Below are 72,089 nucleotides of genomic sequence, written 5' to 3'. Positions count from 1 at the left end.
ATTTCCCTGACTTCAGAACCGAGGCTCACAAGCTCAGCCTGGAAGTCCGAAAGAACAAACTCATAACCTTTTGTTCCACAGAATGGCCCGCCTTTGGTGTGGGATGGCCCCAAGTGGGATCCTTCACCCTCTCTGTGATCCAGGCAGTTCGGGACAGAGTCACCGACCCGGGGCCCAAAGGCCACCCCGATCAAATCCCCTACATACTCACCTGGCAGACCCTTGTTAAGAACCCTCCTCGCTGGTTGAAGCCTTTTCTCCCTCCACCCACTCCTATGGTGTCTAACCCCCCGGGGCCGTCACCACCAGCAGTCCAAGCCATGGTAGCCTCCACCTCAGGCAACAAGAAGCCCGTTAGCCCTAAAGTTCTCCCAGAATCAGGCCCTTATCCTAAAATCCTTGATTTAGAGGCTGAGGCAATCCAACCCACTGCACCAGCATTGCCACCTCCGCCTCCCCCTTATCCGTGGGCCGATAGTCTACTCCTAGAGGACCCTGAACCCAGACGGGCTCGCCCCGCCCAGGGCTGGCCAAAGGGGGGCCGGCTTTCAGCACCAGAACCAGGGGTAGACACCAGACTAGCAAATCCTCTGCCTCCACGGACACAGATTCGGATGACTTCAACGTCCAAGCCTTTCTGGTCTGAGCAATTGGGGGCCCTGGAGGCCCGATGGAGGTTGTAACTACCTATATTGGCCCTTCTCTTCTAACAATCTCTATAATTGGAAAACCCAAACTGCCTCTTTCTCTGAGAAACCCCAGGGTCTTATTGACCTGGTAGAATCTATCCTTTTTACCCACAGTCCTACTTGGGAGGACTGCCAGCATCTCCTCCAGGTACTTTTCACCACTGAGGAGAGAGAGAGAGTCTTCACAGAGGCCCACAAGCTGGTGCCAGGCATCCACAGCTGTCCCACCATGCAGCCCCACCTCATCGATGAAAGATTCCCCCTAATGCTCCCTGACTGAGACTTTGAAACGGCAGAAGGTAGGGAGCATCTCCGAGTCTACTGCCAGACTCTGATGGCCGGTCTCCGGGCAGCTGCCAGGAAGCCCACTAATTTGGCCAAGGTAAATTCCGTTAGACAGGAGCCCCACGAGAGCCCAGCCGCTTTCCTCGAGAGAATAATGGAGGCATTTAGACAATACACTCCCCTAGACCCTTCAGCAGATGAGACAAGGGCCGCCTTAGTCTTGGTTTTTGTTAACCAGGCCGCCCCTGATATCAGGAGAAAGTTGCAGAAGATGGAGAGACTCGGGGAACAGACTATACAAGACCTACTCCGAATAGCAGAGCGGGTCTACACAACCGAGAGACCCCCAAGGAGAGAGAGGACAGGATCTGGATAGAAGAGAGGAAAGTTAGGGCAGAAGAAAACCGGAAGAATCAAAAGGAGCTAGCCTGCATCTTCCACTTGGGGGGCCCAGGACGGCCGTCCACCCCGAGCCCCCCAGGCCCCTCAATGAGAGAGAGATGGGGAATAGAGAAAGGACATGGACTTTGGAAAGGGGTTCCCGGCTGCACCTGCCCAGGAAGCCCAGGTTGAAAAGGTTGGGAAAAAGAAAGAGCAGGGCTTGAAGAGCCAAAGCCCACCTGGTGCCACCACTGCAAGGAAATAGGGCACTGGAAAAATGAGTGCCCCCATTAGCACCACCCTTACACCCCGCGAGGACCAAAACCCGATGGGGCCCCTAAACCTCGGGTGATGTATGCGGGAGAAGACAGTGACTGAGGGGGTCGGGATTTGGGCCCCCTCCCCAAGTCCTGGGTAACTCTACAGATTGAGGGGGAACCAATGCGTTTTATGGTGGACACTGGGGCTCAACACTCTGTTATGACCCAGAGTGCTGGGCCCATCTCTTCCCAAAAGAGCTGGGTACAGGGGGCCACTGGCACTAAGTGCTATCCATGGACCACCCACCGAGAAGTGAAATTGGGGTCAAAAACTGTTCAACATGCTTTCCTGGTAATTCCAGAGTGCCCCACTCCCCTCCTGGGCAGAGATCTCCTAAGCAAAGTCCATGCACAGATTCATTTCCAACCACATGGGATGGAAGTCACAGACAGGGAAGGGAGACCCCTGCAGGTATTGACCGTGAGCCTGCAAGATGAGTACCGCCTCTACCAACCGGCTGGGCAGAGTCACGAGCTGTCACCAGAGATCCAGAGGTGGGTATGGGAGATCCCCCAGGCTTGGGCGGAGACTGCAGGGCCGGGAGACACGCGGCACCGACTTCCTGTGATTATCCACCTGAAGCCGGGAGCCGTGCCGACTCGGGTAAGACAGTACCCAATTCCCCGGGAAGCCCAACAGGGGATCTCCCCCCACATACACCACCTACTAAAAGCGGGAATATTGAGAAAGTGCCAATCCCCCTGGAACACCCCGCTACTCCCCGTGCGGAAACCAGGAGGGGGCTACCGCCCAGTGCAGGACCTCTGGGCTGTTAATGCCAGGACAGAAGACATCCATCCTACTGTCCCGAACCTATACACGCTTCTCAGCAGCCTAGAGCCCCGACAGGTGTGGTACACCATCCTAGATTTAAAAGATGCTTTTTTCAGCCTTGCCCTGGCCCCCAGAAGCCAGGACCTCTTTGCATTTGAATGGACTGATAGTGAGCAGGAGATGCCACAACAACTGACCTGGACTCGCCTGCCCCCAGGGGTTCAAAAGACCCCCACCATTTTCAATGAGGCCCTGGGAGAAGACCTTCAGGAATACTGGGCCAGACATGCAGAAGTGACCCTCCTCCAATATGTGGATGACCTCCTCCTGGCCGCAGCAACACAAGAAGAGTGCGAGCAGGCTACTGTCGACCTCCTGAGAGAGCTTGGGCGCCTAGGGTATTGGGCGAGTGCTGCAAAGGCCCAGATAGCCCAGCAAGAGGTAAGATACCTAGGCTACCGCCTAAAAGGGGGACAGAGATGGTTGACCTCCAAAATGACAGAGATTGTCCTGCGGATACCGCAACCCAAATCCGCGCGAGAGGTGAGAGAGTTTCTGGGGTCAGTGGGATATTGCCGCCTGTGGACACCAGGGTTCGCTGAAATAGCCCAGCCCCTCTACACTGCTAGCAAAGAAGCCCCTGGTTGGGGATGGACTGAAACTCACCAAAAAGCCTTTGACAGGCTGACGATGGCCCTACTAGAGGCACCCGCTCTGGCACTGCCAGACCCAGAGAGGCCCTTTTTCTTGTATGTCAGTGAGGCCAAAGGAATAGCCAAGAGAGTTTTGGTGCAGCCTCTCGGCCCCTGGAAACACCTGGTTGTGTACCTGTCTCAGAACTTAGACCCAGTGGAGGCCGGATGGCCCGCCTGTCTCCAGATTATAGCAGCCACTTCCCTATTAGTCAAAAGCACCGATAAACTTACCTTCAGGCAGCCCCTCACCATCATCGTGCCCCATGTGATAGAAAGACTGCTGCGCCAGCCGCCAGGGCACTGGATGACAAATACCCGCCTCACTCACTACCAGGCTCTCTTATTAGACACCCCATGCATGAAGTTCGCACCTCCTACTGCACTGAATCCAGCAACAATGCTACCGCTCCCATCCGGAGAGGCTCCCCTCCACGATTGCCATGAGATCCTAGCCGGAACCATGACCATGAATCCAGACCTGACGGACACCCCACTGAGTAACAGTGACCCCGTGTGGTTCACAGACGGAAGCAGCTTTGTCCGGGACGGTCACAAGTATGCGGGCGCCGCCGTGGTACGTAAGGAGGGAAGAGTTGTCTTGTCAGAGACTCTGCCTCAAGGCACGTCAGCCCAGCGAGCTGAACTAATAACTCTGGCAGAAGCACTAGAGTGGGGAAGAGGAAAGCGACTAATGGTTTACACCGATAGCCGCTATGCCTTCGGGACCCTCCACGTGCACAGGCCCATTTACAAGGAACGGGGATTCCACACGGCTGAAGGAAAAGACATTAAGAACCAAAGTGATTTCCTCCGCTTGCTGGCTGCGGTACATGAGCCCCGGGCGGTGGCCATAGTCCATATCCCAGGGCACCAGAAGGGAGACAGTCCAGAGGCCTTGGGCAACCGCTGGGCAGATTAGGCTGCCCGATGGGCCATGACCTCTCAAGTCTTCGGGTTACAGTTGCACCAGATACCGCCGCCAGGTATGGGAACCCTGCCCCCAAGCCCCGAGTACTCCTCCTCAGACATGCAGTGGTTTGAGAGACAGCCTGGGCTACAGGAGACAGATACTGGATGGTACTGAGACCAGAACAGACAGCTAGTAGTACCCGAGACCCTAGGGAACCAGATACTAACTAATTTGCATTCCACTACTCACCTGGGTGAGAGGAAGACCCGAATGCTCTTAGGTAAAGCCAAGATCCAGATCCCAAGAGCCAAAGCTCACATACAAGCTCTTTTGAGATCATGCACTGCCTGCCAGGTAATGCAACCAGGCGGAGTTAAAGAGGCACACATAGGACTTCACCTTCGGGGCCACGCTCCAGGGCAGCATTGGGAAGTAGACTTCATTGAGGTGAGACCTGGCCGATACGGATACCGGTACCTGCTAGTGATGGTGGACACTCTTTCTGGGTGGGTAGAGGCATTCCCTACAAAGAGAGAGACAGCACTAGTAGTAGGAAAGAAATTGCTAGAAGAAATCATGCCTAGATATGGCCTGCCCCTGACCATAGGATCAGACAATGGACCAGCATTCTCCGCAGAGGCTATATAGAGGGTGGCTGCCCACCTGGGAGTAAATTGGAAATTGCATTGTGAGTACAACCCCCAAAGATCAGGACAGGTAGAAAGGATGAATCGGACCCTAAAGGAGACCCTCACTAAACTGGCACTAGAGACTGGAGGGGACTGGGTGGTTCTCCTTCCCTTTGCCCTGTTCCGGGCTCGGAACATGCCTTATCAGTTAGGATTGACCCCTTTTGAGATCGTGTTCGGGGCTCCCCCTCCTATCTTACCCTGCTCAGCCCCAACTCCTGAATCCCTGGGACCCCCGGCCCTTCGGGAAGCCTTGGAAAGGCTGCAGGAAGTACACCAGGAGGTGTGGCCCCTCTTACGCACTGTTTGGGGAAACCCTAGCAGCCAGGAGGCACAACATGACTTGAAACCTGGAGAAGTATGGGTAAAATGTCACCGTTCCAAAAGTTTGGAACCTAGATGGAAAGGGCCTTACGTTGTGCTCCTTACCACCCCTACAGCCCTTACGGTAGACGGCACTGGGCTGTGAATCCACCACTCCCACGTACGCCGAGCCACCCAGCTGGAGCAAGGACAAGCCGGAGAGTGGACTGTGCAGCAGCCCCCTGATAACTCCCTGAAGCTGGGGATCTCGAGACCTCGAGAGCACCCTGAACCTCCTGCCCAGCATGGTGATGAAGCGGTTACCAGTCCTGCTCCTGCGCAACAACTGGAGAGACAACTGCGCAGAGATCAACCCTCATTGGCCTTACAAGCAAACATGGATCCTGATAAATGAAAAGACTGATACAATCTTAACGAGACCTCCGGCACAGCCCCACTGAACACCTGGTTCCCGGATTTGTATTTTAACCTGGACAAAGTAGCAGACATCGGAGAGATAGCAGGGGGAGGCTGGAAAAAGGGACAGCGCCATCGAGCCCCTCTTAGTAGAAGGCAGCGCCGAATCTCTGTAAGTCAAAATGAGTTTTATGCATGTCCTGGGTTTCGAAGAGGTCCAGAGAAGACTCAGTATGGAGGAGTTGAGTCCCTTTACTGTGCACAATAGAGTTGTGTTACCACCAATGATGGTGAACACAAATGGCCAGTAACCCCAAACCTCATTGTTCTCTCATTTGTTAAGCCATGCACCCAAACTTGGTACAATCCTAACTGCAACCTAGTAAAAGTCCACTTCACAGAGGCAGGGAAGAAAGAAGCGATGGCCGTCAGGTTTAACTTGGGGCTTGCTTCTCTATCAGACACCTTCAATTGGAACTCTTCTCCGGGTCAAATTGAGAACTGAGCTGATAGTCACAACTCCGGGAGCCCAAACACAGTGTTAGCTCCTCCCGCCCCTCGCCCCAATCAAGTGCTAGTAGTAATTCCAATAAGTCCACACCATGGCCCAGGTAACGAGAGTGCCTCTGCTGAGAAACCTGAAATTCCCCGAAACAGAGAAGCTCCAGTGGCAAGCACGGTGCTCCCCCCTACCCATACCCCCACCACTCTTATCCACCATACATTGCTAACGGGAGTTGTAGCTGTGAGCGCCTCTGGTCACCGGATCTCCTCTCCTTGGCCTACCGTGCTGAGTCTTATAGCTGGGCTCATCTCCATGGGAGGTACCTCCATAGTCCCACAAAGACAAAATGCCCCCCGCCTAGAAGCAGACTTTGAGCTCCCAAGTGTGTGGCAACTCATCAATCAGACCTACATTGTCTTAAATGCCACAAACCCAGACCTGGCCTCTGAATGTTGGCTCTGCTATTCCGCTAAACCACCCTTCTACGAAGCTATAGGGCTGCAAGCCAATTTCTTTCAAACCAAAGATCCCAACCAATGTAGATGGAGTCAAAGCCTAAAGTACAAACTGACCCCACAAGAAGTGCATGGGCAGGGGACTTGCCTAGGACGAGTGCCCCCTGACCTTAGCAGTCTTTGCAAGCAGACATTTTCGAGCCCAGTAGACCCGAACACCCTGAGCCCCGTAGACCAGGCAGACTTGTGTGCTCTCTCAAATGCCAACGCTTGGTGGGCTTGCAACACAGGCCTAACACCCTGTGTCAGCTTCTCAATTTTAAACCAAACTCAAGGCTTCTGTGTCATGGTCCAACTCCTGCCTCGACTTACCTACCACACTCCAGACCAGATTTCCCGGACCCTAGAACCCTTTCACCGGAGCCAGAGAGAACCCATCACTGCCCTCACTCTCTCCCTGATACTAGGCCTAGGAGTAGCCGGTGCTAGGACAGGGATATCTGCTTTAGCCCTTCAAGGGAAACATTACCAACAACTCCGAGTAGCCATAGACTTAGACATCCAAAATTTAGAAAAATCCATCTCTCACCTCCAGACCTCACTCTCTTCCCTCGCAGAAGTAGTTCTTCAAAACCGAAGAGGTTTAGACCTATTGTTCCAGCAGCAAGGAGGGCTCTGCATAGCCCTAAAAGAAGAGTGCTGCTTTTATGCAGATCACTCAGGAATAGTAAAAGAATCTCTAGCCAAAGTTAGAGAAGGACTAGCAAAGAGAGAGAGAGAGCACCGAGAGAACTGGAGTTGGTACGAAGGATGGTTTGACAGCTCCCCTTGGCTCACCACCCTTTTATCTACCCTCATTGGGCCCCTCGCAATCCTATTGCTCCTTCTCACCTTTGGTCCCTGCATTCTTAACCGCCTAGTTCAGTACATGAGACAGCGCCTCAGCGTTATTCGGCTTAGGGTAGTACGCTACCAGTGCCAAAATGGTGACCTTGAAGGAGCCTATGAAGTGCTACGCCAATAATGTCATCAATTGAATATATAGTGGGACAAGAATGCCCACTCAGGCACAAAAGAAAAGGGGGGAATGTGGGACCACTAAAAAATTAGCTTGACATAACTTACTCCACTTTGTAAGCTTAGCCTAACACCTTGCGTAAAACCTTAGTCATAAGCAAAATCAGTAAAATCACAGTCCTAAGCAAAATAGGAGAAAGGAAGTACCCCCATCCCTGGAGAAGCCACAAGCTAGAAAATCACAATGAGCAAATGTCCATTTTGCTGAAACTGTGATTTAGAAACTGTGATTATCCATTTTTGCTGAATCTGCCCCTTAGAAAGCCCCTAACCATTTTAACCATAATTGCTAACTGTTTTTGCTATATTTGCTGTTTTCCAAAGTATAAAAGCAAAAAGGGAACTTTGTTCAGGGTCTCAGATTGTGTCCGGTGTTCTGACAGGCTGCTGAGACCCTGGTTCGAACTAGCAATAAAGACCTGTTCTGTTTTTGCATCTTGCAGCTGAGCTTGGTGACTGCGACTCCGCACGGGGACTCAAAGAAAGGGGGCACAACAAACTCCCTCCCCTGGCAAGCAGCCCAGGAAGCCTGGGATCGAAGAGCAAACATCTGTTCTGAAGTCCACATGCCGCTTCCAAGGAGACGCTGCTGACCACACTCCCTCAACCCCCAGACGATGCTTTTCAACTGCTCTTGGAAGCCAACAGTTAAAAGACAAAAACAAACACAATAGAACAGAACAGAAAATAACAGAATGCATTACATGGTGTAAGCTGAGTATTGCTTCAGCCATGTCGGCACCATACATATGTGTGGTGTGTGTGTGTGTGTGTGTGTGTGTTCCAGATGATCGTGTAAAGTGAATTCCCTGCAGAACTGTTCCAGGATGTCCCTGCTAGTTTCTTGAAGGGAAAGGAGTTAGTACTAAATGTCTTAGCTATTCACAGGCCAGGACTTGAGATCCAGGACCACCCTTCAGTTCACCCACCAGCTGACACTATGAGTAGTCCAAATCTCTGGAGGCATTTTCAGCCGTCCCAAGTTTAGCATCTGAAATGCAGAACTCATTGCCTTGCTCACCGCCCGTCCCTCCCCCACTCTGGTTTCTCTCACCTCCTGGCAAGCAGCCTCTTTTACCTGCTTCCGGCAGGCCAGTTAGGAATAATGTGAACAGGTGTAAAGAAAGAAAAATGTCAATCTTGTTTCTATAAATAGATAGACATGGACAAATAGACATAATCTCAAGGGACTATAGAGAACATCTAAAATCAAGCTCCATCATTTTTACAAATGAGAAAAAGTTAGCGCTGTTGACATGAAATAATTTACTTGGGGGCACACAGCACGTTACTGATGCATTTAGAGCGAGAACCCTGGTCTTTGTATTTCCTGCCCAGGCTCCCCTGCTAACTCCATGCCCCCGATGGACACGGAGTGTGTCCTGTGTGGACAGTACTTAGGTGTGGATATGTTTTCATTAAACTTTACTGCAGAGTCTGCACACCGGATGGTTTGGAACACAGCCGGCGGTGGGGAGTGGGGCTGCCTTCCCCTCCCGCCATTCCTCCTCAGCTAACCCGGACTCAAAGCATCTTGAGGGCAGATCCTGAGGCCAGTGTGACATCACTAATCACATAGCAGGTGCCTAGATGGGTCCGGGGATGGTAACTCCCAGGAGTGCTCTGAGCAGTGTGTTTCCATATCTGTAGTTTACTGGCAACGGATGGAAATTTTATCTATGGTTTATTAAAACATTGAAAGAGTAAACAAAATTACAAGTGCTGTGAAACTTAAAGATGTTCTGGCAAATATAAGAAGAAAACAAATCCTACCATTTGCAACAACATGGATGGAGCTAGAGGATATTATGCTCAGTGAAAGAAGCCAGGCAGAGAAAGACAAGCACCAAATGATTTCACTCATCTGTGGAGCATAAGAACAAAGAAAAACTGAAGGAGCAAAACAGCAGCAGAATCACAGAACCCAAGAATGGACTAACAGTTACCAAAGGGAAAGGGACTGGGGAGGGTGGGTGGGAAGGGAGGGAGAAGGGGGGGAGAAAGAAACGGGGGGGCCTTACAATTAGCATGTATAGTGTGGGGAGATACGGGGTGGGCTGTGCAACACAGAGAAGACAAGTAGGGATTCTGCAGCACCTTACTACGCTGATGGACAGTGACTGTAATGGGGTTTGTGGGGGGATTTGGTGAAGGGGGGAGCCTAGTAAACATAATGTTCTTCATGTAATTGTAGATTAATGATACAAAAAAATGTTCTGGCAATTACACCTCAATAAGGCAAAATTTTTTTAAAAAGGAGGGCAGGGAGGGAGAGGAGGAGGAGGAGAATTTTCTTGGTCTGAATTCTAAGACAAAATCAACAAAGTGAAAAGCAGAAGTGGAAGCTTGGGCAAGTTCCTACCATTTTTCACCATAATGTACATTTTTCATTACTCAGTGGATACAATCTTAATTTATTACATTGTTATTATCTTTTAATTGTGAAAAGATTTCCACTATCTAGTTAACACACTCATCTCCTTATTCATTTACTTATTTTGGTGAGAATATTTAAGTTCTACTCTCTTAGCAAATTTGTTTATATTGTATAATACAGTGTTATTGACTATAGTCACCACATTTTACATGAGATTCTCAGACCGTATTCATTTTATAGCTGAGAGTTTGAATCTTTTACCAACCTTTCCCTATTTCCCCACTCCCTAGCCCTTGGCAACCACTTATTTCTACTCTGTTTCTATGAGCTTGACTTTTTCTTAGACTTCCACATATTAGCACTACTATGTGGTATTTGCCTTTCTCTGGCTGACTCATTTCAAGTAGCACAATGTCCTCAAGATTCATCCACGTAGTTCCAAGTGGCCTGCTTTCCTTCCTTCTCAATGAACAATATTCCACTGTGTATATGCACCACATCTATATCCATTCACCTGTTGATGGACACTCAGGTTGCCTTCATACCTTGGCTACTGTGAATAATGCTGCAGTGAGCATAGGAGGGAAGACATCTCCTCAATATCCTGTTTTCATTTCCTTGGAATATATACAAAGAACTTGGATTGCTGGATCATATTTAGTTCTATTTTTAATTTTTGGGGGGGAGCCTCCATACCATTTTCCATAGTGGCTGTACCAATTTACACTCCCATCCACGGTGCACATATCTCACCAGCACTTGTCATCTCCTGTCTCCTGATGATAGCTGTTTGTTATCCTTAAAAGTAAAGCTGTCAGTGATGGAATACTACTCAGCCGTAAGAAAGAAACAAATCCTACCATTTGCAACAACATGGACGGAGCTAGAGGGTATTATGTTCAGTGAAACAAGTCAGGCAGAGAAAAACAAATGCCAAATGATTTCCCTCATTTGTGGAGTATAACAATGAAGCAAAACTGAAAGAAAAAAACAGGAGCAGACTCACAGACTCCAAGAAAGGACTAGTGGTTACCAAAGGGGAGGGGTGGGGGAGGGAGGGAGAAGGGGATTGTGGGGTATCATGATTGGTGCACATGGTATATATGGGGTCATGGGGAAGACAGTGTAGCTCAGAGAAGACAAGTAGGGACTCTTTGGCATCTTACTACAATGATAGACAGTGACTGCAATGGGGTATGGGGGGGACTTGATAATAAGGGTGAATGTAGTAACCACATTGTTTTTCTTGTGAAACCTTCATAAGAATGTATATCAATGATACCTTAATAAAAAAAAATGTAAAGCTGTCAGTTATTTTACCAGCAAAAATTGCTTTATTTGAGAGTAGCAGAGAATTACAATTTGGAACAAACAAGCTACTGCAAAACTATAGGCAAGTCGAAAGAACAAAGGAGAGGAATGCTCTTTTATAGAGGAAAAGGGGAGATTGAGAGGGGCTTTTTAAACAAAAAGCCCATTGGAAGAAACAGAGTTCCATGGATAGTGGATTTTCACTGGCTGAGTTGTGACAGCCTCTCATTGGCAGAGCTGTTGGCAGGGGAGAAGGAAAACCTTTCTTCCTCCTGCTGGGGTAGTGGAGTAGTAGCTAAACTAGTAAAATAAGTCTCTTCTTGTTGGGTCTGCAATTGAGAACAAGTGGTAGGGCGTGAGAGCTTCCACTATGGCCTCCCAACTCCGTATCAGCGAGGTTTCCTACTATTTACACGCTCTGCCTTTTCATCAAGACCTTTCTTTGAAAGCAGCACTGATCATCTTTACAGTTTTGCCCCTTAGTACCAGGAAGGCTCTTTCTTGGCTGTCATGTCCCATCAGAGAGAATGTGCACAGCAGACAGAAGCCAGCTAAGGCCACATGCAAGTAACAAAGAAGGTTAGGAAGTAGAACTCTCAGACAACTCCCATCTAGAGCCCAACTTTATCAAGACTGTAAGCACTGGAGATCATCCTGAATCACTGAGCCAGCACCACCTTATTGGGTACATGGTTTTTACTAAAGTTTGACAGAATAAGCACAGAAGCAAAAGTAACATGACAATTGCATCACATAATGGTTCTAACCTGAGACCCGAGGTCTGAAAATAGCTAACTGAAAATATCTACTGGCACATATTCCGACTCAGGGGAGGAAAGTCCCCCCGACAGATGCAAACCCAAAGTCATGTGTGCCTCCTGGAAGTCCCCACTTAAAGCAGAAATTAAAGTAGTGAGCATGGCAAGAGCACCCTGCAAGGATGGAGCAAGCACATCTGGGGAGACACAGCGCAGGTAGAAACATGAGGCAATAGCTAATGAACTTCCTGCGAGAATAGTACAATTTCAAAGATGTCTTAAAACAGTATTGTTACCTCCGCAGAACTATTTGGGAATAAATGTTGCCCAGAAATACAACCTGTAAGGTTGCAAATTCAAAGACCATGAATTTGCATAAGGATCCAAAGTCAGTTAACAGATCAGATGAAAGAAAGACTTTGTGAATGATAAACCTTCAGAAAAAACAAGTGGAAGGTAGTCATGGGATCATGATAAGGCTGTTTCTGAAAGGCCATTCTCGAAAGAAGAGGTTCCCCTTTTTGCAGGGGTTTAGGAAAGAAATGAAAAGGGCCTTTTTCTTTCCAGAAAATAGAGGAGGCAAACAGTGAGGGAAAAGTTACACAGGTCCAGTCTGGACCTCCTGGGAAAGCTGTCTTGTAAGATGCAGGCTGCTTCAATTCCTAGAAGTCTTTACTTTCAGATCACCAGAGGGAGTGCAGGCCCCGTTGGGGTCTGGTTTTCTTTAGACATGTCACCTGAATCTGAGAGTCCTCCCTGGAGTTCAGGGGCATAAGGGCTGGTTAGCAATACCTGATAAAGGCCTTTCTAGCCAGGTCGAAGAGAGTCTTTCTGGAGGTGTCTGTTCAATTGCTGAAATCTCCAGGTTGCAAAGTCTTGATGCTTAAGATCTTCATCCACCAGGAGGGCACTGTGAAAAGACTGCTCTGCTAAAGCATGCTTATTTTTAATAGAAGCAATTTGGCCTTTAGAATACTGAAATATATCTTCTTTTATCAATTGTAGGTCAAAGGAGGCAGGGGCCAAGCGCATTGGATGTCTTGTGACTGTCCCAGAGGCTGAGGGTCTATGAGTTCCAAAGGGAGTAGGTTCTAGGATTTAGAGAGACCAATGGTGATACTTTCAGACAATCTACTTGGAGGATCTGTAAGAATTTTGTCAACTGAGTCTTAATAGTGTCATTAGTGCCCCAACCCTGAGGACTGAGGATGACACGCACAATGGAAGTGGAAAATCGGCTGAACAAGCACAGACTTGTCAAAGCACTTGGCCAGTAAAATGAGTTCTTGATCTCTGAAGGTCAAGAGGAGTTCCCACGTGGGAATAATCTTTTCTAACAGCATTTTAGCCGCAGAAGCAGCACCGGCCTGCTCACAGGGGAAAGCTTCGGTCCAGTGAGTAAGCATACAAACCATGACTACAACACACGTGGCCATGAGACAGGGAAGCTGTGTGAAAGCCACTTGTGGGAACAGGTGTCCCTGGATTGTACTTTGCACAGGTGGGAAGGTGAGGTAGGTATTTTTTGCAGTCTTATTAATAAGTCCCCCACTGATATTGGTTCATAAACACTATCATTTTGTCAGTAGACCAGTGGTTTAATGCATGTACAGTGGTAAGTCATGGGAATTTTAGAATTTCTGGTAGGGCCAGATTGTTATTTGGTCCAAACCAGGGTTCTCTCTTTTTACTGAGCTGACAGTTATTAGATTTCCAATTGTTTTTCCCTCTCCAGGACCAGTTGTTGGGTATCTCCTGCCAATATTTCCAAATTATTCTTTGGGAGAACATTTCTTTGGGCCACGACAGAGGTTGGGCTGTTGTTTTCTTTTTTTTTTTTTTTTCAAAATGGATATTTTCCTTTCATTTTATTTTATATATATATATTTTTTGTAGATAATTATTTTTTATTGAAGGGTAGTTGACACACAGTATTACATTACATTAGTTTCAGGTGTACAACACAGTGATTCAACATTTATATACATGACAATTCTAGGTACCAGCTATCACCATACCAAGCTGTTACAATATTTTGACTGTATTCCTTATGCTATACATTACATCCCGGTTACTTATTTATTTTACAATTGGAAGTGTGTACTTTTTTTTTTTTTTTTTGTGAGGGCATCTCTCATATTTATTGATCAAATGGTTGTTAACAACAATAAAATTCTGTATAGGGGAGTCAATGCTCAATGTACAATCATTAATCCACCCCAAGCCTAATTTTCATCAGTCTCCACTCTTCTGAAGCATAACGAACAAGTTCTTACATGGAGAACAAATTCTTACATAGTGAATAAGTTACATGGTGAACAGTGCAAGGGCAGTCATCACAGAAACTTTTGGTTTTGCTCATGCATTATGAACTATAAACAGTCAGTTCAAATATGAATACTCATTTGATTTTTATACTTGATTTATATGTGGATCCACATTTCTCTATTATTATTATTTTTAATACAATGCTGAAGTGGTAGGTAGATACAAGATAAAGGTAGAAAACATAGTTTAGTGTTGTAAGAGAGCAAATGTAGATGATCAGGTGTGTGCCTGTAGACTATGTGTTAATCCAAGCTAGACAAGGGCAATAAAACATCCACATATGCAGAAGATTTCTCTCAGAACAGGGGGGGTGAGGTTCTAAGCCTCACCTCTGTTGATCCCCAATTTCTCACCTGATGGCCCCCCTGCGACTGTGCCTGTCTTAGGTTGTTCCTCCCTTGAGGAATCTTACCCGTCTCTGGCTAACCAGTCATCTTCCGGGGCCATACAGGGAAATGTAAGGTTGGTAAGTGAGAGAGAAGCCTTATTGTTTGAAATGGTTAGCTTTTTACTTCTTTGCATATTTATGCCCTGTAGCTTCTATGCCCAGCATTTGTCTTGAGGTATCTTTACCACTTGGAAGAATTATGATACTCGGTAAGTTTGATATGAGGCACGAATTCTATTTAAGGGTTGTAATTAGGAAGGAAGAAGAAAAGCTATAGAAGTAGCAGGCAGAAGAAAACATGGGAAGATTGATTATTTCTTTGACATATCTTCTTGTAGAGTAACTTCAGCATGTATAGGTTTTAAGCTACTACTTAAATTGCGCACACACATTAACATAATAGGAGTATAGTTACATAACCAAAGCATACCTGTAATTACCAGCCATCTGCAGTGAAACCAAGAAAACCAGTTAGGCACCTTAGGCATTTGTGGAAACTTATCTATGATATGGTGGATATTCTCCAACTGAACTTGAACAGTCTGAGAGAAATCAGACAAATTAAAACAACCCATTCCTGGGGAATGTTCACATCCCTTATGTTTTTTTAACAGTAAATAGTCTGTAGTTGTAAGATTTTGGAGCGCTACAATTTGCACTTCTCCTAATTCTTGATTGAGTTCCAACAGTATAGATCCAGTCAAATTTGTTGTTTTACTGTATGCACAGGCCAGCTTAGATATCTCCTTCCTCATTCCCATGGCAAGTCCAGGAGCTGGTGGGATGAGTGCCTCTACAGCTGTAGCAGTGCGTGGATCTTTGTTGGGGTTTTTTGATGATCATCTTCTGGCATGAGTCTTCCAGAGAGTGCTGATGTTGGAAGTTCTTTTTCATATCGTATCTTAGTTCATTTCTGGGGTAGCCCAATTAGGCTTTGATCCTTTGTATAAACACAAACAGACCCTTTGCCTACACTTTTATATGCCCTTTATACCCTTCTGTAGAACTCATTGGAGGTCACCACACAGGAACTGCCTTTTTTTTTTTTTTTGGTGTCATTAATATACACTTACATGACGAATATTATGTTTACTGGGCTCTCCCCTATACCAGGTCCCCCCTATAAACCCCTTTACAGTCACTGTCCATCAGCATAGAAAATGTTGTAGAATCACTACTTGCCTTCTCTGTGTTGTACAGCCCTCCCCTTTCTCCCACACCCCCCATGCATGCTAATCTTTATACCCCCTTCTTCTCCCCACCCCTTATCCCTCCCTACCCGCCCATCCTCCCCAGTCCCTTTCCCTTTGGTACCTGTTAGTCCATTCTTGAGTTCTGTGATTCTGCTGCTGTTTTGTTCCTTCAGTTTTCCCTTTGTTCTTATATTCCACAGATGAGTGAAATCATTTGGTATTTCTCTTTCTCCACTTGGCTTGTTTCACTGAGCATAATACCCTCCAGCTCCATCCATGTTGCTGCAAATGGTAGGATTTGCCCTTTTCTTATGGCTGAGTAGTATTCCATTGTGTATATGTACCACATCTTCTTTATCCATTCATCTATCGATGGACATTTAGGTTGCTTCCAATTCTTGGCTATTGTAAATAGTGCTGCGATAAACATAGGGGTGCATCTGTCTTTCTCAAACTTGATTGCTGTGTTCTTAGGGTAAATTCCTAGGAGTGGAATTCCTGGGTTAAATGGTAAGTCTGTTTTGAGCATTTTGATGTACCTCCATACTGCTTTCCACAATGGTTGAACTAATTTACATTCCCACCAGCAGTGTAGGAGGGTTCCCCTTTCTCCACAGCCTCACCAACATTTGTTGTTGTTTGTCTTTTGGATGGCAGCCATCCTTACTGGTGTGAGGTGATACCTCATTGTAGTTTTAATTTGCATTTCTCTGATAATTAGCGATGTGGAGCATCTTTTCATGTGTCTGTTGGCCATCTGTATTTCTGTTCTGGAGAACTGTCTGTTCAGTTCCTCTGCCCATTTTTTAATTGGGTTATTTGTTTCTTGTTTGTTGAGGCGTGTGAGCTCTTTATATATTCTGGACGTCAAGCCTTTATCGGATCTGTCATTTTCAAATATATTCTCCCATACTGTAGGGTTCCTTTTTGTTCTATTGATGGTGTCTTTTGCTGTACAGAAGCTTTTCAGCTTAATATAGTCCCACTTGTTCATTTTTGCTGTTGTTTTCCTTGCCCGGGGAGATATGTTCAAGAAGAGGTCACTCATGTTTATGTCTAAGAGGTTTTTGCCTACATTTTCTTCCAAGGGTTTAATGGTTTCATGACTTACATTCAGGTCTTTGATCCATTTTGAATTTACTTTTGTGTTTGGGTTAGACAATAGACCAGTTTCATTCTCCTACATGTAGCTGTCCAGTTTTGCCAGCACCATCTGTAGAAGAGACTGTCATTTCGCCATTGTATGTCCATGGCTCCTTTATCAAATATTAATTGACCATATATGTCTGGGTTAATGTCTGGATTCTCTAGTCTGTTCCATTGGTCTGTGGCTCTGTTCTTGTGCCAGTACCAAATTGTCTTGATTTCTATGGCTTTATAGTAGAGCTTGAAGTTGGGGAGTGAGATCCCCACTACTTTATTCTTCTTTCTCAGGATTGCTTTGGCTATTCGGGGTCTTTGGTGTTTCCATATGAATTTTTGAATTATTTGTTCTAGTTCATTGAAGAATGTTGCTGGTAGTTTCATAGGGATTGCATCAAATCTGTATATTGCTTTGGGCAGGATGGCCATTTTGACGATATTAATTCTTCCTAGCCATGAGCATGGGATGAGTTTCCATCTGTTAGTGTCCCCTTTAATTTCTCTTAAGAGTGACTTGTAGTTTTCAGAGTATAAGTCTTTCACTTCTTTGGTTAGGTTTATTCCTAGGTATTTTATTTTTTTTGGTGCAATTGTGAATGGAGTTGTTTTCCTGATTTCTCTTTCTGTTGGTTCATTGTTAGTGTATAGGAAAGCCACAGATTTCTGTGTGTTGATTTTGTATCCTGCAACTTTGCTGTATTCCGATATCAGTTCTAGTAGTTTTGGGGTGGAGTCTTTAGGGTTTTTTATGTACAGTATCATGTCATCTGCAAATAGTGACAGTTTAACTTCTTCACCAATCTGGATTCCTTGTATTTTTTTGTTTTGTGTGATTGCGGTGGCTAGGACCTCCAGTACTATGTTAAATAACAGTGGAGAGAGTGGGCATCCCTGTCTAGTTCCCGATCTCAGAGGAAATGCTTTCAGCTTCTCGCTGTTCAATATAATGTTGGCTGTGGGTTTATCATAGATGGCCTTTATTATGTTGAGGTACTTGCCCTCTATTCCCATTTTGCTGCGAGTTTTTATCATGAATGGATGTTGAACTTTGTCAAATGCTTTTTCAGCATCTATGGAGATGATCATGTGGTTTTTGTCTTTCTTTTTGTTGATGTGGTGGATGATGTTGATGGACTTTCGAATGTTGTACCATCCTTGCATCCCTGGGATGAATCCCACTTGGTCATGGTGTATGATCCTTTTGATGTATTTTTGAATTCGGTTTGCTAATATTTTGTGGAGTATTTTTGCATCTACGTTCATCAGGGATACTGGTCTGTAGTTTTCTTTTTTGGTGGGGTCTTTGCCTGGTTTTGGTATTAGGGTGATGTTAGCTTCATAGAATGAGTCTGGGAGTATCCCCTCCTCCTCTATTTTTTGGAAAACTTTAAGGAGAATGGGTATTATGTCTTCCCTGTATGTCTGATAAAATGCCGAGGTAAATCCATCTGGCCCGGGAGTTTTGTTCTTGGGTAGTTTTTTTATTACCACTTCAATTTCGTTGCTGGTAATTGGTCTGTTTAGATTTTCTCTTTCTTTCTGGGTCAGTCTTGGAAGGTTGTATTTTTCTAGGAAGTTGTCCATTTCTCCTACGTTTCCCAGCTTGTTACCATATAGGTTTTCATAGTATTCTCTAATAATTCTTTGTATTTCTTTGGGGTCAGTCGTGATTTTTCCTTTCTTTTTTCTGATACTGTTGATTTGTGTTGACTCTCTTTTCCTCTTAATAAGTCTGGCTAGAGGCTTATCTATTTTGTTAATTTTCTCGAAGAACCAGCTCTTGGTTTCATTGATTTTTGCTATTGTTTTATTCTTCTCAATTTTATTTATTTCTTCTCTGATCTTTATTATGTCCCTCCTTCTGCTGACCTTAGGCCTCATTTGTTCTTCTTTTTCCAACTTTGATAATTGTGACATTAGACCATTCATTTGGGCTTGTTCTTCCTTTTTTAAATATGCTTGGATTGCTATATACTTTCCTCTTAAGACTGCTTTTGCTGTGTCCCACAGAAGTTGGGGCTTAGTGTTGTTGTTGTCGTTTGTTTCCATATATTGCTGGATCTCCACTTTGATATGGTCATTGATCCATTGATTATTTAGGAGCGTGTTGTTTAGCCTCCATGTGTTTGTGAGCCTTTTTGCTTTCTTTGTACAGTTTATTTCTAGTTTTATGCCTTTGTGGTCTGAAAAGTTGGTTGGTAGGATTTCAATCTTTTGGAATTTACTGAGGCTCTTTTTGTGGCCTAGTATGTAGTCTATTCTGGAGAATGTTCCATGTGCACTTGAGAAGAATGTATATCCTGTTGCTTTTGGATGTAGAGTTCTATAGATGTCTATTAGGTCCATCTGCTCTACTGTGTTGTTCAGTGCTTCTGTGTCCTTACTTATTTTCTGCCTGGTGGATCTATCCTTTGGGGTGAGTGGTGTGTTGATGTCTCCTAGAATGAATGCATTGCAGTCTATTTCCCCCTTTAGTTCTGTTAGTATTTGTTTCACATATGCTGGGGCTCCTGTGTTGGGTGCATATATATTTAGAATGGTTATATCCTCTTGTTGGACTGATGGGCTGTTGTTTTCTGTGACAGCAGCATTTCCTGTGGAAATACCAGCAAACTGTTTTCCTTTGTCCTCCAGGAAGTGGAGTCTGGAACACACAGGAAACTAAATGATAGCCAAGATCAGTCAACAAAAGTATGGCATCTACTAATTTTTGGACATAAGAGCCATTTTTTAAGTTTCTCCCCATGGGAGGTAAGGATGCCTCACTGTTTCCCTAACATTCCAAATCCATGAGCTCCCCTGAAGGCAAACCTATTGGCATGTTTGTGGTTTTACCCTTGGCTGAGGTACAGGCTCCATTAACGTGTATAATAGCCTGTTTGGCCCAGTAGCCTGAGGTAAAGGCACTATCTCAGATGACTTCAAAAGGAGCAGCAGAAGTACACCCAGCGTGATGTCTACCACTTCCACGCTTCCTGAAGGATCATCAGTAAACCATGAAGAATGAGCATCGGTTAGAGGCATTTCCTATAATCTGCCAGGAGGGCCAAGAGGCCATCTATCAGCATTAAGCTGTTTGTCTCCACCCAGTTGTAGTCCTTGTCCCAAGATCAGATGCCCCAAGCATTGAACCTGAGTTCAAGCAAAATGTAATTCTTCTTGGGAGAATTTATGTCCCTTTAAGGCCAAATGTTTGAACAGGCAGATGCTGCCTTCCTGTGAAAAGGCTTGAAAAGGGGACCAGAGAAGCAAATCATCCAGGTACTGTAACACAGCAGAGCCCATAGCACATTTCACATCCTCCAAATCAGCTCTTATGGTTTGTGAAAAGAAGCACCCTGTGTGGAACCCTCAGGCATTACTGTGCAGGTGTATTTGTGCTCTTCCCAAGTGAAATAAAATGGCATTGGCTCTTCTCATGCACTGCAACACTAAGAAATGCACTGTTGATCAATTACATTGGAAAATTTGCTTTCAGTAGGAATGGATGTCAGTAGCACATGGGGGTTAGGACCAACAGGGTGCCAAGGGCTAATGATGTTATTTATTGCTCAGAGGGCCTGACCAAGCCTCCACCCTTGCCCACTGGGTCTTCTCACAGGTGGGATTGAGATATTACATGAACTAGGGCAGGGCTACTGAGGCTCTGAGCTTGTAATCCTCTGTTACGGCCTGAATACCTTGAAGGGCTTCTTTACAGAATATTGATTAATTCTGGGAAGTGGTTTGGAGGAATCTACCTGAATCTTGATGGGAGGTGCATTGTGGACTTTGCCAGTATCACTTGAAGATTTTGCCCATAAAGAGAATAGTCCGATGCAACAGGGACAAATGATCAGTGTCCTCAGACTCTGCTTTGTAACAGTGGGGTTGAGCACCGAGAGTATAGTTCCAGTGTCAAAAACAACTGGGAGAGGTTCATTCCCAATCTGGAGAGTGGTTTCCCCGAGCTGATTGAAAGGAAGGACTGGGAAGAGCCCCTGTAAATCCTCAGAGCCCCACCATCGGGAATTAGGACTTTGGAAAGGCTAGCTAGAGGGCTACAGGTGCCTAAAATTCTTCAGATGGTAACAATCTGTTTTCCAGTGCCCTGGCTCTTTGCAATTAAGAGCAGAAAATAGGTTTTCTTTAGGAGCCTTCATTTGCCAGAGTTGAACATTAATAATTTTAGTGGTTTCTCTTTCAGGTGACTCATCTAGGATGAAATGGAGCTGGTTTGCCAAATTAACTAAATCTGGAGTGGCCATAGCTTTCCATTCCATTCCATGCTGGTCCTTTTAACTAAAACACAATGATCTCAGTTTAGCCCATTAATAAACACAGAGTTAAATGTTACCTGGGTGGCTTCAACATCTAAAGGAAGTCCAGAATTAAAAAAAAAAACCTACCTGAAGTTAACTGTAATCATCATGAACACGTTCAGCAAACTTTTGTGAGCAAACCTGAGTTGCGTTCCAATCAACAGGCTTAGGAAAAGCTACTATAATTACTTGGTGGAGGTTTCCAGTTAAGTTTCAGCATCTTGCCAAGTTAGAGGTCTGTTTCCCTAAATGCCTTTCAGGACGTTCCTGGCAGGTCTGGTGTTTGGCAACCTGCTCACCCACCAGCATGTGAGCTAATAGACATAAACCTGAGAAACCAGGTCGGTAAGTTTGAAAAGTTCCAAAAAGGAGTTGGACCAAATGCCAAACAAGTACTGTCGGAGAGGACAAAGCCTTAAAACAGACACTGAACAAAGTCCGGAGAGCTCAAAACCCAAAAACAGTGGAGCTCAAAATCCAGGAGAAAACTTACCCTCACAGTCCAGGGTCCACAAGAAAGCCGTTGGGCTCCGCGGCGGTGTGCGGGTGGCACCTGCTTACTCACCAGCCTCGGAGTTACCGCGGGTCTTCTCTGCGCTCCCTCTGATCACCAAGCAATGTTATCCTTAAAAATAAAAGCTGTCCATTATGTTGCCTGCGCAAATGGCATCAATCCAGAATTGCAGAGAATGGCAATTGGGACCAATGAACTACTGCAGAACCATAGGCAAGTCTGGAGAACAAAGTAGAGGAATGCTCTTTTACAGAGGAAAGGAGGGATTGGGAGGGGCTTTTATAAACAGAAAGTCAGTTGGAGGAAACGGAGTTCCAAGGATAGTGGATTTTCACTGAGTTGCGACTGCCTCTCATTGGCTGGGCTGTTGGCAGGGGAAGACAAAAACCTCTCTACCTCCTGCTAGGGTAGTAAATTCTAAACTAGTACGGACTTGCAAACTCTCCTCTTGTTAAGTCTACACCTGAGGAAGACTGGTAGGGCATCAGAGGCTTCCTGACTCAGTGAGGTTTCCCTTTATTAATTTCACACATTCTAACAGGCGTGTGATAGCTCATGGTGATTTGATTTGCATTTCCCTGAGGATTAGTGATGTTGAGCAATGTTTCATGTGCCCGTTGGCTGTTTGTATGTCTTTGGAAAAATGTCTGTTCAGGTCCTTTGCCCATTTTTTGATTGGATCAATAAACATAAAATTTAATATGAATAAATCCTAATTGATTTTAGATGAGCTATGTGCATAATTTCTAACACTTTTTTTTTAAACCCCCAAAGTTTTTCTAAATTTCTCTCTACAATAAATATTTTGTGCAGCATGACTGGACAGAGTCCGGATCCTACAATTTATGGCAATCCAATGTCAAGTTGGCAGGTGGCCCTTGTCAAAATCTAGAAGCTGCTAGAAATAAAATCAGATCAATAAAATTGCATTCAGTTAAGAGTTTATTGCACATAGAACTGTACAAAAACTAGGAGTCTTTAAACCAACAGTGGTGTGAAGCCCAGAGGCATGTTATAGGATGGCTTATACAGTGAAAACACGGAAGCTATTTAATCTTTATAATGATTATAGCACTGGGGTTTTTCCAAATGACGGGATTGGTTAAAAGTGGTCTTCTTAATCTATTTTTGGAAAAACAATTTAGGTTTCATTTATGATTTTCAGAGGCATTTACAGGAAACAACCCAAATTTTGCTTACATCGCAGAATAAGCTATATTAGGTTTCACTTACATGGCTTAACTTTCTGTCCAGGGAATTTTCAGGTCTGGTCTCCATTTTGTATTTTACTACCTCTATTCTTGTTCACTTAAAAATTAACCTAAGTGCTTTCCCTTACACACTGAGCAGTTACATGAAGACACAGAACACTGCCCACCAGAAGAAGCACCAGCAGACAGGGTTAAAAATTAAAGGTTAATTTTGAACCGTATGATACCTATGTTCTTCGCTTACTTCATGTACCCCTCCCCTATCATCAGGTGGCCTGGAGTCTGTGCACCTTCGATGGAAGCATGGGCCACAGCACGGCCGGCAGATGTGTCCAGTGGTCGGCAGCAGCCAGTCCTTCCCCCGCTGTCACTGGACCTGCCTGAGTTGGTGTCCCCAGCACGGGGACATACTTCATTTAACAGCAGACCCTCGGCCTCTGCCCGCAGCCCTTAAAGAGGGAGATACTGGTTAGGTTAGGTTATGTCTGGCAAGCCTTGGGAAAAGGAAGACAGGTTGTCTTTGAAAATGAGGGTCCTGTTCACGGCGTGCGTGCCTCACACACTGCCAGGTGAGGCTGTGGCAGAAGCCAGAAGTGCAAAGTGCGAGGCTACCAGCTCATGCTGGCTCATTTTTATGAACCTGTTAATAACAACATTTTCTTGAAATACGTTTTTCTTAAATGGGACAACGGTGAGCTGAGTCGGTCCAAAGCGAAATTTCAGGGACCTGGTGATGTAAGGGAACACGCAGAGAACTGACCAGATCTCTTAAAGACATCCTGTTGTGATTAAAAGAGATCTTTACTGAACTGCCAGGTGGCAGGGTGATAAGACCCCCAAGACTCATATTCAAACGACCCGAACTAGTCTCTAAGGGCAAAGATTTGGTAGCTATGAGCCATCTGTTTGGCTGAGTGAGTCCAGGCTCTCCAAAGATCGCATCACCTCTAAACAAATATTGAATATATATTTAAACAATATTGGTTTGATGGTGGACCAGGAAACCAGACCCGTTTTTGTCTCCATCCCTGGATTAATACTGAGCAATTCTCAAAATATTTACCTCTCCCTTTGGCATCGCTAATAATTTCTTCCTGTCCTAAAAAGGAAGGAACCTAATTTTCAGTATTTTTTTTGGTGTGGGGGGATTTACATGTTTATTATATTGGGTGTCCCAGCCATAAAAATACCATTTGCTTTTTTTTTTAAACCAATAGTAGTTTCATTAGTTATGCCTTAACAAAACATAATGGTTTCAGTTATATTTTACTGTCTACTTACTTCTTTTTTCCTCCAGCTTTATTGGGGCATGACTAACAAATAAAATTGTATATATTTAATTGTATGTATTTATATATAAAGTTTATATATGCTACTCTCTTGGCAAATTTCAAACATACAGTACATCACTATTAACTATAGTCACCATGTGGTATATTAGGTCTCCAGAATGTATTCATCTTCCAGTTGAAGGCATGTGCCCTTTGCCTGGTATCTCTCCTATTCCTCTTACCCTTCAGCCTCTGGTTAACCACCACTCTGCTCTGTTACTACTACAACTTTATTTTTTGTCTTTAGATTTCACATGTGAGATATAAACGTTTTTCTGTGTCTGGCTTACTTTACTTAGCATAATGTCCTCCTGCTGTCACAAAGGGCAGGATTTCTTTTTTTTTTTTTCTTTTTGAGAGGGCATCTCTTATATTTATTGATCAAATGGTTGTTAACAACAATAAAATTCTGTATAGGGGAGTCAATGCTCAATGCACAATCATTAATCCACCCCAAGCCTAATTTTCATCAGTCTCCAATCTTCTGAAGCATAACGAACAAGTTCTTACATGGAGAACAAATTCTTACATAGTGAGTAAGTTACATGGTGAACAGTACAAGGGCAGTCATCACAGAAGCTTTTGGTTTTGATCACGCATCATGAACTACAAACAACCAGGTCAAATATGAATATTTGTTTGATTTTTATACTTGATTTATATGTGGATACCACATTTCTCTCTTTATTATTATTATTTTTAATAAAATGCTGAAGTGGTAGGTAGATGCAAGATAAAGGTAGAAAACATAGTTTAGTGTTGTAAGAGAGCAAATGTAGACTATGTGTAAATCCAAGCTAGACAAGGGCAATAAAACATCCACGGATGCAGAAGATTTCTCTCAGAACAGGGGGGGTGAGGTTCTAAGCCTCACCTCTGTTGATCCCCAATTTCTCACCTGATGGCCCCCCTGCGACTGTGCCTGTCTTAGGTTGTTCCTCCCTTGAGGAATCTTACCCGTCTCTGGCTAACCAGTCATCTTCCGGAGCCATACAGGGAAATGTAAAGTTGGTAAGTGAGAGAGAGTCTTACTGTTTGAAAAGGTTAGCTTTTTACTTCTTTGCATATTAATGCCCTGTGGCTTCTATGCCCAGCATTTGTCTTTAGCACTTGGAGGAATTATGATACTCAGTAAATTCGATATGAGGCACGAATTCTATTTAAGGGTTGTAATTAGGAAGGAAGAAGAAAAGCTATAGAAGTAGCAGGCGGAAGAAAACATGGGAAGATTGATTATTTTTTTGACATATCTTCTTGTAGAGTAACTTCAGCATGTATAGGTTTTAAACTACTAATTAAATTGCACACACACATTAACATAATAGGAGTATAGTTACATAACCAAAGCATACCTGTAATTACCATCCATCTCCAGTGAATCCAAGAAAACCAGTTAGGCACCTTAGGCATTTGTGAAAACTTATCTATGATATGGTGGATATTGTCCAACTGAACTTGAACAGTCTGAGAGAAATCAGACAATTTAAAACAACCCATTCCTGGGGACTGTTCACATCCCATATGTTCTTTTAACAGTAGATAGTCTGTAGTTGTAAGATTTTGGAGCACTGCAACTTGCACTTTTCTTAATTCTTGTTTGAGTTCCAACAGTATAGATCCAGTCAAATTTGTTGTTTTACTGTATGCACAGGCCAGCTTAGATATCTCCTTCCTCATTCCCATGGCAAGTCCAGGAGCTGGTGGGATGAGTGCATCTACAGCTGTAGCAGTGCGTGGATCTTTGTTGGGGTTTTTTGATGATCATCTTCTGGTATGAGTCTTCCAGAGAGTGCTGATGTTGGAAGTTCTTCTTCATATCGTATCTTAGTTCATTTTCGGGGTAGCCAAATTAGGCTTTGATCCTCTGTATAAACACAAACAGACCCTTTGCCTACACTTTTATATGCCCTTTATACCATTGTGTAGAACTCATTGGAGGTCACCACACAGGAACTGTTTTTTTTTAAGAGAAAGGAATATTATCAGAAAAATGTACCTCCATAGCCGATCATCTGACACCCTTTAAGTGGTCAAAATTAAGGATATTTAAAGCATGCATTAATCGTTGATTTACAGTTAGTTTTATCCTATCAGGGAATAATCCCCCTTTTCTTTCTTTCTTTCTTTTTTTTTTTGTTATCATTAATCTACACTTACATGACGAATACTATGTTTACTAGGCTCTCCCCTATACCAGGTCCCCCCTATAAACCTCTTTACAGTCACTGTCCATCAGCATAGTAAAATGTTGTAGAATCACTACTTGTCTTCTCTGTGTTGTACAGCCCTCCCCTTTCTCCCATCCCATTTCTTTCTTTTTTAATGAATGATATTACAATGTATTTATCTATCTATATGTATACACATCACATCTTCTTTATTAATCTGTTGACAGATGCTTAGTTGTTTCCACATCTTGGCCACTGTGAATATGTTGCAGAGAACATGAGTGTGTAGATATTGCTTCAAGATACTGATTTCATTTACTTTGGCTATAAAACCAGAAGTGGAATTGCTGGATTATATGGTAGTTCTATTTTTAATTTTTTGAGGAACTTCCATACTGTTGTCCACAGTGGCTGTGCCACTTTACATTCCTACCAATAGTGCATGTGGGTTCCCTTTTCTCCACAGCCCAACCAGCATGATAGCTGTTCTTTTGTATAACAGCCATCCTAACAGATGTAAGACGATATTTAATTGTGGTTTTGATTTGCATTTCCTAATGATTAGTAATGCGAGAACCTTTTCATGGACCTGTTGGCCATTTGTATGTCCTCTTTAGAACAATATACATTCAGGTCCTCTGCCCATTTTTAAATTGGGTTATTTTATTTTTTGATATTGAGCTGTATAAGTTTCTTAAATACATTTTGAAAATTAACCCCTTACCAGATGTCTATTCTACCCTAAAAGATCTACAGATTCAATGTAATTCTTATCAAAATTCTAACAACATTTTTCACAGAAATAGGAAAAATAATCCTACAATTTGTATGGAATCACAAAAGACCCCAAATAATAGCCAAAGCAATCTTGAGCAAGTAGAAAAAAGATGGTGATATACTTCCTGAGTTGAAACTATATTACAAAGCTATAGTAATCAAAACAGTGTGGTACTGGCAAAAAAATAGGCACATAGAACAATGGAACAGAATAGAGGGCCCAGAAATAAATCCGCACTTATACAGTCAACTAATTTTCAACGAAGTCACCAATAACACATAAGGACAGTCTCTTCAATAAATGATGCTGGGAAAACCAGATATCCACTTGCAAAATAATGAAAGTGGAAACTTATCTCACACCATGCACAAAAATAAACTCAAAATGGGTTAAAGACTTAAATCTAAGGCTCAACTCTGTAAAACTCCTGGAAGAAAACATAGGGAAAGAGCTCCTTGACCTTGGTCTTGGCAATGAATTTTTGGATTTGATGCTAAAAGTAAAACAAATAAGTAAAAACGCATTCTTTTTAAATGAAAAAGGACCTTGAAAGAGGGGGAGATGTCAGTGTAGGTATGTTGAGTTTGAATAGGCTTTCAAATGAGATAGGTTAAAAACAGTAAAATAGATATTTTGAGGCACAAAGTAACTGTTTAGCCAATAAAATTAATTGGGCAATAGCCAATTCTTCCCTTCACCTTTGGTTTTATAGAAAATAGTAAAAATAAGGTTGGAGTAAGAATTTAAATCAACTTCATTTCACAAACAGTTACTAAGTATTTTAAATGTGAAAAGCAATATATAGAGAGGTGAATTAATGTGGCCCACCCCAAAGGAGTAGGGGATACACTCCTACTCTTCCTCAGGGGATACAGACACTACCTGAAAAACTATGGCTATGATATTATTTGAAAAGTCATGCTAACAGCATAAGTAAAGTGTAATAGGATCTCAGAAGTGGGGTTCAATTAATTCTTCCTGGAAGGGTTAGGAAATGCTTCACAGATGAGGTGATATTTGAGCTGGGCTTTGGAGCAGAATGAGTAAGATTTGTTCCATTGGCTGGAGAAGCAGTAAAGGGATTTTCTGGATGGTGGAGGTATACAACATGAGCAAAGGCAGGCAGCAGCGACATCCCAAAAGCTGTGGGTCTGCTTGGGGAAAGTGAGTTTAATTCTGCTGGTACTAAGAAAATACGGGAGCGTGCGGGTGAGAGTAAAAATAGTTTGGTCTGTGGAAATAAACAAAGACCAACCAAATAAGAGCAGAAAAAGGCCATTATTCAGAGCTTGCTGCAGCAAGGGAGTCAGCCACCATCATTTGGGTTTTAGCAGGAGCTCAAAGGCAGGCAGAGGAGTGGGAAAGCTTTATAGTGGAAGAAAGGGAAGACTCCAGGTATGCCCTGAAGTCCAGGCCGCGGTCAATAGCTGCCAGCCTCCCTAAATTTTGCTCTGGCTTCTGAGAAGGGAACAAGCAGAGAAAGCCAAATATGCCCCCCTAGCTAATCACATAGGGGGTTCCATTGCTAGGAGCCCGCCTCCAGCTTTCCTGTGCCAACAGCCTCCAGTCCAGGCACACCGGAAGGCTTCCCTTTCTCCACTTTCGTAGCCAAACAGCCTTCCAACTCTTCTGTCTGCCTTAAGTCTCTCTATTAAAATTCAAGTGATGGTGACTGACTCCCTAGCTTCAGCAAGCTCTTTATAAACAGCCCTTGCTTGTTCTTATTGGGTGGTCATTCATGTCCCTACAATCAAGCCTAAGCCACCTGAATCACCTCAGGTCTTCCTCTTCAGCTCCTACCTTCACCAGTAATATAAATTGACACCAATTATCTAACCTTTCCAAAACATACAACACGATACAATGTTTATGATAAATAGCTTTGAATTGTGTTTGTAGCTGCTACTCTGGTGCCCCCATCCATACTCCTGACCCTACAGTGCATGTCTGACTGACCTCTGACTGCCTGAGGGTCTTCTCTGGTGGCCAGCTGTCCATAGGCCATGACTGACGGCAGCTGGCGCAGAAACACCCCAGCTCCCTCACGCCTCCGGTGGGATGACTGGAAGGCGTGCTTTCTGCACCAACTGGCAACATTGGTCGCTGTTGTTGCTACAGTGGCTCACAATGGTAACTGGCTTGATAATCACCCTTTCTTCGCCTGCCTTTCGTCCCTGTTTGACTCGTCTATACCCCAGCCAGTGTTTCCTGGGGTCACCTTCAAAGTAAATTACTTGCTTTCAGATCCTTTCTTTAGGGTCTGCTTCCCTGGGAAGCCAAGCAAACAGAATTAGAAATAAGACAAATCACCTTTTGTTCTAATAACTAGCAACTGCAGAGAGAGGAGAAGCCCAACTGGCTGCCCCAGAGGTTTCCACCGACGTACACGTTTTGGAAAGATAAAGAAAAGAGAGAAAAAGGGGGCAAAGTGATGATGCTGTTTGTAATTTAAGAAAAGCAGGCATCTGGTTCATAAGCAAACATGTTCTAATAATTCTAATAAATTCTAAGAAATAAGTTATGTCATTTTATGCAATTGTTTAGCACTTTTGAATTAATACTAAACTAGATACAAAAGATTTCAGTACAAGTGGTTAAAGACAGAATCAGTAGTAAAATAATGTGATGGGAGAGTCTAATCTCTTTTCATAGAATGGAAGAAAACTCAACCGGAAATCTATCATTAATGTTAGAAAAAGAAGTTTTACCATTAGTTAAACAAAGAAGCAAATGTTTTAGTGGTTTTTGAATGTTTTGGGCTGACACATTTATAGACTTAAAATTTACTGAGGACTCCTACGAACTTTTATTTATGTTGTTTATAGTTGTCAATATTTATCATATTAGAATAAATATTATTGTAATATTCAATGACAATTAAAGCTAAGGACTTAAATATATTGGTTAATCCATTTTTATAATAGCAGTAAATAATCATGAATAACACATTTTTGTAAAAAAAAAACAAAACTTTTTCCTGAGAAAGGAGGCATGACTTTACATTTTTGCAAATTTCTTTGCTGTCTAGGCAACTAGAAGACAGCTGGATTCTCATATCTGCTATAGATTCAGTGTGTTACTGAAGGCCAATTCTGGTGCACTAAGACCTCCACCCCTTAAGATCCAATCACCACAGACCAGATGGTCGCCCATCCCTTAAGATCCAATCACCAACAACCAGATGGTTGCCCAACCCTTAAGATCCAATCACCAATGCAGAACACACCCTACCCATACTCCTTAAAAACGCACTTCCTCACCCAAGAGCTGCTGCTCCCTCTCTCTGGGGGCAGGCATTTTCTCTTTCAGATAATAAAATCTCTTGTGTGGGCCCGTGTCTCCTGAGTCATTCTGGGGTAAGAAGGGTCATGGCAAGATACCCTTTCAGTTATGATACCACTCGCCATGTTGTTTCTGGACAACTTGATTTTATATTGCTGAGAGAACGAAAGCAAAAAATGCACATTATGGTTTATTATGATTTTTTAAATGGTTTTGACTTTGTGGAACCCCTGAAAGGATTTTGGGGATTCCCAGGGTCTTTGGGCTGCACTGGAAGCACTGCTGCATGAGATACAGAAATCAGGGAGGCATTCCAATCAGAGAATACGCATTCCACGGAGCATGATCACACCATAGGGGTAGATGTTGAGGTACCACACTTTCTGGTTGTGGCTTTTAGCAACTTTGTAACCTGAGGGACTATGTCGTTATGTCCTTAAATGGAAGCAACACTCTCCTGCTAATTGTCAAGTTTCAAGCCAATTTAAAGTTTACTCACATTCTTCCTGCTGCTATTTATTGCAGCTGCACATGCATCCATGCCAAGGAGAGGGACTTTCCAGCCTCGGAGGCACAGAGGCTTGCGGTTAGGGAGTTATGCCAGCTACCAGCGGGGACCCAACCCAGGCCCAGTCATCAGGGTGTAACCAATTTTCACGTGACTTAGGGCTCTGCGGCCCTTCAATTAGTTATAGTTGACCACATTTCTTTGGATCACTGAGGGGGAGCTGAGCTTCTTTATCAGCACAGAGCAAGACTTTGAGCAGAGCACACATGCAAAACACAGTCATATTAGATCCAGGGAGGGTTCCTCTTTGCAAAGCAGTTCATCTATTGTTCCCTTTTTAATCCTGGCTGGGCAATAGGGAAGTGATACTGTTTATATTTCATAGTTTTCATTACAGAAGAGAAATATTTTATTTTCGTTTTATTTTTTAATAAACACTACACATTTAAAGTGCATGTATATTTAACATGATTTGGCATACATATATGTAGTAAAAGGAATACTACAGTCAAGCTAATTAAAATATCTCTTCTCATATTACCATTTTTTGTGTGTGATGAGTGTTGTGCCTCGTTTCCTTGAGTCCCCCATGTGGACTCACAGTCACCAAGCTCAGTTACGAGATGCAAAAGCAAAACAAGTCGTTATTGCTAGTTCGAACTAGGGTCTCAGCAGCCCGTCAGAACACAGGACACAATATAAGACCCTGAGCAAAGTTCCCTTTTTCCTTTTATACTCCTTTTGAAAGCAATTACTAGTTAGCAGATGTAGCAAAAATGGTTAGGGGCTTTCCAAGGGGCAGATTCAGCAAAATGGATATTCACAGTTTCAGCAAAATGGATATTTACTTATTGTGGTTTTTCTCAGTATTTGTGGTTTTTCCAGGGATGGGGTACTTCCTCTCTCTTATTTTGCTTAGGACTGGGATTTTACGGATTTTGCTTAGGACTAGGGTTTTAACACAAAATGGAGTTAGTTAGGCTAAGCTTACAAAATGGAGTAAGTTAGGTCAAGCTAACTTTCCGGGGGTCCCACAATGAGGGCCCCTCAAATCAACTTTTAGCAGATTGCTAGTATTCAGTAAGGATTGTTAACCATGGTCATCACACTAGATAGGCCTCTAGACTTACTCATTCGATAGACTACAATTTTATATCCTTTGATCAACACCTCCCCATTTCTCCCACCTCTCTGCCCATCAAAATACTAAAACTAGAGCTACCAGATGGTCCAGCAATCCATCTTCTGGATATATACTGAAAGGAAACGAAATCAATACCTCGAAGACGTAATCTGAGTCCTATGTCCACCACAGCATAGTCACAAGAGCCGAGAGAAACAACCTAAGTGTCTTTCACTGGATTAATGGATAAAGAAAATGTGGTTTGTATATACAAGGCAATATTATTATTCAGCCTTAAAAATGAAGACAATCCTGCCATTTGCACCATGAAAACATTATGCCAAGTGAAAGAAGCCACACAAAGAAGAGCTGCATGATCTCAGTTACAGGAAGAATCTAAAGAAGTTGAACCCATAGAAGCAGAGAGTAGAGGGATGTTTTCTAATTCCAAAATTATAAAAGTAAACCAAACACACAACCACCACAACTGGAAGGAAGCCCATCAAATACAGAATCATGGTGGCTTCAAAGGAGGGAGTACGTAAGACCGAGGTAGCAGAGGGCACAAGAGGGATTTAACTTGTTTCCTCTTTTATTAAAAAGAACTCAAACATGACTGTTACTACGTGATAATTGTGGGTGGTAGGTATTCGGATATATAAGGGCCAATAAAAACTAAAAGTAAGAGGTTTATTTCTTTTTGTTGAAAATGAGGGAAGAGATTCTCACTGTCCTTTTGTCAGAACATTTTCTTTAGGAAACTTGTAATTGCAAATTCTTTCTTTGCCCCTTTGAGATGTATGTTAAGTCTTTATAAAAGGCTTTTGCCAATTTTACATCCCAGGAATGTCTTTCCCAAGGAGCTTGGGGTCATCACTTTGAAAGGTCAACGTCAAGGGAGATAAGGCCCTTTTCCCGTGGTTTCTGGGGGCAAGAGCCTACCTTCCGCAGGCGCCTTTTCATGAACAGGCCGGAACGAGCTGCAGGACACCAGTCAGGAGAGCTGCTCATCTGAAAGATAAGCCGAGAAAGCGAGATGCCACAAAAGACCCTTCTTGCCCAAAGGGGCTTTTGAAATCTGATTTTGTGTGAAGGGTCCAAAAAAATGGAACTCCTCCAAGTCATTCTACCTAAATGCAGTCATAGCTGAGCTGGGGCTCTAACTAATTTGTCTGAAACTTATCTATCAGAATCCTACCATGGAAGAGGAATAAGTTATTTTATTGAACACACTTTCCTATATCAAGAAGGCTCAAAATGCTAAGTGTTATTTTAATCTGGTTTTGATAAGTGAGTGGTAGGAAAAAATGAAAGTAGGATATAAAAGGAAGATCGGATTAGATTGTATTGACAGAATTTTATTTGCCTAAAAATTGTGAGAAAACACCCATTCGTTTTGCTCTCAGAAGATCGTCAACTTCTGATAAGACCATCAGAGAAATCTACTCAATCAAAGTTGAGTTTATTAAATTTACTGCAGCAAATGAGAGGGCCACCTTGGTTCAAGTGTGACTCGGAGGGAGGGCAAAAGGGTGGATTAGGGGAGGGTTAAGGATTAAGGGTTTGACATCTAGGCTTTAGTGGTTTAAGAAGGCCCTTCAAGTCAGAGACCTAGTTGGAAGTGAGCAAAATTTAGGACAGAGAAGTAAGGATTTTTGATAAGCATGTTGTCAGAGAAGCAATCTCCCAGGACAGCAAACCGTTATCTTAATAGGAGAGCTGTTCCTATATGCCATCTGCCCAGATACACTGATTAGCCAGCATTTACTGGGGTAAACGGTAATTTATTTATTCTTTACAGTCTTTTCTTCCAGGGCAAGACATTCCTGGAACAAAGAATTAAGGCAAGTAGTTGCAATTTCCACTCTCCTTTCAAAAATTCTCCTTTTAAAATCCACTAATACAAGAGATCAATGAAATACAGTTCAGAAAATAGGTGGAGCAAGTATGGCAAAGGATGAATGTGTGACTATGTAAGAACAATATGAATATTAAGTATATATGGTACTGTATGTCATTCATATGCTATAAAGTACTTGAATATGAAGACTCAAATAGGTTAAAATTAGTTAAGCATAAAAAAAATTATACCATGCAAACACTACTCATAGGAAATCTGCTGTGTATCAGATAAGTAGACTTTTGGACGAGGAATATTAGCAGAAATAGAGATAGAATGTAAATCTTGACAACGTAACCTCCTCTAAAAAAAGTGGATAGGACCTCCACCCCTTGGTTCTTGGACTCATGCATCTGGCTAGGGGGGAGACACCACCATATATTGTATATAAGGCTTGTGTCTCTCCAGTGTCACAGCACCCCGTCCTGTAAGGTAAAGTAACTTTTAGCTGATGGAGTAACTAAGACTGTAGTAGGTGATTTTACCATTTTGTCAAGCGAGATGCTTCTGGGTTCTCAGGGCTTGCGGAAATGCTAGAGATTTCTGTGGGTGTAGTTCCGCTCCATTATGCCCTTAAATAGGACAATAGATTTATAGCTATAAAGCTTCTGGCCGTAGTCAGCATACTGTACAACCAATTCATAAACCAGGCCCTAATTTCTCTCCTTCTGCTCACCCCTCATGAGGCCATGTGTGGACTGGGGGAAAGCTAGTGAGGCAGGAGCAGGTGTAACGGAACACTGCGTCACCTGCTCTTACGTTCTGAGCACACCTTCAAGACCCGCTTGGGCTCGTACTGTGTACTATTTTCATTCAACGATGAAATGCTGCCTCACCTGTCCAATAACGCAGTCTGTGAATCAGATAACACCCCATTCACGAGAGGCAGCTCAGGTCAGTCAACTGGTGTCCTAAGAACAGGGCCCAGCAGCGATCTAGGAGCTTCTCCTCGAATGGAGAGTGGTCAGCAGAAGAGGGCTTGGTGTGAGTGGTTCTGCTAGTTTTCTCCTAAAAGGCATCTTTAAGAGCCTTCATACAGCACAGAGAGCCCCAGTACCACCGGGCCTGCTTGGCCTTTAGCCTGACGGCAGGGCAGCAGGAGGCCTCACATAATGGAATCGTGTGTTCCCTGACAAATGCCTAGGGCAGCATATCCATATATGGTGTATGTTGCCTCCAAACTCTAGAGGCCCATCTTCAGGCATGCATGTATCTCACTAAGTCTTGTAGAATGTTTATTATTTCTTGCTCGTCAGGTCCAAATAGCAGATGATCATCAAAGAAATGGACCAACATTCTGTAAGATATTGGTTACATAAAAATACTATTAAAATAACTTCACCAGTTTCTTTTTAATTTCCAATGTGACTACTAGAAAACTTAAAATGACATATGTGGCCCTCATTTTATTTCAGCTGGGCAGCACTGTGCCAGGCAACAGGCACTGTGAATACAAATTTAACTAAGCCAGGGCCCTGCACTCAAGGAGCTCCTTACTTTCTGTGAATTCAGATTGATTATAACATAATATGATAAGCAGTCTTACAGCACATAAAAAATCATCATGCTGGTACCGTACAAAGAAAGAAACGGGGAGAGTGGCACAGACAGCAGGAAATAAAGTGACTTCAGGGAAAGGCATGTTTGCAGTCCTATGGGGGTTCCCAAAGTCACCTGAACGCCACTGGAATTCAGATAGGTAGCTGGTGACTTCAGTCCCCAACTGTAGCAATTACATGTGACCTGGATCACATGGGAAAGGGTTCATGTGACTCCACAGGACATGCTTAGGAAAGGTTTTAATCAAGGATACACTTCAGCAGGAGGAGAGCAAGGACAGACAGAGAGAGGTCAGAGGACTCTGGGCCCCACCCCACGGCCCTTTGTCAGTCACACGGGACATCCTACGTCTTCCAAGCTTGAACCTTGAAGATGGATGTGGTTCTGTAGTGCCAGGATGCTGAGACACAGGGTTACTGTGGGGTCTTTCTCCTTCTGCAGGTAGCTAAGACAATGCTAGGTATCTCATTAACCAGTTGCATCACTGTCTGTCTTCATCTTAGCCAATGAGTCAGACTTCCAGGGCTCCCTGGGGTAAGCAGAGCTGCTGGAACCTAACAGAAAAGCCATCTTCCATGCAGGCCTTCTATTCAATGCAAAGAAGGCGCACTTTGGGGTTAATTTAGCAAAGGATTGTGGTAAGTAGCCTGTAGGCTCGCCCCTGGTGATTCCTTACCCCTGATATTTATACCCCTGGCAACCAAACCCCTCACTTTTGAGTGCGGATTGGAAATTTGTGGTTCACCTCTAACAAACAGAATGTAGCGACACGACAATAGGATGTCACTTCTGAGATTAAGTTATGAAAAGACTGACTTTCATCTTGCCTGCTCTGACACTCAAGTTCTGTTGCTCTGAGCAAACTGCCATGTTGTAGGCTACCTTATGAAGACAGCTCATGGTGAGGAATTGAGGAGGTCCCTGACCAAAGCTGGAGTTGAGGCCCTCAGTCTGGGAGACCTGAATCCTGCCAACAATCACAAGCAAGCTTGGAAGCAGATCCCTGCCCAATTAGACCATCAGATGAGACTACAGCCCCAGCCAATACCCTGATGGCAGCCTGGAGAGACCTTAACGAGGAGACACTCAGCCAAGTTTTCTGACCTGGAGGAACAGTGACATGCTTATTGTTTCAAGCCTTATACAATAATGTTAACTGTGACCTACAGTGAGCTCATTTGGCAAAAAGGTAAGTACATGATGGCTAGCAGTTCCAAATACATAAACTTGGCACATGGTGTGAGTTGCACATGAAGAAAAGGGAGGCTAAGATAATGTCACACTGATACAGGGAGAAGTTAGGGTAGAAAAGCACTAGACCACTAGAAATGTTAAGTACAAAGCCAAACACAGGAAGCTGAAGGGCAGTGTGGGTACTGGGTACTGTGCTGGGATTCCTTCGCAGGCATGTTCTAGCCAACCAGTGAGTATCTGTCAACATGGAGAAAGAGCAGGTGTTGACATCTATCACGCAACGGAAATGGTCATTGGCAAGAAATGGATTGTAATTGCTGATTTTAGGGTTTAGGATCAAATTAAAAGTTATTATATTAATATCTTAGATGACCCTTTATCACATAAAAGATGTTTGACCTTAAGTTACTTTTTTGTCGCTGTTTTCTCATATGTATAACAAGGACAATATAATTTCCTAGTTTATTGTGAATATTAACTAAACATTAATGAGAGGCAGTGAATGAAGCTAATAAATGATGTACTTCAATCTGAGCACAAAAACAAAACTATTCACATATTTTGTTTCCTGTAAGATTCTCTGAAGCATGCAGAGTTAAGATCTCTCTTCCCGTGCACAATAACTTATTATGCTCAGCCCATTGCAGCCATAAGTGTACAGCTTATATATTTTGATGTCTCAAAAATAATTAGTTTGTACCCCAGGAAATTATACTATCACAAGGTAGGAGCCATATTTTGGACATGCAGTTCAAAGCCTTTAAGGGCAGTCACATACCCAATGACCGACAGAATTTAACACATCTAAAATGCCGCCACAGTGAACAATAATAGTTTCCTTACAATTACACTGGCCTAGAATCCCAAACCAGTATTAACCTGAAGTTACAGAGAAATCAGAGAACAGAAGACAGGAAGGAAATAACTGAAAGAATTCAGAAATGGAAATTCTGAATTTCCCTTTTTGCCCCTCCAACTCTTTCAATTCAGGTCAACAGTTTAGGTTTATTGCTACTTAAAAAACAAGAAAACCTCTATTATATCACAGACAAATACATTCTACTTAGGCCAAGCAAAAGTTAGGAGAAATTTTAAAGATATCAAGTTAAATCTCAGACATTTCATTGTACTCTACTCTGAAATAGCACCCCTGAAAAGAATGCTATTTGGGATGACGGTGATGAGTACAACAGCATGACTCCATTCCCTATGCTGGGTTGACTCAGCCACTAAGAGGTGTGGGTTAACTTGTTCAACACCGTTGCCGTGGAAAAGGAGTTGGCCCTCGCAAAGCTCCATAGAAACTGGCCACATGCATTAGGCCGCCGATTCCTGGTTAGCCTCAAGCCTTGCCAGGGATTCACACAGGCAATGCAGTCCTCTCCACCCAGTCACTGGCACCATCCAGAAACAAAGATTCCTTCCTTCTTCTTTATCCAATCTACCACCAAGTGTTATTGGCAATCCCTCCACGACCTAGATTAAAAATGTCCAGTACATTTAGATCTTCATTTGGGTCGGCTCACATTTCAAGGGCTCAACAGCCACATATGGCTAAAAGCTATCATACTGGGTCAGGTAACCTATCGTTGATTGGGTTGACTCAACCACGCTGACAATGTTTATACAGCTATCAAAATGCTATCCGTTTGTATCATTCTTAACCTTCCCTACCAATACTTTCTCAAAGGTGTATTCACTCCTTTTTAGGGCAATTCCCAATACTGAAGAATAATAATCTGATTTCAATCCCAAGCCTCCTCCATTATTTCTGAGGCTTTTCGGCCCTGACGGCCTCATACCAGTTTTGATGTGACAATCTTCATTTAGGTATACAGTTTAGGTGCAATCCTAGTTCATACTCCATAATGTCTGTTCTGTAGTCTGCACATAACACTGAGAAACTTTGAATACTTCCCAAGTTCCACTTTTGGGTATCTAGACTTAGAAGAAAATCAACTTTGATTCCTTAAGATATGCAGACTGTAGTAATAAAGCAACACCTCTGTGCTTCTGGTATAATAAAGCAGTATCATTTGTGCTTCTACTTCTGGACTCTTCTCTCGCACAGAACCTCAAAAACTAGTTGGTAAAACCAGCAGTTAGTCTTCACCACTTTTATCTAGAGATAGGCAAGGGAAGGTTATTAACCTGGCTGTGGTGAGGTACTCCAAAGTTGGTAAGAAAACTTCTAAAGTACCTTTTTCTGATTTATCACTTATTTCCCATAACATTTGTGCCTCTGACAAATATCAATTGGCATTCAGGCACTTGGTTTCTCTTATCTTCTAGATTGTAATTTCTTTAGGAAACACCTAGTTTTACTCATCTCTACAGATTCTACAGGAGTACCATGTTTTCCACAAAGTTTCATACATCAGAAGTATTTAATACTTACAAATTTAATTTCAGGAATTAAGGTGATGTAATGTAATCAATGTCACCTTTCAGATGGATTTTCCACTGTATTTCTTCTCTTAAATTAGTCATAGCTTTATGTATTCAATTAATTAGATGGATGTCTGTTGATTTCTTTGATCTTCACTCTAACATGTCACTTGTTTTCAATTCCCTTCTTCCTGAAGGATCTTCGTTGGTCTTTTATCCACTGAGAGTCTGTCTTTACTTGCATTATACATAAAGGAATATTCTACACACTACTTCCCTAAGCCTCAAATACTTATTAACTTCAACTAGTGAATGCAGTGTTCTCATTCCTGAATTTAACCTTTTAATGTTGCAAAATATTCATTGATAACTCATCCTGTAAAAGCCACACTTAAAGTAAGAACAATGATAGAAAACTCAGTGTTGCTAAGTGCTTATGTGTAACTTTATACACTTTACTCCATTCAAGAAAGTATTTCAAAGTTAACACTGACTTTTTGACAATAAAGCAAGATTGGCTTTATCCATAGAATTGTGCTTGTTCCTGAAATCACCACTGTAACCAGTCCAAGAGGTTTTAATCTTAAAAATGGACGAATCTTGATATCAGTATTTATCCCACGAGAAATTTAAATTGAAAAGTTTTTCATTTAAAAATAAACTTATTACATGGTTACATAAGTAATGCTTTTATAAAAAAATTCTAAATGTTACATCTGGCATTGTTCTGCATTATTGCAAATCTGACTTCATAGAGGACAGATGAATTCTTTATCTACTTGTGCATTGTTTATTGCTGAGCCAAGCTGTCTTGCCTGAAGTTATGTCAAGATTAATTTGGTTTCATACATGTAGCTCTTCACAGGGACAAAGAATTTTCTTACAGCCTATAATCACACATATTCTTTGATTGCACCAAAAGTGGACAAGCAGCTGTTTTCTTTCTAAAGGATGCAAATTAAAGCTAAAACCACAAGGAACTTCTTGTATTGTTCTATTAAAATTCATTGTCTTATCTGCCAGGTTTAAGTGCATCTCTTACCACCTTGGTCAAGAGAATATTGGTTCACTAAGTTATGCAGACCTTCCAAATATAGCCACACTTTTGCACAAACATCAAAAATACATTAATATTCTCACTGAACTGATCTGAGGACTAGAGAGTGGGATGCTATCAAGTTCAGGAACTCAAGATCCAAGTTTCCCCAAATCCTGATCTTTGATTTTTCTTGGAAAGCTCAGATTTCATCATTGGCAACTATTTTTATTTTCCTGGAAATGTCAGGATGACATAGCTTTGGAAAAATGTCAATTCTTCCAAGTAAAAATGTCCCATGGGACTGTTTCAGCTTACAGGTCAAAAGAGTGATGGTCTTGTTCTTCCTTGATGACCATCATGTACTGCACCTGTAGCCGCCTGCTTGACGTTCTTCTGAAAGGCATGCAGTTCATTATGGATACGGGGGTATTTACTCACTCAGGATACCTGAAGTGTATTTTATCGAATATATTCTTCAGTGAAACTTTTAAATGCGTGGAGTTCCCAGGAGTGAAGAATCCAAGGGCCAGTGTGACGGCTGATACAGTTCAGAGCCATTGTCTTTACAGATGCGACGGACACAGCTTCATGCACCACCGCTTTTCCAGCTGAAGTCTTTATTTACATTAAAGCGCCCAAGTACTCAAGATGAGCACAGCTGCTTTGCCTGCGGAACGAATGCTGTTCACTATTGTGAGCGGCCGAGTCTCCCAAAGTCTTCAGGATGCATCTTTCGAACTTATAAAATTCACAGAAGCTACTATATTAATGATTTTTAAGTATACCATTTGGTAGTATTCAAAAAATTCAAACCAGTGAAATCACACACCAATTAACTCCCCATTTAGCCCTAATACCAGAAATGTAGTTCTGGAGTGTGAACTGTATTTAGCATTAAGATTTTATGAAAATAACAATTTTCCTAGGAGTCAAAGTAAAACCGAGAAACATTTCAGGTTAGTCTGCCTCTAATGCTTTCTTACAATTTCCTGGACTTACTGCTCTTCGGCATGCAACCCGCAGTATTTACTAGTGAGAGCTTAATTAACATTCCTCCTTTTAAAAATACCTTCCTAAAATACGCTCTTTTGTGTGGGTAAGAAATTGAAGAAAAGTCAAACATGACTTCTAATATATTTTTTTAAAAAATAAATGTTTATTTCAAGTATGAAAAGTAATGTTTAAACATCATACAAAAATTATGTTCAGTTTAACAAGTACAAAACAAGACTTTTGACAAAATGTTGACAATTGGGTATAAAATACTTAGGAATATACTTTTGACATTCACAGTGAGCATTTTTGAAAAATAAGTTTTGCTAGGTAAGTTTTAGAAACAAAAATATATTTACAGTCCCATCTAAAGTAAATCCTTAACTGAATAACAAACAGTCCTGCCTCAGGGTAGACAGGTAGCACTCAAAGTTACATCTGTGTAAGAATTCCTTTTAAAATAATGGTAAACTTGATTCAGTAATGTAAAAATTCAATACTTGTGGTTTGCCGGACAAATACCATCTATTTCTTATGTCTGCTACCAACACATAAGATTCTCAAGCCATTTTTCATCACATAATTTCAATAATATACATAACCTAAGTGGTAACCAAACTGAGAAATTTTATCATGGCAATTCATTATTTCCAAAGCAAATATTCTTTAAAAAAGGAGAGAATCTTCCTGGTGCCAATGAGAGAACCATCAAAAGAATTAAAGTCTCAAAATTACGTTGAAGGACTGCTACTGAGGCTTCTGCTTTTCTTCTCCATGTACATCTTTTTGTAGGTTTGAAACATTGCTTTTGAATCTCTTACTGGGTTTTGTAGTGTCTCAAATCCATCTGCACTGAAGCTTCTCTTGGAGAGTCTTTTATTAGCCAGAACATTATCATCTAAGGAAACAGAAGTTTTACTTGTTATTCTTTGTATTAGTGACCAATATAGTATCAACTTAAACTGACAAGGAAAACATGTATTCTTCTCTGGGTTAAAACATCAGGGGGCAAGGAGTTACAAGGTTAACAAACGAGAGCTCTTTACCTATACATATAAATCAAACAACACAGGATACCTCCTGTCTTTGAGGACTGCTCTCTCATCCCAACCTTCACTGCCAGGGATTTCTGCTCTACCTTTACCCTTGGTACAATAAAATCTCTCCTCACTTGCACACTTATAAAAAATGTGACATTCGTAGCAGCTATCTAAGCTAGCAACATAAAGAGAAGAAACACCAGCCAGCTCCAAATGTATGAATGGTAAGTTTTAATCTTCTGGTCTTGCGATATGCATTAATTATTCTCAGCCATGTCTGTGTGTTGTTTCATTAGCCATCTCAGCTTTACACTCGCCTCGTGATCCTGTTTCTGATGGGTGTGGCTCTTCTTACTTCACTACCTCATTAGCTCAGTGGCCATTCCCACTACTTCAGAACTCCTGTACTTTTTCTTGCTGTGGTCAATTCCTTTCTGGATAATAGCGTTATTTTACTTCTGCCTGGGTGGGTCAAGTTTACTTTATGCTTCCAATTTTCTTCTTTACCATTAGCTTTCCTTCATGAGGACAGTTATGCTGAGGCCTGTAGTGGGTCTCAAAGCTGTTCTGGGTGGTTACATCCTCTTTTGTCACACCCCTGACCAAGTGTCACAATGTGCTCCATTTTCATCAACCTTTGCCACCAAATTTACATGTGCACCTGTCTGCAGTGTCTTTATACCTGTCTGGGAATTCATGAGCGTCGTTTTTCTCTCACGACACCCTGGTTAGGGCTCTGCAGCCTCCTCCCCTTGGTGGGTTCCGCCCCCTCTCTGAGCCTCGGGCTGCGGACAGCTGTGCATCCCTGCCCCTGGGCCCTCCGAACCCTGCTTGGGGACTGTGCTCGTTTGTGTCTGTGCTTCTGAGTGCCGGTGTCCATGCTCACTGCGTGTTGCTCATCCTCATGCTTATTTCTGAGCCCCTGTCACTCTAGGCACACAGCTGCCTCCTGAGTATTTTCAGATTCAGTCATGCCTCACACCTCTGTGAGGTGACACGTCATTCTCTATTTCCAAGGGCCGTTCTTGCTTCAATCTCTATGCCCGTTTCCATTTCTCATTTTTGGCTTCCTGGGTTCCAAACTTTGTGTTTTTTCCTACTTCCAGATTTCTTCCACCTTTAGCTGTTTTCCTGTTCTTTTTTCTTTGGATGCTTACCTGCACCATCACTTTCTACACGCCTGCTTGTGGATACTTGTTCTCTTCTCAAACTTGGCCACACTTTTAAAATGTGCTTCTTTCTCTGTTGCTCAGTGAAATTCTGCTTTCCTCCATTTCCGAGTGACTAAAACCCTTGTCTTTGGATATTCCTTTAACCAAAGCTAAGATAAAACTCCTGAATCCCAGCTTCTAGCTCTCAATGCAAAACCCTGAACACAAACCGCATTCATTCTACTAAGAAGTCAGATCCGGTTTGTAACTCCTGCCACAGCAACAACAAAAAAGCGTTTTTTTAACTAAAAGCATCAAGTCTCTCATCAAAAATGGCTCAAATTCCAAACTTAGTAAACTCCAAACGGAAGGGACCCAGTTCAAGTCCCACTCAGTTACTAGCCATGTTAACACTAGTCAAATGATCTAACTTCTCCCTGAAAAAAACAGGAACTCCTGTCTACCTGGACCTAAGAATTAAATGAGTTAACCTGCCAGGGGTTGGCAGAAGGTATGAGCTGCAAACCTAGACCAGCCCCTAGCCAGTTGTGGTAAATGAAGTTTAACTGGATATAGCCTGTACTCACTTATTAGCCTATGGCCCTTTTCTCACTACAATGTCAGTTTTTAAGAGACAGACAGACAGGCCCCTATGATCTGCAAAACCTAGATTTACTGCCTAGTCCTGCACAGAGAAAGCATACCAACTATTACCTCATTGTGATGAGAATTTTATTAAAAGTAAATAGGTAACTACTTCCCTCTCCACAGTGAGGAAGAGGAGAATGGCTTCCTACCACTCATTCATGCAAACAGACTCACTTAGCAAAGAATATGGAGAGAAACCAAGCTTCACAACCCGTTAAATAACTATATAACCCAGCTTATATATACCCGGGTGCCACATCAACAAAATAAAAATTTAAATAGATGATTTTTACCTATTTCTTGGTTGGCTTCTGGCATCCTTTTCTCCTCAGTTACACATTTTAACCAGTCTTCTTTTGTACTTTTTATTCCTGCAACTATTTAAATATTCATGTTCAGATCTCTAGATATTGCTATCCATCTCTTTTAGTACTACAATGAAGTGAAATCATGTAAACCGAAAACAGATTTTAGAAGGCATTAAATTAATATATCACTCTAGAAGGGCCTGGAAAGTGCTTTCACCCATTTGAAATGCCTAAATATCTCAATATTGAAGGGTGAGTTGCTTTTGTTCACTTTCACTGCGTAACTTGTTTCTCCCACTTTGGCTGAACACCGACACACCCCAAGCTACTTAACGACACAGGAGATGCGGGCTGTCGCTCACGCCGCCCCACCCACTTGCAATGCTGCCCGGCTGCACCCATGCCTCCGATTTCGCTAGAATATAAGAGAAACCACTAATACTTTACAAGTTGAATTTTGGTACTCCATTTAATCATTCCTTTCACCTCCTAAGAAAAAGTACTTAACTCACACCATAACTTTATGAACCCCAACACATACCATCAGAACAGCACAGGAGAAATTAACATTTCTGTTCAAACCCTTTGGTTTTCATATGTTTCTCAACATAATGTGGTATCCACAACACCTACAAGTTTCCTGGTGCCAAACACTTAAATCATCTACCTTCTCACCTTATCCTTCCTTCCTGCACTACACTGAGAGTTCTAGTTCACCCAATGAATTAACTTCATTATTTTATCCAATGAATTAATAATTTTGTTAATTAATAAAATTAAGACATTTACCATTCTAGGTTTGGTGACTAAAACAATAATGCTTCCCACAGTCCTCCCATTTCATGATCAGAGTAGACACTACCACCTTAACTGTGATAACTGTCACCAACGGCTTCAAAGAGGTCATTAAATTGAACTATTTATGTATAAAAAGGTTTCACTAATACTTTTCATAGTTGACCAAATTCCAAATTCATAAGGCTTTGAAATTGCAAACCCAAAGTAGAATCACCAACAGCAAACCTCTTGAAATAACGTACACCCGATACTTTTCTAACTTGGCACGAAGAACGTTCTTTCACAATTCTAGGTTTCTTTGTACAAAAGGAAACCTTTGTACTTGGCAAACCTTCCAGTTTTATATACCTCTTCTCATTAGCATAAACGTAGTACAATTTAACAGTAAGGGGGAGGATGACCTTAAAGAAATGGGCCAATGAACCATGGATTTACTGAGAAAAGTACTATGCATAGCAAACTGTATTCATGTCTTTTCCTAGCTACCCAGAAGCCATGGGGAGCTAACCCACTTGGTGCCCTACAGTGCCTTACAATGTTCTAGACACCATCAAAGGGATCATACTAGACCTCGCACAGAGGATGGCTCCTTCTGAGGACAAGGCTGCAGATCCTTCCGTTGCTCAGCAGGGACTGTGTTCTTAAATACTCCATCTGGACACAGCTTAAACTCCAGCAGGCTTAGTTTTTCTATCGTACTACTCACAGGTAAGAGGCTATTAGGTTTGTTTTCCGGTCTCCTCTCTTTATTGAGCTTCCTGGGTGAACAGTCTAATTTTGTGAGACAGATGCTCTCACGTTCAGTGCATTTAAATGCAACTCTGTTCAGATACAGTTTCCTTTGATCCTTTGATATTCGGCTGCATTCAACATTATTTACATTGTTTAAACTTTTTTCTGATTTGGTTTTTTCAATCCTCATTTTATTAGGCTGTTTTCCAAAATCTGTTGCTTTAGTATTCCTCATGATTAAACTCTTAGCAGACCCCTCAGAATGGTGGACTTTAGGGTTTTTACCATGGCTTGTACAAATACTTATTGGTTCCTTGGATGTCTGCACACTGCTGTCTCTCTCATTAGATTTCCCGTAACTCCCTATTCGAATAGGAAGTTCATTACTGCACCTCATGAACTGAGAATCACTTGCTTCATTTTTCAGATAGTTTTTCTTCGATGCTCTGCTACCCATTGTATCTTTGTGTTTCTGCCTTTGTAAATACTCCTTTGGTGTGAGTACTCTGTTTTTATTTGAACTTTCCTGAGAGCCTGAGGACTTAACATTTGATACTGTCTTTTCTTTAAGCCTGCCTCTTTCATTTGGAATTGACAAAAAATTACGTAATTTAAATATACTGCCTCCTGCATTTTTACTCTGTTCTCGTCCATCACATCTCTTCCTCTTTATTTCTGAATCACATACACTCCCTTTCTCTAACTTCCTTTTTTCCAAAACTTTTTGTTTGGAATCACCTGTTTTCAATTTTCTCTTTTCTGATGGTACTGCTTGCATCAAAGAACCACTCTTCACAGGCAGATCTTTATTTTTACTTGTCAAAAAACCTGTCTTTGCCTTTAATGGCCGGGAGTTGTGTGCTATGCGCTTCCTCTGCAGGCTCTCTTGAGAAAATTTTGTCATTTTATTACTTGAATGAAAAGTTACTTCATGAAACTGTAGTTTCCCTTTTTGTTTATGACTTGGCAAGGAATCTAACTTTTTATTATCACCTTTAGATAAAAACTGGCCACATAATTCTTGTTCTGTCCTTAGTGAATGACTATGTTTTGTTTTCGCTCTATCTTTTAGAGCCTTGCCTTGCTCTGCTTCAGGAAGACGTTTTTTTCTGTCTGAAGTCAGAGGCACCTCCAGACTCTTAGTTGGAGGACTATTAAGTCCAGTAGGAATATCTTTATCAGAAGTTTTCTTTCCTTGTTTCCGACTGGAGGTCTCCAAAGGAGGGCGCTCATCTTTCCCTTTCTCTTCCTTTGAAGTCATGCTCTTGATGGAATTACACTGGCACTGGGGGACTCCTTCATAAACCATGGAGAGCCACCCTAATGCACAGCAACGGACATCATCTTTCTCTGAATCCAATATTACAGAATCATGACCTTCTCCTTTTATATGAATTTGTGGGTCACACTGACTCCCTTCTGTGACTGGATTTTCTTCGTGAGGTTCTGTTAACTCGTCTGCCTTGCAAGGTTGATACTCCTGTTCAGGAAATAACTCTTTCATTTGCTCTGAGCTTAATATTGTAATTTTTATTTTCTCTGCTGAGTCCGACTTGGAGTCACAACTGGTTTTATCACAAGTCTGACCTTTTGAGCTTTCTTGTTGGGCCACCGAACCTTCATGCGTGTTCACAGGCTCAATACCATAGGGAAACTCTTTTAGAAGTTCTGACAGCTGATCATGTAGGTATAAGATGGGTGTCTTCTCATTGAGAATCTCATTTCTTGCAAGATCTTGAGCAGTGTAATTGCAAGATGCACCTATTTCCTGAGGGTAACTATCCTGCTGATTAGCAGCCGATGAACATGGACCTTTAGCTGTGCTTTCTTTCTTAGTAATGTGCTCCAAGGAACTGTCCTCTGTAATTCCACCACTCCCTTCATCACATTTCAAGTGTGATTCTAGAAGCTGCAGTGACTCTGACTGATCAGTTACTCTATGTGAAACATCTGTGCTCTGGACACAAGTATCTCTTTGGAAACCAAAGTCTTTGTTTTCAGTGATGTTATCTAATTGCTCTTTTTGGTGCTGACTGCTTATCTCTTGATGACTAGGTAGTGGTTTCTGTGGTTCAACCATTTTCAAAGACGGAGAGTTGAATATCTCTGCTATTTGGATATTATAAGATGTATCACCTTCAACAAGAGAACAAATACTGTCAATCTGTAATATACCACCACTTACACTATCGGTGTCCCTTGATTTATGTGAGTCTTGCTGATCACTCAGAGGATAGTTGGGATCTGGCTCTGACTTGATAAGCTTTCCTTGCCTGTTATTAGGTGCACCTTCTGAATTACCATAAGGTGACTCATTTTGTTTGTCCTTTGGCATTAGTGGGAAAATCTTGGTGCTTGTAATACTTGGTACTGACTCATTAACTTTCAAAGCAGCAGTAACTCTTGTCTTTTCTGACAATGCATTTTGTAAGCTACAAACACTGCCTTCTTTAATGACTGGATATATCGTTTCAGGTAAAGTGTCAGGTGCTCCTCTGGCAGATGTTTTGGTATCTGAAAGAATTAAGGGTGACACAACAGCCACCTGAAGTTCTGTTCCCTTCATAATTGTACCTGATGGCTCATAATTCTGCGCTACCACTGACAAGTTTGTTTCTTGTGAGCCATTTGCCATCTTATTCTGATAATTTCCCACAACTGAAAATGGACTCTTATCACAGATGTCCACAAGCTTTGAAATTCCAACTGCTGCTCTGTTTGCTTTTGACTCATTACACTGTTTTTCCTCTGTAGGTTCTGAAGGCTGCGTTTTCCACAGAGAAAGACATGTTGCTAGCAATTCCATGGAACAGTGATTGCTACTTTTAGAAGACATTTCGTTTGTTGAGGGTTTATGCTCAAGGCAAACAGAGCTGTCTGAAATGTTGGCATTTATATTACAAGTACTTGGAGTTTTCATGGTGTTCAAACTTAGCTGGTCACCAGTGATATGGGTATTTGGAGTTATCTCAAAATTATGTGTTTTAGAAACCTGAATGGTTTCGCTAGCATCTTTTAGTAGTTTCTTCTGAGTTTGACCCTCATGTGTAAGTAAACTAAGAATTAGCCTATTTTTATTTGGATATTTTGAACTATATTCCTCAAAGGGTGTAGGCTGAGGAACAGAAGCTGCTGCTAAGTTTGCTGGCACATTTAATTCAACATTGACAAAACTTCCTGATGAAAACTGTGTGTTACTTAATGTTGCCTGGATAATCTCAACAGATGATGTCTTTGAAGAAGTCATAACTTTCAAGTCATGTAACTGGTTTGGCGCTGGTAACTTTTCTGGACAGACAGAATTTTGTGTAACAGAATTGACATGGTTAGAATTTCTGCGATTAGGGTCCTCATTGTTGGAGTTCACAGTACTCTGTGTTCTAGTTATTTCTTCTGCATTTTCCATTACTGTTGGAGGTTTATCCACTGCAGTCTCTGGAGTGACTAGGGTTACCTGTGGTCCAGGCTGGATTTTGGCAGACTGATTCAGAGACAGTTCAGACTTTTGAGCAGATTCACTGTAAGTGGTGCTACGTGGTTTAATACAACCCGCTGCCATCAGAAGATCTTTATTAATTTTTATTTTCCTTGCAAGTTCCGAAAACTTCCTTTTTATTTCTACTAATGTTTTAATATCCCTCACCAACTTTTCCTTTGCAACACTTGTGTCCAGTACCTGATTGGAAGTTAGATTGCATGAATCCACTCTTTTCTCTTGATTGTTTTGAGCAAAAGTCTGAACACTGTCAACAGAAGGTCTAATGGGTTCATTAAAAAGAGGACTGACATTGGAATTTATTTTCAAGTTACAGACATTTCCAGTTACACCAACATCTTCATTAATGTTCTGCCACTGCTGTTGAAACCCTCTACAAAAGTCTTTCCTCATTTCAGGTAAGGGCATTCCTTGACTTTGAGGAACTTCTACAGTAGAGTGTTTATCAATGTGCTGAGTACTTTGCAAAGGCTGGCTCACATATCTACAGTCGTAAGGAGGAGGAGGAGGTCTCTTGTCAGTGTGAGTAACTCCGTACCGGTATGACTGCACAGTTTCGATCTGCTTTGACTGTAAACTCAGTCCAGATTCTGGAGGGGGACAGGTTTTAACCTGTAATGATGTAGGCAGCACAGGCTTTTGTTTCTGAAGAGCAGGATCGTGCACCACGCTTCGTGATGAGTAACTGTATTGCTTTGGAACTCGTCTATTATCTGGGTATGTCACTCCACTGGACATATACTGCTGTGTCCAATCAACCTGGCGCTCTGATGAAGTCGGGTTAAGTCTCGTGTTTCCTTGGTAACTTACTGGAACTCTTACTGAGTTAGAAGGGACCACTTGTAGTTTCATAGAATACGAATCTGATGTTACAAACTGATTCTGCAGTCCATGTACATTGGATGTATTATTTCCAAAAGCAGTTTGAGAGACAGTTGTCCCTGTATGAGGAAGCACAGAATTCATCATTGGTGAGTTTAGCCATACATTTTGTGTAACTCCTGAATTCATTTGCATATTATGATTCAGTTGTTTGGGTCCTTTAACATTTGCATATGTTCTTCTTTCTGCTGAAGTTTGTGGGGCCATAATCGTTCCACTATGCATATCAGAAATGGGGATCTGTTGTGCAGTTTTATAATTTCTGATGTTGAGCAGTGGCTGTGAAACTGGGTTTGAACTGCTAAGAAACATGCATGCTTCTTGATTACTTCCAAGATAGTTTGAAGAACTTTGAGATGTCGGGTTAAGCGTGTTTATGAAAGTCTGCTCCAGAAAGCATGACTGATTTTTAGGATACTGTGGCGGTAAGGTGACACTGTCTGGTTTTCCATTCCAATTCATTGTTGATCTTATTTAGCAGCAGTATTAAAAGTCAGTTGTTCTGAAGGTCAGGAATCTGTAGGAAATAAAAATCACTTATTAAAAAAACTGCTTCCTAGACAGAGCTTCCAAGAAAGTGAATGTACCTTAATACCAATGTTGACCATGTCTATTAAAATTCCTGAAACCTCAGCCTAGATGAAGACTCATCTTTAATTTGGGAAAGAGGAACAGCAAAGAAAATTACAACAATAAATAAAATAGAATACAAATGTCAATAAAATTTCTGTGATGTATAACAAATTCATTGTACACAATAATATTTTATTATGTTTAAGTAAAAATTGTTTCCAACTTTCATGAAACTAGCTCTTATATTTTAAGTAACCCATGCTTACTATTTTTAAAAAAGTTCAAACATAACAGTCAAAAGTCCTTACTGTCCATTCCCAAAAACTCTCTAGAAGTATATATTGTTTTAAACCTTGTCTTTCAGAAAATGTCTATATATTTAAAAAACTCTACTACATAAACAACTTTGTTTAACCAAATGGAATTCCACTGAACAAACTGTCTACATTTTGTGTAGTTCTCATTATAATACCTAGCAGATCTTATCATTTCAATACATACGTACCTCACTCTTCCTAACATGCCACTTTATGGATATATCACCATTTAACCAGTCCTCTTATTGAAAGATACTTGGTTTTCTCAAGTTTATGCAGTTATAAACTATCTGATATTAATAAGCATTCTTGTTATTTGTTTTCATATTTGTGCTAAATGTTTCTGCAAATCCCTAAAAGTGAAATCAATGTGTCAAAGGACATTACAATTATTTTCATAAACAGTGACAAACTGCCTTCCAAAGAAGTTGAAATAATTATTTCCACCAACACTATATTGACATACCTAAAAATGGATAAATCCATACACAGAGTAATGACAAGAAAAAAGACCATTAAAATAACCAAATTAAACAAAATTAACTTAAGCATATTAATAGTGCACCAAGTAACTGCAAAACACACAATCTTTTCAAGTGCATATGGAATTTTACCAGTATTGAGCATATGGCTAGGGCTATAAAGAAATGTCAATTTTTGAAGGATTAAAATAATTCAGATTAATTCACAGCATAATTAATAAGATTACAGGGAAAACAACTAGGTAATTGCCAAATAATTACTGAGAAAGGAGTGCACTCTATGCTTGCAGAGAATGAGCTGAGGTCTCTTCCCCTACTTATGAGGACTCCAGTCCTACTGGAGCAGAGTTCCACCAATATGATCTCATTTAACTTTAATTACTTCCCTAAAAGGTCCCACCTCCAAAAACAGTCACATTGGTGGTTAGGGGCTTCAATGTATGAACTTGGTACAGGGGAGGGTGTGGGGGGTTCACGGGACAGGACACAACTCAGTGTGTAACAGGCTCCCATCCCCATGTTCACATCAGACTTGAAGCTAATTTATAGCATTAAATACAATTTTAAAAGAACACTGGGAAACAATCTCCACATTTATCACAAGTGACAGTAATGAAGTTAACCCAAGGAAGGCAATGAAGACATAATGAAATAAAATTAATGAACAATGAATGATAGCAAGGCACAAGGTGGTCCTTTAAAAAAAACAAAGAACAAGCTTCTGACATCATGGAAAAAACCCATAATACTGGGAAAAAGTTTATCACTAGACCCTACAGACATTAAAATGATAAATATTCATTGTAACTTTTATCCCAATACATGTAAAATTTAGGTGGAATGGAGCAAGTCCTTGAAAAAACACCCCAAACCAGAACTGACAGAGCAGGAATACCACCGTCTCTTTAAACAAATTACATCTATAATTAAATTGTCTTTCACAAAGAAAACACCAAGTCCATATGGCTTTATAGGAGTATTCTACTCATCATTTATGGGAGAAATAATCCAATATAACCTCTAAAGGGATAAAAGGGGGTCACTTCAGACCTCGCTTACCAAGGCTGTCATACCAAAAGCCAAGACGGAAAATTAAGAAGCCAAATTCTCTCAGAAACCTAAACGCAAAAAACCCAAAACCAAATGGGCAATGTATGAAAAAGGTAACATCACAACCAAATTGAGTTTATTTTAGGAATTCAAGGTTTGTCATTTCAAACTTATCTGTGATTTTATCACCATGACTTTTAAAATTATATGATCATTTCAATATATGCAATTTCTGATAAAATACAACATCTATTCATTAGAGAGCAATCATATCAAATCAACATCAATTCCTTCAATTTTGATAAATAACTATTTCAAAAATTTAGACTGACAATAGGACAAAGATACCACTATTGACTCTGTCTTCATTCATCATCATACCAGAGATCTTAAAAGAATTGGGAAAGAAAACGTAAAACTGACTTTTCACTGAGTTTATGTAGAAATCCATGACAAACCATAAGGTCTTCAGTTCTATTTGGTTACAGGTCATAGTTTTCCCACTAGCAGAAGCAAAACAAGGCATGCCTGCTTTTGGACTACGAACAGGTCCCACAGAGAAGTATCTTGTCTATTCCTCACACGCCTTCTCAGGCAAGCTCTTTAATAAGACAAGTGAATGACCGGGTAGAAGTACGAAACAAAGTAAAAAGCAGAACATCTACTGAAGATTCAATGATGCCTAATAAATTCCCCCTTGTTCTTATGTGAACCTGAAAGAGAGAGGTTGTCATGGACTAAACCATGTGGTCCCTGCCAACCCCACCCAATTTGTATGTTGAAGCCCTGATCCCCAGTGTGATTCTCCGTGGAGATGGGGCCCTAATCCAGTAGGCCTGGTGTCTTACTGAGAGAGACACGGGCGCACGCACACAGAGAGAAGGACGCGAGCGCGCACACAGTGGGGGCGCAGCCTGCGAGCCAAGGACTCAGAAGCTTCCAGACATTAGAACCATGAGAAATGAATCTGCTGCTTGGGCCGCCCAGCCTGTAGCTATTTTGTTAGGGCGGACTTAGCAAGTTAATACGGAGCCCACAGGGAGGAAGAAAGGTATCTTTATGAACATTCTGGGGTTATTTTTTCCTCCACTTCTCTCCTTTGCCAGCCCAGAAAAAAACTGAAGCCTGGCAAAATCGTCCCTGAACTACCTAAATTGGAGGGAGTTAGTTTTCTGACTTTTTAAACTGCAGAATCTCTGCTTTTGGATATACTATATTCTTAAGACTTTTTGAGAACATATTACAAGGGAGATTACCAGAGACAGGATTTCCACGGCCTGTGTATCTATAATCTTAGAAAAAAACTTCTTTTGCCCCCAAACTGCCACCCACCCCCTTTCAAATTTTAACTACAGCTAAACTTTAAGAGCCTCCTTCTCTGCATAGAGATGGCCAGTTTTATTCGAGGAGCAGGGTGGGAGATGGACATCACACAAGCCAGCAGGCAGATTTTACTTCACGAACACAACTCGACTAACAATTCTTTTTTATTTATTTAATGCAATTTACACTGCAAGTAATTTTTTTAACTGAAGTGTACCTGATACAAAATATTATGTTTCAGGTGTGTTTAACAGTGATTAAATGATTATATACATTACCAAAAGCTCACCATCATAAGTTTAATTACCATCTGTCACTATGCAGTTATTACAATATTACTGTATCTAGTTCCTAAGCTGTACTTTTCATCCCCGTGAGTTGTTTTATAATTGGAAATATGTACCTCTTTACTTCCTTTCACCTATTTCTCCCATCTTCCCTGCCCATAGCAACCACCAGTTTGTCTCTGTATTTATGAGCTTATGTCTGTTTACTTTTTTTAGATTCTATGTTAGTGGAATCATATGGTATTTGTCCTTTTCTGTCTGACTTACTTAGCATAATATTCTCTAGGTCCACCCATGTTGCTGCAAACATAAATTTACTTCCCCATTTTCTAAGACCTTTTCGCTCCTTTGTCTGCAGCCTCTCCAAACCACACTCCCCCCCTACTCAGCTACTTATATTTCAGAGAGGAAAAAACAGCACCATCTATCCTTCTCCAATCACCAAATATATGAACCACATCCTTGTAAATGTGAGCTGCATTACAGAGACAGAGCTGACCTTCCTACCACATCTCCACATTTAAAATCCTACTGCTCTTCCCTTTACTCTCAGTATCAACCTCTCTCTCCTGGATTAGGTTGTGCATACAGACTCCAGGATACTCAAAAAACACAATAACCTCACTGGGCCCCACATTCTTCCCCTCTCCATCCCCATACCAGTAGTAGTCTTTTAACTTACTTTACAAAGTCACAAGTACAATAAATGAGATTATAAATGCTTAATACCTGTAAAGGTAGAAATAAAAATGTTTTATTTTAATTTGTGTTTCCACAGGATAAGTAAACATATCTACAGTGAAAAAGAACACTGAAAATACTTAAATGCAACATCAGAAAATACTCACTTAGTGCAAAAGAGAACAGCAGAGGAGGAACAAAATGACAAGACATAAGAAAACAAAAAGTACAAATAGCAGGTGTAAGTAACACTGAATGGCAATGGATCAAACAACCCAGAAAGAGAATGTAAGACTAGATTTTTAAAGTCAACTATGGTGACTGCAATGGGGTTTAGGGGGTATGCCAATAGTGACATCTTTGTCCTACTGTCAGTCTAAATCTTTGAAATTACTATTTATCACTAAAAAATGCTTTAAAAAAAAGTCATCTATGTTATCTTCAAAAGACACATTTTAGATACAAAGACAAAAGTGATTGAAAAAGTTATCATGCAAATAGCTGCCACAAGAAAGGTGGAGAGACTACAATAATTATCAGACACAATATACTAAACCAAAAAGTTCTGAAGAGGGTTATAACAGTAAATGGTCAATCCACCAAGATTTAACAAATTAAGAAGGTACATACAGAGCATGAAAATACAAGCAGCAAGAACAAGAGAGAAACAGGTAATTCATCAAGCATCTAAGACTTCAATTTCCCACTTTCAGTAATAACAAAGCAAAATGACAGAAATATCAACAAGGATATAAAGTTCTGAACACATTATTCATACCCACAATCATATCCAGTAGGACTTAAAACAAAAAAAACAAAACAGAGTCAGGAAACGATCATCCACTGGCTGCCACGCAGGCTCACGGCTCTCTCTCCTCTCAGGCAGTCACTGCAGACCTGAGTCCCAGCACTCCCATCATGTGGTGCAAGGATCAGTATGTCGCCCATTATGGGGAGCCATTAAGCCATCAAAGCCCTGAACCCAGGAAGTCCCTTGCTGTGTGACCGGCTGCATACAGGGAAAGTAGCACACCCTAAAAAGTGATCCTACATAGTCAGCACAAACTTTGCACCTACTAACTCCACTCATCTGACTGCAGAGCTTGTAGGTTAACAGACAAGGCTAGTATGTTGATGCTGATAAGATGTGGTGGCTCCCACTGGGAGGCGAGCATCTCTTGTGTGTTGATACTGATAAAAGTGCCAAGGCCCCAACTGGGGGAATTCAGTCATAATTTACATATTCCTGTTTTAAATAAAGAATCCATAGAGATTTCCTGTGCATGACCATGAAAACACTCTTTAATTTTTAATTAAAAAACAAAAATAGAAACAAAAACTTACATCTGGAAATAGACAAAGACTATCTTTAAGGCTTGATAGTTTTGGGCTTTAAATCTTACAAGTTGTTATTACTTCCTGTGAGCAAGTGGGGAAGAGAAAGCAAATCACTAAAAATCCAAAGTACAGGAAGTTGTGAATAGTAAATTGTGAACTGCAAAACTGAGATAATTGGTGAAAACAAAAGTGAATGGCAACAGAACACTGTAAATGTTATGTGTGTGTGAATTTTTTACATAAAATAACACCTCGCTATGGTTAAGAAAAACATCTGTGAATTTTCATTTTAAAGTATTCTTTATCCATACAATGTAAAGAATGTAGTGTAACTGAAAACTTGTCAACTCACTATTTATAAGTCAGCCTTATTATAGACAATTACAAAGAAAAAAATAACCTAACAAAAAGCAAATAATCCAATTAAAAAATGGGCAGAGGAACTGAACAGTTCTCCAAAGAAGAAATTCAGATGGTCAACATACATGAAAAGATGCTCCACATAGCTAATCATCAGAGAAATGCAAATTAAAACCACAATGAGATATCACCTCACACCAGTAAGGATCGCCACCATCCAAAAGCAAACAACAAATGTTGGTGAGGTTGTGGAGAAAGGGGAACCCTCCTACACTGCTGGTGGGAATGTAAACTAGTTCAACCATTGTGGAAAGCAGTATGAAGGTTCCTCAAAATGCTCAAAATAGAAATACCATTTGACCCAGGAATTCCTCTCCTAGGAATTTACCCTAAGAATGCAGGAGCCCAGTTTGAAAAAGACATATGCACCCCTTTATTGACCACAGCACTATTTACAATAGCCAAGAAATGGAAGCAACCTAAGTGTCCATCAGGAGATGAATGGATAAAGATGTGGTACATATACACAATGGAATATTATTCAGCCATAAGAAGAAAATAAATCCTACCATTTGCAACAACATGGATGGAGCTAGAGGGCATTATGCTCAGTGAAATAAGCCAGGCAGAAAAAGACAAGTATCAAATGATTTCACTCATCTGTGGAGTCTAAAAACAAAGAAAAAAAACTGAAGGAACAAAACAGCAGCAGACTCACAGAACCCAAGAATGGACTAACAGTTACCAAAGGGAAAGGGACTGGGGAGGATGGGTGGGAAGGGAGGGATAAGGGGGAAAAAAAGGGGCATTACGATTAGCAGACATAACATGGGGGTGGGGGGTGCACAGGGAGGGCTGCACAACACAGAGAAGACAAGTAGTGATTCTATAGCATCTTACTATGCTGAAGGGCAGTGACTCTAATGGGGTATGTGGGGGGGACTTGATGGGCGGAGTCTAGTAAACATAATGTTGCTCATGGAATTGTAGATTAATGATACCAAAATTTAAAAAAAAATTTTTTTTTTCACTAAATCTGGGACCTTTAATCGATAACCAAAAGTGAGTCAAACCGAGTATATTTTTCTAGATCAAGTTTGATAACCTATAACCTGCAGAGCAAATCCCATTCTCTGTGGGCCAAATTCAGCCATACTCATTAGCTTGTGCATTGTCTATGGCTGCTTTTGTATAACGACAGGATTGAGTGATTGTGACAGACTATGTGACCTGCAACATCAAGAATTTATACTCTCTATCCTTTACAGAGAAGGATTGCAGAACCCTGCCTTAAAAAATCCTTGGATAGATCTTCACTCTTTGATAACATTAAAAGAATGTAGTGCCTTATTTCTAAAGTTTTGGATAATTTTTTCTAAATAGTATCTAACCTAGCAATTTTATTCTAACATTTTTTTTTTTGAGGGCATCTCTCATATTTATTGATCAAATAGTTGTTAACCACAATAAATTTCTGTATAGGGGGGTCAATACTCAATGCACAATCATTAATCCACCCCTAAAAATTTTTTTAATTAAAAAAAAAAGAAGCCCAAGAAGAAACAAGATTGAAAATAAAAAATAAAATAACCTAAAAACCCTATCTTTGAGGATAATCCCATCATTATCTTCAACAGAAATGCACAAGCACATACGCAGCCGTGGGCAGCTGACAGCGAGAGCTCTATGAAAATGGACCCACAATATGGTCTGCGGCACCAGGACCGCAAGAGGTTACACAAAACAGGAAGAAACAAACATGAAAGGACAAACAGGGCTACATAAGTGGATGCTAAGATTTGTGCATTTTACAGTATGTACCTCAATATAAAAAATTTTTTAAAGAGCAGCAGTTTCAACTGCAAAAAAATAGGACAAATTGAGCCATATGAATAATTGTTTTATATGCAAGGGTGAAGTGTGACCATTAATCTGTCAAAGAAACGAACTTATAGAGTGAAAGATGCTATTAATAGCCAAGAGGATAGGCATAAAAAAAGGCCTGTTTCAAGGCAGTTCAAAAGATGTGTATCTAAACAATGCCTAGCAGGCTTCAATAAATGGAAAATGAATAAACATCTTTCACTGCTGAACACCAAGTTAAGAGAAATCCCTATTTAAACTTCTAGATGGGAAAAAGTCCCCCCAAATCTCCCTTTAAATCTGTGTCAGCCATAAAACCACATAATTTCATCTGTAAGCATTTCAGCACCAACAATATAACCTAAGAAACATATATAAACAACATAAACATATATGAACAACATAAACATATATATAACATAATATGATATTGTATATATATCTCTCTCTCGTATCTGAAGAAAAACATAAATCTACTCTGGTATTTTAAATTTTAACTTTCTCTTTTAAAGCTTTGTAAATTCTACTTCTGACATGTTCCACAAACCAAAATTTGGAGACTGTCCATTTGATGGGTTTAAAATGAGAGCACCTGTATTTTTCACTGGAAAACTAACCTGCATTTAGTAAAAGCTGTATATACTTCCATAAAATACACAAAACCAAACATCAACACTTCAGCATAGAAGCCACTTTTCAGGAATTCTGAAAGAATCACTTTCTCAACCTAGCCTGGCTCTGCCTTCTTGTATCCCTAGTCATAGGAGAAATAGGCTATGAGTCCTTGACTTAGGCTTTCTAAATTTTGCATTATTTGTAATACAACTCTCTGAACAGTAATAGCTAATATTTGAGAACTTATTTTATGTCAAGAATTCTGCTGAACACTGTAACTACCCTTCACTGCCACACAAATGAACTCGCCCAGCATCCCCCTAAGCAGCGGCACTGTGGCCAGCAGGGCTGGAAGCCCCTCTAAGCCGCTGTCAGCGGAGGCACAGAGAGAAAGGAGACCCGACTAACTGGTGGATTCATATTCAGTTTCTTCCTCAAACAGCGAAACCACCATCAGGGTCCCTAGTCCCTTAGGGTGACCCAGGATGTGAACACACGCTGAGGGGCCAACTCTCAACCACAGCCTGCAGCTACACCCCAAGGGAGGGAGGTGGTGGAGTCCCGGGCTCCCAGGACACCTGGGCGGCAGAGGAAGACAGCCTGGTGATTCTCTCTCACAAAGCTTCTCACCAACCTTTGTTGTGGGAGCGTCGCCGGCGCAGATGGTATTTTTCCCAGAAAGGAGTATTGGAGGCAACCAAGAATGGAGCCAGAGGGGCAAGGGGTCGGAGCGACCAGCAAAGGTTTTCATGAGGGGGAAGAGGAAGAAGAAAAACTCCCACGGGCCAGGAGGGGCTCCAAGAGTGGGTGCTGCTGGGGCCTCAAGCAGGCCCCCCATAGGAAGCCAAGCCTGCTTTACCTAGGGTTTGTAAGCCAGAGAGGAGGAGTTTACAGGACTGGCAGGGGCTTGTTGCTAGAAAGACCCCCCTTGTTTATCAAGCCGAATTCTCCGCATGTCCAGGATGTGGCCCCTTGTTCACTGTGAAGCCCTGACCCAGCCCCTCCCAACTTCCCCTCACCGGGGCTGCCTTACAACCACTAGCTCCTGCCTGGGGAGGACCTGCCAGGTACGCATCGGACTGAAGGTGAAGGTCGCTTGTGATGCCCATGAGAAAAGGAAGGTCTTCAGGGCACACCTCTATCCTCTTTCATGTATCCAGCTACAAATCCCATTCAGAAGCACAGATACCCTAATTAACTATTTTCTCTTGGGTAACACTGGGCAAGAGCGACTGGACTGTGGCTCTGGCAGGCCTTTTGTGGAGGTCAGGCCTCAACCAGGCCCCCCATAGGAAGCCAAGCCAGCTAAGTGTGTCCCAGAGACCATCTTGCTTCACTGTAAGGGCCAGAGGGCTTCCCTGGAAGAATGGGTAAGTGGGAAATAAATTGATCTCCTTGTCCTGGTTGATTTATCCAAGTACACCACGGGGTGCTGGCAATCACATGTACGCCAGGACTGGCTAGAAGTTCAGACCACTATTATTCCAGCTAGAAAGTTTACATTAGTTGGCTCTATCTTCAGAGCAAAGGTCAGAGACACACTTCTGACCACCTTTTTGGTTGTACTGAGCCGCAATGTGGGAATTAAAGGTCCCAGAGCACACAGAGGTGAGTTTTCCCTCCTTGGGGTCCTACATGGCAAGTCATTTTACAGCCCTCTAGGCATGCACGCTAAGAAACATGATCCATTAGAGGGGCAGGGGATCTCACACATCCAGAAATCCTGACAACTGCCTCAAGTCCACACGATTAGTGTTGGCCAGGGAGCATGAGCCACATGACAAACAGCATTTTGTTGGAGGCACAGACTCTATTAAGGCATCTAACTATCACTTACTACACTAAGAGTGGGCCAGTTCTGAGTCTCTTGAGACGGACAAACTCCTTGCGTACGACTGAACAGTTCCCAAAACACCGGCTGGAATGTCTCTGCCGAGAAACCTGATGAAACTGTTACTCCCTGTGAGCTATTATGGGCCTGTGGTGCCCTTACAGGCCACAGTCCAGTACCTGCTCTGGTTGCCCCGGAGTCTGTTTAGAGGGTTCCAAGAACCTCAACAGAGGCACTCTGTTGGCACGGTAAAGATCCAGATTTTATAAAACGGAAGGCTGAGACCTCAAGTACCAGAAGAGAACTAAAGGACACCATCTACGCTCTTGTCAGCAGGGTCAGGAAAGAGTGACCGAACAGCCATCAGTTTTCCAGTCTAGAAAATACATACAAATGAGTTACGCTTTCCTTTTATCAGGAAACCATGACTAAAGGGATGAGGTATTCAGGCCTTGGCCAAACAAAGGATCCGCTCCCAAGAAGGCTCATAGATTAAGATCTCCCACTAACCACCAGTTATGTTAAGGGTGCGGCAACAGGCTGGCGTAAATCACAATAGTTTCTGCCCATCCCCCAGAGCCCGGTCTATTGTCTTCCTTCTCCAACAAAAACAGTGAAGCTATACGACGCTTTGCTGACAAGGAATGAACACCAATCATTCAGCTGTGAACTGTACAGTCCCCAAACTCTAAGTCACCCTAGCCACAACACTTTGTACAACGGTCATGTGGAAGGAAAATGTGAAAACTGATGGAAACCGTGGCAGTGTATCTTCAGGGTCGTAACGAAGGAGTGACCTACCCAAGGTGAATTTCTATCATTCAATAAACACCCTTCGACTACTTCAACTAAAACAACACGTAACAAAAAAACTGAACGTAGAAGCAGACAGAAGAATCCACATGTTTTCTAATACACCAGACATTAAAATGATTTTCAAAAATACAAACCCATGCCACTGTTTTCCTATTGTTTTCAGAAGCCTTATGAACATGTAAGGGTTATTTACTGTTACTTTTTAAATAAAGTATTTTTTTTTAATTTTTCAGTTTTAGCTTCTAATGCAGTAAGTATCAATGTAATAACCTACATAAACAAACATTCTTTGGGGTCCTGAAGAATTTTTAATGTATATAAAAGGTTCCTGAGACCACATGTCCCTGCAGCTCTCGCAGAGAACCCGGACGCACGCAGGTGACCTCTGTGGACATTGGTTGGCCAGGTCTAGCTTTTTGCTGTTAGTCATGTATTACGTTCTTTGCTGTCATAAAGTTTAGACACGAGAATATAAAGGAACAAAACTGCAAGTTGAGTCTTTGAAAAGATCAACAGAACTGATAAATCTTTAGCTAGACTGACCAAAAGACTCAAATTACCCATGAAAATAGGAAGGAAATGGAGATCTTACTGTCAGTCAACATTACATTTTTAAAAAGGGAGAGAATACTAGAGCCTCTATGTCAATATACCTGATCATTTGGATGAAAAGCACATGAGTCCCTCTGATGCTATAAATTGATAAGAATAAATAAATATTTAGGTTTAGTCCCCATTTCTGGCACAGATCTCCTCCTAAAACCCTTGGGTTTTCTAAGTGATGAGAGTGATACGGGTCTTTTGGTATGTTAATGAAGCAACTCTGGACCAAAGGACGGGGCTGGTTGGGACACCACCAAGCAATCAGAGACTGGGAGCTTTCCGTCCATCCCATCCCACCCACCACCCCTCCTGGGAAGGGTGAGGAACTGGAGGCTGAATCAACTGCAGCCAAGAGCCAACCACCAATGATTTAACCTGTAGTGAAGCCTCCATAAAACCCCCAAAAGACAGGTTTCGAGAGCTTCCAGGTTGAAGACATGGCAATGTGGGGAGAGTGGCGTGCTCACAGAGAGCGCAGGCGCTCCGCACCCTGCCCTGCCAACCTCCCTGATGCATCCCTTCCATCTGACTGTCACATTTATGTCCTTTGCAATAAACCAATAATCGAGTAAGTAGAATGCTTCTCTGAGTTCTGAGCCTCTCTAGCAAATTAACAGAACCCAGGGAGGGGGTCCTGCGAACCTCCAATGTGCAGTCACTTGGTCAGAAGCCCAGGTGATAACCTGGACTTGCAACTGGCAGCTGAAGGAAGGTGGGGCAGCCTGGTGGAATCTAGCGCCACCTGTGAGCACAGTGTCAGCTCGGTCGGGCTGCAGGACATCCTGCTGGTGCCACCAGAGAACTCTTGTTGTTGGTGCAAGAGGAACCGCGCCCCAACACACGACTGGACACAGAACCCCAGAGACTCCCTAAAGACACACAGACCAAAACTGACTCAAGAGATGAACAAAAGCTAACCAGACCTGGAGACTGAATTAGTAACCAAAAAAACTACCCAAAAAGAAATGGTCAGGCGCAGATGACTTTCTGGTTAATCCTATCAAGAATTTAAAGATAAAAACCAATTCTACAAACTCTTCCAGAACATACAAGAGTACAGAATACTTCTCAACTCAATTCTGAGGCCAAATCACCCTAACACCAAACTGGAAGTCACAATGAAACTACAGACCAATCTGTGATGAATACAGATGCAAATCCTCAACCATATACCAACAAACTAATGTAACAGCATATAAAAATAATTATATGCCACAACTAAGTGCAACTTACCCCTGAAATTAAAGATTGGTTCAACATTAACAAAGAAAAAAAGTGTGTGTGTGTGTGTGTGTGTGTGTGTGTGTGCGTGTGCGTGTGCGTGTGCGTGTGTGTGTGTGTTAACTCCCTCCAGGAGATCGAGAATGAGGGAAGATTATCTGCTCGGCCCACTCCTATTCAACATTGTCCTGGCCATGCAGTTAGGCAGCAAGAAAGAAACAGAGGACATTCAGATGGGAGACGAAGTATAACTATATTTGCTGATGACATTTTATATTCATATATATTTATAAGGACTCCAGTAAACAGCTAATAGAAATAAACTAGTTTGTCTAGGTTGCCTAGTTCAATACACAAAATCCAAATTATTTCTATAGATTTAATCTAGAAAAGAAAGTAATTCCACTTACAGTAGCATCAAAAGAATGAAATGCTTTAGAATACACTTTAACAGAAGTGACTATAAGAGTATAACTTCTGAAGATTACAAAATATTGCTAAAAGAGATTAAAGACTTAAGTAAATATAAAAACAAACTAAGTAAATGTAAAAACACTACAAAAATGATTTGTAAATTTTAACTTGCATTTCTAGAGACAGTTGGTGAATTGTTGCCTCTCTATCTCAAGTTGACGGAAGGCCTAATACTGTTAAGGCGGCAATACTAAAACTGATCTACAGATTCAATGCAATCTTTTTTCAAAATCCCTTGTCTTCTTTGCAGAACTTAAAACACCTGATCCTAAAATTCATTTTGAAAAAATAAAGTTGGATGGCTTACACTTCCTAATTTCAACTTACAAAACATACACAAGATAGACACTGACCAATGGAACAGAATCCAAAAACAAACCCCCATTATTTAAGGTGAACTAGTAAGGAAAAAGAAACCAGAATATATAAAGAACCCCTACAACTCGACAATATAGACAATTCAAAGTAATAAGGATCTCAAATAGATACTTTCCCCCAAAATATACAAATAGCCAATACAGTTGAAAAGATGCTCAATATCATTAACCATCAGGGGGACACAATCAAGGCCACAATGAGATCACTTCACAAGAAGACAACTGTTGGTATGATTGTAAACATGCCTTAGGCACTGCTATTGAGAATATAAATGGCTGTTCACCTACTTTGAAGAACTCCTCTGTTTCCCGAAAGGCCAAATACAGTAGTGATATGAGGGAGCAATATCACTCCTGAGTATATACCCAAGAGAACTGATTTGTGCCAACACTTGTGCGTGAATGCTCACAGCAGCATTACTCACAGTAGCCAAAAAGTCTGTTAACTGATGAAAGGGTAAACAAAACATGGCATATCCATACCACAGACTATTGCTTGACAAAAAGGAATGAAGTACATATATGCTTCAATAATGTACATTGAAAACATTACGCTAGGTGAGGCAGAGTCACAAAAGACCACATATTACGATTTCACCTGGAAGAAATGTTCAGAATACACAACAGTAGACATAGAATCTAGATTACTGGATGCCTGGGAATGTGTGCAATGGGGCAGAATGGTGAGTGATTGTTTTGAGTACTGAGATTACTTTTGGGATCAAGAAAATTTCTAAAATTGGTTGTGGTAATGGTTGCATGCTATGTGAATATACCTAACACTGCTGTACACTGTAAATGGATGAATTATACGACTATGGCATATAAATCAGATCTCTAAACTGTACTTATAATAACAAACTTAGCGTTTCCCCATTATTAGCACAGATAGGGGCACATGGCCCAGTGAGAGCAAATGAAACAAAAACACTTTTGGTAGAGCAACCTCAGACAAAATGCATGCTCTGTCCAAGCTGAAGCGGATTGAAATACCGACCAGGAGATGCTGGGACCACCTAATAACGGAAAGTGTGCAAGGGAATGAAGTCAATGCTGCAGACAGATGAGCTCAAAGACGGGCGCCTCCAAAGTCTTTACAGACTTGCAGCTTAACATCCTGAATACATCCATCCATACCTGAAGGTCAGACTGCATTAACTTTTTTAAATTATGTGATCCGATCATTTCTCTTGGGATTTAGGAAGTAGTAATTTGCTTATGGCTTCCCTTTCTTAAAACCTAGTAGACAGTATCATTTAACATACTTGGCAATTTTAACCGAAGTTAAAGGTTTTATTTACAAAGTCTTGTAATTTAATACATCTCAGGAGAATCTTAGTGCCTGTCATTAAAACTCCACAATAATTATAACTTTGAGCAAGTCTCACCTGAGACACGTACCTCAGCAGGCCAGCCTCTGGCACTGCGTTTCCACTTAAAAGCACACTTACGTTACCAAGTATATACACACCACAGAGCTGCCTCCCAACGAAGTATTTAGAATTCTTCAAGGTCCACAAGATTACCTCTTTCTTTACAAGGCTTATTACAAAAAATACATATATATATAAATTTAAACTTGCATTTCTAGAGACAGAGCTGGTGAATTTGTTGCCTCTGTATCTCAAGTTGAAGGCTTTCCATTGCTGTTTCACACAGAGGATACAGCCTTGGGGTCGGGGGAGATGTGGAGAAGGCCTGTTTAGATAAAAAATATATATATATTGAAATTTAACTTCATACATACCTTTTTAAGCAGTATGTTACAGCAATTCCCTGAACATTTGCAATCCTATCCTGACCAGGACTTGGCAATCTAAAAGGGGAAGAGCAATTCCTGTACATTTCAGACAGTGCCCTGGCTGGAGAATTTAATAGAGATATTTTTGATACCACATAAACCTGCAGGTAAAAACAACTGTGCCTACTACTTCCTTACAAAAACAGAACCTGCAACAGTTCTTCACGTAGGTTCTTATCAACACAAAGCTAAATTTAGAGTTTAAATGAACAAACTGAATTTCCTGAAGGACAGTGTTCATTATCATAGGCCATAAACTACTATTTCCTCTAACATGACAATAGCTAAAATTTACTGAGAACTCACGACATGCAGGTGCTGCTCCAAGTGCTACACGTATGAAACTCATGTAACTTCTTACAACAACCCTATGAGGTAGGTAATAGTATTATCCCCATTTTACAGATGGGAAAACTGAGGCAGAAGGGGTTAACTAATTTCTCCAAGGTTGTAGATATTAAATGGTGGAGCCAAGATCTAAAGCTCAGAGGTCTGACTGCTGGGACCATGATCTTAATCATAACAGAAGGTTTCCTAGCACAACTTGGTGTTTAAAGGATGCAGGCCCTGGACATGATCACTCTGCCTTTATGGCTATCTGGGACTGCACTGCGTTCCCGCAACCCCATGTTCCAGAAATAAAATAAAAATTAAAAACCCAATTAAGAAACGGAACATATAACTGTAAGTAGATCTCTGCCGGAGCAACTTGGACCACGGTGACCTTACAATAAATAACCTCTTCCTTGTTTTCCAAAAATGAGTAACTTAATTCTCCAGGCTGCGCCAACCACATTAGTTAGTTCTCCTCGAGCTTTGTCACCAAATGCATTTCATTGTGCCCTACACTTTAATTTTTAACCAATGCTGATTAATAATTTTATTCCGTAATAGGTTAAGTTACAATAGGTTAAAGATGACACACTTACCTTTACCTACGTTACTCTTCCGTTACTGTGTTATGTTCCCATTTCCCTCCAAACATGTCAGGGGTCCTCCAGCGTTCAGTCCCTTGGTCTTAGGAACAGCAAGAAGCATTTCATGACCAACAGTAGTAGAAAATTTTTGTTTTTATTTGTATGAAACCTACTTTCAATTTGCAACAAAAGCATATGCTGTTTACTCGATGACACGCTGCGCAAAACTGTTCCTTTAAGGGTGCACTAAAAGTATACTGAGTTCTTATTAAGTGCACAAAGTCCAAAAGACTCAAAAACCAGCTCTGAGTCTAATTTTTAAGTTAGAATTCCTATGCAATCCTCCAGGTCCACTGACTGCCCCGTTATTTCAAAACAAAAATACCTTAGCAATTCTACTGAACCGTAAAGAACAACCCGACTGTACAGGAAAAAAGTAACTGAACCCTTAACAGTCGTGCATGTGACCAATGAAGAAAGCTTAAATATGATCTGCAGCGAACCCTGGAAGCAGGCACACCCCCAAACAAGCACTGCGCCCCGCCCTACTAAAATGCACCCCAGGCGCTTACCCTTCACCTGCTCTTCTGAGGTGAAGGTAGGCACTTGAGGTATTAAAAATAAATTGTTTCCACTAAAATGATTCCCGAACACTTGGTGCTGAACGCAGGACCCTAGGGTATGTATGAGCTTAGGGACCCCGCGTCCCTCGAGAGCCCCTCAGGTCGGGAAGCACTTGTGCATTTAAACAGGCTGGGGGCACCGACCGCCGCGGAGGAAGCCACCATCCCCGGCGCCGAGCCGCCCCGGGCCGAGCGGACACCCGCGGCGCCAGATCCGCTTCGGGAGGTTGGGCGCGGCGGGGGAGTGGGGGGAAGGAAGCGTTCGAGAAATGGGGCAAAACAAAGAATGTTTTTTCCACGGCAGCGGCGGGAAGTAAGTAAAAACAGGAGCTACCATGACCCCCGCCGCCGAGCCAGCCTCCTCCCAGAGTGACAAGCGCGTCCCCGGGCCCGCCACCCGCGCCCTCGGCCGTGCGGAGGGCGGCGCCATCCTCGGCAGCTCGGCGTCCGCGCGGCCCGGGGCACCCCGGGAAAGCCGCGGCCCGGCCCCGCCGCACAACAAAAGCTCTCGGCCGCCGCCCGGCCCGCCCGCGGCTGCCGCCGCCCCGGCCCCGCCGAGGGCCCCAGTGGGCGGGCGAGCGCCCGGGGCGCCCAGCCCCACACTTACCGACAGGCGCGGAGCCCAGCCCGGCCAGGCGGGAGGACACGCCGGCCGCCCCGGCTCCGGAGTTTAAGTGAACTCGGTCCGCCTGCGGGGGCTGGTCGCGCCGCGACGCCCGGCGCCCGGCGCCCGGCCCCGCCCCGCGCGGCCGCCGAGCCTCTGCGGTCCTAGCGCCGCCAGCGGAGCGGGCCGCCAGCCTCGCCTCCCTGCGGGTCGCGCCCAGGTTTGCAGAGCACAGCACGAATCTTACGGGGAAATCGTCCGGAGCTATGGTTCTCCGCTAGTAACTGCCGCCAGACGCTGGCAGGGCTTGTCAAGGTGCCGGAGTCCTGCTGCAGCGGGTCCGGGGGTCCCCGAAGGGTGAACGGCGTTGGCGAGCGAGCGAGGACAGACACTAGCAGAGATGCCAAGCTGGCCGTTTATTGACAGACACTTCAAGCATTATATAGGGATAGGTTACATAAAGTCATCACAAAATCATCATAAAGCCTGCGTCATTAGGTATTTTAGGGCATGATCTACTTCTCGGAATGTTCCCCTGCTTTTCCAACCATGAAAGGTCATCATGGTCTTTTCCTCAAGATTTTTCTGTTGCTTTTTTACTTTTAGACTCTAATCTCAGGTTAAATTTCTACAAGGCAACACAATGTTTCGATAGTTCCCCGCAACCATTTACAGTAGAACGAGAGGCACTCGTTCAGGTGATCTTGGCTGGAACAGCGCCTACCGTGAACCCTACAGTAACGGCTCATAAGGAGACTCCGCCAAGATGTCTGGCCCCTCCAGACCAGGCTCCCCTCTGCTCTCTTGACCCGTACCTTATCATGGTCATCTCATTTCTCCTGGGGCCCAAGTTGACCTGGGAGTTGTACCCTGAATTCACCCGAACCTTCTTTTATTTTCCAACCCAGGGATAATAAACCCACCGACCTGGGGGCAATGTGTAGGGTTTTATTTTCTTTTTGGATGAGGGGACTACCTTGACCCAAGCTGGCTTTTTATGATCACTCTAAGGTTCCCAGCAGTCCTTTCCTCCGGGGCTTTCTTCATTGGCTCATTCTGAGGTCCTTCCTTAGGAATGGCCCCCGGGGGCATTTTCTGATTCATGGAGGCTGTTTGGACCAGGGGAATAGTCAAAAAGCAACAGAAGAGATATGGGTAGCGTCCCCTTTGGAGGCGGTATCCATCCATTAGCCTCCTGGGCTGTGCCATCAGGCAGGCGGTGTAGGCTGGCTCCCGGCCTAAAGGGATCGAAGAAGCACCACCTGCAAATTGCCAATTTAGTGGATCTAAAGTGGGACTGAAAATATACATTTTTAATAAGTCCCCCGGACGGACTGTTGCTGCTGGTCTTAGAGCTCAAGACCTGGAGTATGGGCTTGGCAAACTTTCTATAAAACGTGTGAAGGAAAGTGCACCAGGTGAGGCACAGGTGACGATGTTTTCAGGCTACTGCGGTGGGGTGCACGTGCATTAATGCAGGGAAACCTAATCAAAGAAAAGGAAATAGGCTTACCAGGAGGGTTTCTTTAGGAGGAAGTAAACAAAGGAATCCTGAGTGGTTAAGAATGAGAGGGCAACCATTAAGAATGAGAGAGAAACCTGCGTTTGCTCGGTTTTCTCATTTGCAGAGACAAGAATAATTCTCATGTTCCTGGGATGAGCTTATTCTCCTCAGTTCTTGTCCCCATCGAAACAAAGAATTGAAAGGCAGAGACATAATAGCCAAGCAGAGCAAAAATTTTATTTGCATCCGCTCTAAGTGGGGAGTGGGCCAGAGTCAATGTAGATGAAGACCCCACCCATTAGGTGGGAGGCCTGTGTGTTACATTCTGGCTGGGAGGCGCCTCTTTAATCGACAAGGTGGAGTTATTCAATTGACAGGTCCATCTATGGAGGCTCCCCCTCAGTGAGCAAGACCTTTCCGTGCTGAGGTGTGCTCAGGGCACTTCCCAGTTCTGGTGGGTTGTGCCCGCATTGGGGTCTGGTTAGGACCTGTTTGCCCTGGTCCGGATATGCAAGGAAGTCAGCTTCCTGCAAAACCATTGTTGTCTTCACGTGGGACCTCTACCTGCCTGGACAGAATTTGGTGGTGGTGGCGGGGGGCTCCTTTGAACCTTCTTATCTGGAAGGTTTTTTCCTCCTTTGTAAGACCCAACGGCCTTATTCCGGTCTGCGCTTCCCCCCAGTGAGGAGACGAAGGCCACAGCAGATAGATGCGACAAGCAAGAGGTTTATTGTTATTCCAGCTAGCTGGGGTCCAAGTGTCTGCCCAACACAGCGGGTTTCAACAAGGACCCCGAGCACTTAGAACTAAGGGTTTATATAGCATTTTCAAAGCACTTAACTCATAGTAATTTCCCACAGCTATACATTATTCTTGCAAGACATACATCCTGGTGTTACGCAGGATAAGACCATCCCTCAATTGTCAGGGCGGTTCCACACCATAAGCTTGGTATGTAGGATTTACTGACCAAGGTTAGCTGACCAAGGATCACCGCTGCCTTATTCCGGTGTTCATGATTGATTAACTTGTTTTTCTAGGCCTTACCCAGCTCCAGTTTTTCTTTTTAAGTCACAACCTCAGAAAACGGCTTCTAGGCCCTTAAAATGGCTACTCTTATGCTAACTTATTTCTATTCTCACACCTTAGCTTCCCCTTCCCCCACTACTCATGTCTATCTTTCTACCTAAAATTCCTAGCGCTAATACAGGTTTCCTCCACTATCTGAAAATAGAGCATTCCTATGAACCCTTTTTGTAACCTGACATGGAGTAAAGCGAAGAAACTGTTAAGACCTACCGGCCTTATTCCGGTCAGCGTTTCCCCCCGGTGAGAAAACGAGGGCCACGGCAGATCGATGCAACAAGCAAGAGGTTTATTATTCCAGCTAGCTGGGGTCCAAGTGTCTGCCTGACACAGCGGGTTTCAACAAGGACCCCGAGCACTCAGAACCAAGGGTTTATATAGCATTTTCAAAGCACTTAACTCATAGTAATTTTGCACAGCTACACATTATTTTTGCAAGTCATACATCCTGGGGTTAAGCAAGAGCAAGATAAGACCACTCCTCAATTGTTAGGGCGGTTCCGCACGATAAGCTTGGTATGTATGATTAGCTGACCAAGGTTAGCTGACCAAGGGTCACGGCTGCCCACAACCCGGTGTTCATGATTAAGTTGTTTTTCAAGCCTTACCCAGTTCCAGTTTTTCTTTCTAAGTCACATACTCAGAAAATGGCTTCTAGGCCCTTAAGATGGCTACTCTTATGCTAACCTATTTCCATTCTTACAAAACAATTACCCTTAATTTACTGAAAATGTCTTGAGCATTCCCAGACCGAAAAGATAACTTCTCTTAAGGTTTTTCTGATACCTTAGGACACATCTTATAAACAATGCACAATATAAATGGAGGTAAAGCACAGATGTTGACAGACACAGTTCAAAGCTCCGCAGTGTGATGCTGAGATGCTGTGTGGTTCCCAGGCAACGACCTGGGCGGGACATCGCACTGCTGGGCAGGCTGCCTCTATAAGGACTCACTGTAACACAAACCCGGAAAGCTATTTTTACTTTTCGCCTTTTT

The 72,089-nt window shown here is 42.3% G+C and overlaps 1 protein-coding gene across 4 annotated transcripts; it reads right to left on the bottom strand.

The window, feature by feature from the left end:
* Positions 1–41,430: 41,430 nt before the first annotated feature.
* On the bottom strand, positions 41,431–68,658 carry RESF1 (retroelement silencing factor 1). Of its 4 annotated transcripts, none has more exons than XM_036889225.2 (6): positions 68,504–68,657; positions 67,286–67,373; positions 66,139–66,253; positions 45,805–50,861; positions 44,422–44,505; positions 41,431–42,187 (listed from the first exon to the last, which is right to left on the bottom strand). In XM_036889225.2, the coding sequence occupies exons 4-6, from the start codon at positions 50,804–50,806 to the stop codon at positions 42,021–42,023; spliced, it is 5,253 nt and encodes a 1,750-aa protein (XP_036745120.2). In that variant the 5' UTR covers positions 50,807–50,861; positions 66,139–66,253; positions 67,286–67,373; positions 68,504–68,657; the 3' UTR covers positions 41,431–42,020. The 4 variants fall into 4 exon arrangements, with proteins under 4 accessions (XP_036745120.2, XP_036745121.2, XP_036745123.2 ...); XM_036889226.2 differs by lacking the exon at positions 68,504–68,657 and adding an exon at positions 67,846–68,452; XM_036889228.2 differs by lacking the exon at positions 44,422–44,505 and having other exon boundaries at positions 68,504–68,658.
* Between the last annotated feature and the right edge of the window lie 3,431 nt (positions 68,659–72,089).

The sequence above is a fragment of the Manis pentadactyla genome, chromosome 14 (genome assembly GCF_030020395.1).
Source record: "Manis pentadactyla isolate mManPen7 chromosome 14, mManPen7.hap1, whole genome shotgun sequence".
NCBI lineage: Eukaryota > Metazoa > Chordata > Mammalia > Pholidota > Manidae > Manis > Manis pentadactyla.
The sequence above is the reverse complement of the archived record's forward strand: the minus strand, read 5'-3'. Positions and strand labels throughout refer to the sequence as shown.

What these genes read in the sequence shown, in the direction of transcription:
- RESF1 (XM_036889225.2), bottom strand. Translation starts at nt 50,806, where the DNA reads ATGAATTGGAATGGAAAACCAGACAGTGTCACCTTACCGCCACAGTAT. An exon ending in GGAGCCATCCTCTGTGCGAG is followed by an intron (nt 44,506 to 45,804) that starts GTCTAGTATGAT and finishes ATATTTAAATAG; the next exon opens with TTGCAGGAATAAAAAGTACA. An exon ending in AGAAGCCAACCAAGAAATAG is followed by an intron (nt 42,188 to 44,421) that starts GTAAAAATCATC and finishes CTGTTTCCTTAG; the next exon opens with ATGATAATGTTCTGGCTAAT.